Source organism: Xenopus laevis, chromosome 2L (assembly GCF_017654675.1).
Source record: "Xenopus laevis strain J_2021 chromosome 2L, Xenopus_laevis_v10.1, whole genome shotgun sequence".
In the NCBI taxonomy this organism is placed as follows: Eukaryota; Metazoa; Chordata; class Amphibia; order Anura; family Pipidae; genus Xenopus; species Xenopus laevis.
In genome coordinates this window covers 87,166,222-87,238,310 of record NC_054373.1, presented here as the reverse complement: position 1 = coordinate 87,238,310, position 72,089 = coordinate 87,166,222, and the positions used below count along the sequence as shown (strand labels likewise).

The window sequence follows — 72,089 nt, the reverse complement described above, 5'->3', positions numbered from 1 at the left end:
TTTTGGGCTGCCCTATTATCCTAAAATGCTGCCACCACGATAGAAGCACAGACTGTAGGCTCCTATGAGGCCCTAAAAAAACTATTATACCGAGGAACCAAAGGGAAAAAGAGCTTATCACCACTAACTAAAGCAACAGTACAAAGTTGGAAAGCTGCACTAACACAATTTCCTAGAAATGACTTGCATGCCTCTGAACATACACCTCTATGGTATAACCCTCACCTTCCACACATGCTATCTATCCCTGACTCTGGTATATGGGCACTTAATTGGAAATCTAACCAACCTCCCAGAAAGAAATAGTGTATAGAAATGGTTAGCGCATCGGTCCCCTTCTACCAGCTAACCTACAGTATCTGTGCAATCTGAATCACAGCCAATAAATAGTCCACCCTCCTCACCTTAAAGACTCCCCCCACACACTTCTAAGACGACAGTAGCACCAATTAGGTTGGGAAAATCAGTTTATTGTTATCAGTTAAATACTCAAATTGGTTACTCATTTATATTCCAGGTACCAGGACAGACATATACAAAATGTATAAAGCTCTCATTTAAAGGGATAATGCATGCACAATTATACTTCTTGCCGCGTTTAACATTAGACTTTGATTAACCATTCGAATGTCACTGATACATTGTATAACCTGAGCATAACTGTGTATTTTTGTTTTGCTGGGAAAAATACCAAAATTTCAATAAAAAGAAATTGTGAAAAATAAAAAAAAAACTATTGGCTTGCAAGCAACATGTTGCTCACCAACCACTTGGATGTTGCTCCCAGTGGCCTCAAAGCATGTGCTTATTTTTAATTTGCTGTCCTGGAGACATGTTTTAGCTGTATAAAACACAGGTTTATTGCCAAGCAGAACATCCAGTAAGCTGTCGGCCCACACATGGCTGCTAAATAGCAAGTCACAGCCCTTTTTTGGCACCCCCTTAGACACCTGCTTATGTTGCTCCCCAACTATTTATACATTTGAATGTGGCTCGTGGGTAAAAAAAGGTTGGGGACCCCTGCTATAAACCATTGTCCCAGGAGGCCCAATTCTCAGTTACCGTTACAATAGACAATGGCAAATGGCATTGAAGGTAAGACATTTTTAATAAAATGTTAGACTGTGCAATTAATTCCCCTTTGTTTGCTTTCTATTCAGCATTTTACAAGTTGCAAGAAAATATCTTTCAGCTCCTTAATCACATTTTTTGACTAGAGATGGACCCCTGGAATCTTGCCTTATACTTTTGCTTATATAGCATGTACTTTTTTTTGTCTGTCTTAATGATTCTTTTCAGTTCCTTATTGCTGAATGTTGCTTACTAGTCTGGCTACCATGGAGTTAGTCAAACAGACAAATAAGCATGAAAGCTGTTGAAATAAACCAGAAATAGTTCTCTGCATAAACACAATACAGACAAATTAGTCACTTCAACAGCCTCTAAACTTAATTAATTGGAAACCATTAAGATCCCCCGTCTGGCAGCATAACATTATTGATTGGTGCATAAGGAATATGTGTGATTGAGTTAAGAGTGATACTGTCAATTAGATCATATGCAATTACTTTACTTAAAACTCAGCCAAGCAGAAATAAACCCCAACGAAATTAAACAGTGGGAAAAGAAACACTATGGTATATCTGGAAGATCTGTAATTTACAGCAGATTAATGTCACCAAAGCACAGCTGAAAACAAGTGAAATCTCCCTTTTTTTCTGTATGGCAACTAACCATTTAAACCATAAGACATAGGCTCATTTATGATTGCAGCAGCAAGTTCAGCTGTGCTTAAAAGAACAGTAACACTAAACATTTTTATGTAAGAAATCAACTGTACCTTGCTCCAATAACAGCTCTATCCTTCATAAAGTTTATTATATCCAATTCTTTATAAAAAATACTGTTATAAAACTATGCTTCTGGATGTCTTACCAACAAGGCGAAAGAGGGACTTTGCTTTAACTCTGTACATGCTGCGAGCTTAAAGGCTCAGCCATAAATCTAACACACAGGACTCCATAAGTCAACACATGTACATTCCTTTCACGCTTGCAGCCCTTCCCACACTCACAGCTCTTAAAGTGATACTGACACTAAAAATTTTCTTTTTAAAATATTAATCTACATTAGGGGGCACATTTAGTTAGCTCGAGTGAAGGAATAGAATAAAAAATACTTCGAATATTGTTTTGGCTACTTTGACCATCGAATTGGCTACTTCGACCTTCGACTTCGAATCGTTTGACTATTCCACCATTCGATAGTCGAAGTACTGTCTCTTTAAAAAAAACTTCAACCACCAACTTCACCACCTAAAACCTACTGAGCAGCAATGTTAGCCTATGGGGAAGGTCCCCATAGGCTTTCCTAGTTTTTTTTGATTGAAGGAAAATCGTTCGATCGATGGATTAAAATCCTTCGAAACGTTCGTTTCGAAGGATTTAATCCTTTGATTGTTCAATCGTACTAAATCCGGTAAATCCTTCGACTACGATATTCGAAGGATTTTACTTCGACGGTCGAATATCGAGGGTTAATTAACCCTCGATATTCGACCCTAAGTAAATGTGCCCCTAGAAGTTACCTTTAGGTCATGCTGATCATTTTTCACGGATAGTACTGCTTTTGTAAGTAATTGTTACTTGAAGTTACTTAACCTGACTGTTTTGCCAACCTGACTGTCCCTTCTCAACATGTCAGAGTTCCTAATGCTAATGGACTCCTGCTGCACAAATATGGCAGCCCCCTCATACAGGAACAAGGGGCATCAGACAGGTAATGTAAAAGCATCCTGCAAATACTTTATGGCAAAGTTATAAGTAGCTTTCAAAGGCAATATTATGATAGATGTAAAAAAGAGTTTAATTTCTGATATCTCTTTAAAGCAGCAAGAATTAGCTTCCGATTCTGGCTAGGACTAGATGTGGAGCGCTGCACCTTGGATCGTGCAGAGTACATGTCGCTCTTTCACCTTATTGGAAATATATCTGGAAGCAGAGTTTTATAGTGGTATTTTTGATAAAGCTTTGAATATAATTAAGTTTAAGCAGGATTGAGCTGTTATTGGAGCAGCGTAAAGTAGTTTTTTTACATACATCTTTTTGTGTTACTGTTCCTTTAAATGGATGCAATTGATGAACCCGTTAGCATTATATATTCAGTGCAAACATGCTCCTGCACTTCCATATAGTTGCACCAAGGACCTTTGCATCTTCGCTATCTTTCATGCTGAAACATATGTAGACAAGTGAGCCTAATGGTGAGCAAAGATGGAAAATACTGCCACTCTGAATGTAGCAAACTGTTACATGCAATTGCTCAAGCTCTGCTCAAGAAAGGCATGATGAAGTTTATCTGACTCCTTCAGTTACATTGAGTTGGGAAACAATAACTTATCTGAAAGTAGTTCCACCATGAACCGTTGGCTCTTGCTGAAAGCACAGGATCGGGCACAATGACCTGAGATGGCTTCTGACACACCAATATTACAACTAAAAAAAATACACTTGTTGGATCAGGAATAAAAATGTATATGGTATAACTACACCAAGAAAATAATTACAACAGCTTAATAGCTATAAAAAAGAAAGAAAAAAAATTAAATGTAAATCAGAAGAGCCCTCTGTGACATTTTATATTTTTTAAAGGTTTGCATTTCCTTTAAAAATTGAGGAAAATGTATACATATTCTGCAGAATAGTGATGAGCACATTTTTTCAGCAGGTATTGATTCGCAGAAGAATTCCGCACTCGCCGCCATCTACTAATTTTTTTGTGAAACTGCGGCAGATATTTTGTTTAAATTTAAAACAATACAGGTTGAAGGTAGAAATTGTATTATTATTAGGATATTTTTACTTATACCAAATATATTATGACACACACATACACATTTGCTGTACATAAGAAACAATTGGAGGAGGTTATTTGAATATCAGAGAAAATTAGTTTTGAATGGCTTTCTGTTCACCCAACTAGGGACTGGGAATTATGTGTAGTGTTTTTGGCAGATTTTTATAATTTATGGCACATGCTATAGTGGGATCATGAACTGCATTAAAACCTTAGAGGACCATTAACTGTGTGTTCATCACACTACTCATTCTGGTTGTATACATAGCTCCACTTATAAACAAAAGCTCTTTGCTGTATGACAGCTTACCTCATATCTGATAGTCGGGTGTGGTATCAGAGGTGGCACCTTAAATGCATACTTTAGGGGTTGATTATGTTCAACATAACCTCTAAAAATGATTACTTTTTAGCATGCCAGTGCTTCTTTCTGCATTATCAAAGTCTACAACCCTTTCTACTACCCCAAAAAATACAAGAGTCCAAATAAAATAAATTTAAATACCCCAATAAGATCAAAATTGACGTGATAAAAATAAACATTTTCACCGAGAGGACTACATTTTACATACTTCTAGGTGAAGGGGGATCATATTGAATCTCCTTATAAAAGCAGCCACTGGATATAATGCCATTCTGCATAGATTGCAAGTCTATTTCAGTAGTAGCCACTAACAGCAGAGAACCTCTCCTACAGTATACTTGACTATTTTCCCCTTCCCATTATTGGTTCACAACAACAGAGGGGTCAATCTTTATACAAGACAGGGACTATGCTGCTCTGCCTTCAGCTGCAGAAATTTAGCACCTTCAAGCTGGCCTGTGGAAATCAGTTGTTTACAAGCAAATGCATAAAGTGAATAGCATTTAATAGAGAACAGAAATCTGGTGTATTTTGGTTTGTTTTTCTGGCAGGTAGTGCAGCAAAGTATATGAAATCTTCAAAAAATATTCCAGAAATGGTTGTTTTACAGCTTGCTGTAATGGAGAAGACTGGGTGTCATTTATCAACACTGGACAAGTTTCCACCTGGCAGTAACCCAGAGCACCCATTCAAATATTTGGTTTTATTGTACTACCTGCAGCTGGCAAATTTGCCCAGTGTTGATAAATGTGCCTGTGTGTATCTATTGTTTGCGGAGCTTAATGAAGTAGTTATTTATAATTATAAGGCAAATAAATACGGTATGCCCTTTAACTGGAAACCCCTTAAAACAAAAGGTTTAAGTGCAAAGCACAGAAGAGCTTACAATTTAATATTTATGGCTGAAAGACTAGAGTGAGGGATGCAGGCTGATTTAATGACACATTCTGCTGTCATTGCCTAGGGGAACTATTACTCTGTTATCCTTCTAATAGCCCTGTATTAATTAACATAATCTAATCTCCTTTCCTTCCACAATAAATTTTACAGCCTGGTTTTAAATTATTGCTTGAAAACATTAAAGCTAATGTAGTCAGCCTAGCACCATTTGGATTATGTGGCTTGCAAATCAGGTCGTTATTTACAGAATATCAGATGTAGGGAATGCAGTGCTTGATGAAGTACACCAAAAAAAAATACTTTCATCTCGCCCATTTTACGTACTCATAATTTCTACTCAATTTTTCAGCTGCTGTACATCTGATATTTTCCGATAAGTAAGCTTTCAGCATTACTGAAAAGTAATTTTCAAAGTATCAGTAGTATATATGAAAATGTACCGTCCTGTGCTCTGCATTTGATCTAGCAAAATATCCTGTAGGAGGCATTTGTAACATTTTCTGACAAAATAAAATTGTTCCATAATGGTTGCTTGTACATAGAATAGATATGAGCTGTCAAAGGCTTACAGAAAAGGGGCATTTTCTGGTAGTTTATATAAAAATGTTATCAGCGACATTTAATTCATTTTGTAAATGGTGCTTTAGGGTTCACTGAAAGGAAAATCAGAACTTCTTCCTCATTTTCTATAGTCCTGTTTAGGTCAGCAACTTAAACTAAGGAGATTGTAGAAAATAATGTATTTTAAGCTCTACTGCAAATAACTCCATTAAACAGAAAGAGACCAAAAATATAATTTTGGTTCAGACAAATGGAGAGAATATTTTAATGACTGATAGAGCTATCTAGGGAAAAGGTCTGATAACAAACATTATATTCTACCGAGCTTCTTTTTCAAGTTGAAAAAAGATTTTCTTCTTAATGCCTTTTCTATTTTTCCTGGTTTAGTCAAGTCAGATGTTGTAGTGAACTTGTATGTCAGGTCAGTATATTTTGATCTACACAGAAAAGTTTGCAAAAAGAAATAAAATGTAGGGATGTTCTCTAGCCAGATTCCATATCTCATTCTCATCCTTTTTTATCACTTGCTACAGTTTATATATACAGTATATAGCTTTAGGCTCCTTTGTTTATTTGTTTCTTTCTGACTGCTGCAAGCCATTTGCAGAAACTGTTAAAAAATATATATTTTTTGATTGCGAGTAGATCAAAGCACCCTACTACTGCCAAAAATTGCTTGTTCAGTCCATTGGAGGAATCAGAGGGTGTTGGCCAAACCAGATTTAATGTACCTTAGCATCTAGAACATATTAACTACAACAACCACTGACATGAGGCCAAAGTGGAAATGGCTCTTCATAGTGTGGCTGCACAACAGAACCTGATGTTTATCATGATGATGCTGAAGAGCCCAACCCCTTAAATGTTGCTCCCAGTAGCTTCAAAGCAGGTGCTTATTTTGAATTCCTGGTTTGTCAATAGTTAATATGATACATTTATATCTCTTATATTCTCCCAGCTGTTCAGTATCATGGAAGGCACAAGACAAACTTCAGGGGGACCATCTGATGAATGAAGAACATAAAAGTGTTTAGGTATGTGGAGTTTCTTTCAGAGATACATTTTACAGAGAGATTTGCCATTGAGGGATGCAGACAGAGACTGCAATGTGTTAGTGGTCCTTTATTGCAGGATGCAAGTGACTTTGTACTGAATTTGTACTAGTTCTGCTTCACCAGTGTTTGCTGATTCCCACCTTAAAGAGGCAGCACACACCTAAAAACATTTACTAAAAATTAACCCAATAATTAGGGCTTGTGTTAAAATTACTGCCTATTGTTTTAGTTTTAAAAAATCCATGTTTTTGTCTTTTTTCACTGTAAAGTACTAATTCAAAAGTTGGGTTATGAACAAAAAAGCCCCTCTTTCTCTAAGCAGCAGCATTTGAAAAGCTTATTATTAGGGGATTCTCAATGGACTTCTAACTAGTGTTATAGTTTTATCGGCTCCATATATGTTCTGCCGGATTAGGAAGTGGCAGGAACTACTGAACTAAAGTAGGCAATGCCTTAATCAGTAGACACTTCTCCCAAAAATGTAACCATGCAGGAAGGTGCCAGCCTATAAAAAATGTCACCAGAGGTAAATAGAACAACCATATAGGGTTTATCTAGATGTGGAATTGGTGCTGTCCAACTGGTGGCTCTCGACCCCCCTTGCGTATCCCCCCACATGAAAGTATGCCTGCTGTGACTGCTTACCTTGTGTAAATTTAAAAGGTACTGAGAGTAACTGGCCCCTGCATTGTTCACACCTGTGACACTTCTATTGTTCACACCCCTAAAACTCTGTTCTGTTCTCACATAGGTTTCCATGTTTCCTGCCTTCCCTATACTTCCTGTGCCATACTCTGCCCTATGTTCCCTGTGTGTGCCATACTCTTCCTTCAACTTGCTCCTGGCTGTTCTATTATTTATTTGCTATGGTCATAAATTTATGAGTTCTTGTATTCACTGAAAAACATGTTTACCCATGACAGTAACCCTTTAAGGTATTTTGGGCCCTATGTTTCTATAGCACCTGTAAAGCTATATAATTCTTTGGTATTATAGTGGTGGGTGTATATAACATTGTAATAAAACATTTTCAGGTAGTAAAAGGGAAAAATGTGTTAAAAAGTTTAAATACTTAAAAAGGGCTTTTATAATTTTATAATGAAAATTAAGGCAAGCACAGGCAGTGTTCTCACAAATACTATGGTTACAAGAATTCTATAGCAACAAATTGCATTCCTCTCATTAGTTCTTAAGCAAAGATTAACTAAATAGATGCAAACTCTGGGTTAGGGCAGCACCATACAAGCACATTAATAGTCTGGTAGTGCTGAGTTCCAGTTGTGTCATTTAGCCCTGTAGGAGATCAGTTCTGTATCATTTGCTGCATGCACAATGAAAGCTATTAGCCTCGCTAAAATTCTAGAACAATAGCCACTGATGTCAGAAAACAGGTTTCAAACTCCTACGACACTGACATTTCAATAAAATATCCTTTGTAGCTTCTACATGTATTGATTTTGCTAAACATAATATATTCACAGAACAAAAAAAAGAAATAGTACCATTTGTCCTTTTCAAAATATAGCTACATGCAAATTATTCTGAGTATTTGTTTCTCTTTGATACTCTTTCTCAATATAGTTATTGTGCACGGTTAATTTGAGAAAATCAAAATGGCAGCGCAGAAAATGTTATTTTAATCTACAAATTGATCTAGGAAAATATAAACATCTGACAGATTTGTCAGATAGTTTGAGAAGAATCTGACAAACTAATTATACTGAGTATAAAAGAAGGCCAGAGAGCTACTGCAAGTTGGAAAAGTACAGGGTGGCTGGGAAACACAGTTTCTATTTTTTAAAATGCCATTAAGACCCACAACTATCTTTTATGAAAAAGCCAAGCATATTTCTAGGTTCTCAAGAGCCCCAGGTAATGAATCCACAAACGGAGCCAGGGATGCAACCTGCCAAACATAAATACTTGCTGATGGCACTTCCATGTTTTGACAGATATGTTTCCTCTACCAGAATAAAGCCTTTTAGCTGTATGTAGAAACCTACCTGCAGTATAAATGAAGAAAAAATTGGACAGCTTATGGCAGGGATCCCCAACCTTTTGAACCCGTGAGCAGCATCGAGAAGTTGAAGGAGTTGGGGAGCAATGCCAGCATGAAAAAATGTTTTTGGGGTTACAAATAAGTGCTGTGATTGGCCATTTGGTAGCCCCTATGTGGATTTTCAACCTACATTGAGGCTCTGTTTGGCATTGTACCTGGTTTTTATACAACCAACACTTGCCTCCAAGCCTGGAATTCAAAAATAAGCTCCTGCTTTGAGGCCACTGTGAGCAACATCCAAGGGGTTAGAGAGCAACATGTTGCCCACAAGCTACTGGTTGGGGATCACTGGTTTAGAGTAACAGCTGTATTCTAATGTTCCATATCACAGACAGGACCATGTGACCAACCCCCCTCCCCAGAGATTAGGGCAGACATTTAGAACTAGGCAGCCAAGTAGCCATGATGAAATGTCCTGTGTCCTATTTAAGTCCCATGTCAAATAGAGTCACTATGTTGACTTGTCGTATTAATTTGTTAAAGTAAATGTGCTACTGCTTGTTTTAATATTACTGGCTTTCAGCTTATTTATGGTGTACTGCTAAAGTGCCCCACATTGCCTTATACACTATTCTTAAATATTGTATGCGAGGAGTTCCTCATGGTGTAAATATATATATACAGTATATTAACCTGCAGTTAGAAGCCTTTGTAAAGGCACTTATGGGAGGCATCATTTAGTGCAGAAGTATGCTCACAGGAACCTGACTGAAGGAGCCATAATACATGTTAATATAAGTCATTAGCCATAAAAAATAAGGAAACTTTGAAAACATTTTCAAGGGATTCTGCACTGAAATCTGTTTTTCAAAACTTTAAATTATTTTTTAATATTTCATTTTGGAATATTTCCTGTTTTCCTTCTGATGGTTTCTCGATGACTGTACAGTTAAAGGAACTGACCAACAGTTGGTGCAGTTGTTGCAAAATGCATTATGTTGGAAGTTAACTTAAGTTAAATTAAAACTTATCTAAAAGAGAAAAGAGAAGGAAGCCCACATAGGGCAATACTGTTTTATGTGTGACCCTCCCTGAGGAAGCGGACCTGAGAGTCTGTGAAATGCGTAGGAAAGGACAGTGTGGCACCAATTGCTACTCCCTGAACACCACCATATCTCCAAACCGAGGAGTCTGGACTTTTACCTTGGAATGTGATGTGCTTTTGATGCTGAACTGTTTGTAAATAGGCAATTGGCTTTCTGTGATTGTTTTTAAAATATTTATTAAACTGAATTATACTATTATTATTTTCTCTTTTATCTCCACTGCAGAACACAAAACAAATATGACATGCAAGCTGAACATTGACTGTTTGTAAGTACATGCCAAAAATGGAAGCCTGATTCGTGTGTGCACCTTGGGTGGATCCAATTAACTTTTTTTTTTTTCTGAACACCTTTTAACCTTATTGTGGCTGGATTGCCCTTATCAGACAACATAAAACAGTATTGCCCTATGTGCGCTTCCTTCTCTTTTCTCTTTTAGATACTTTGCAGCACTGACCAACTTTGTGTGAGTGTTGGAGTTGAGGAAGCAGCGGAGATATTTAGTGAAGTGGCGCGGTAATGGTAAAAGCCTCTCCCAGTGCTTTTAATTGCCTAAGTTAAAACTCTGAAAACTGAAAAAAAGAAGTTCTTAGGAAAGCACCCTGAGCAATTTTACATCAATTCATTTAAGGTTTACTTATCCTGTAAGCACAAGAAACTTCATAGTGGTCTTGGCAAATTAACGGGAAGTAATTAAAACCATAAATCGCTGGCAGGCAGAGATCGAAAGACTAAGACCATTGTGTTGGCCAGGATGCAGGCACATGTAGTGGATTTTGTGTAAGAAACCTACCCTGGTGGTCTAGTGGGCAGCGGGGTCCACGCCGCGTCCTTGGCGTGGACGCCCGCTGCGCCGCTCCTGTTCTCCTCACGCCGGCGCTGGTCACTTAGGGCGCGTGCGCGCGCCTCGACGACTCTTAAAGGCGCCAAATTCAAAAGTTTAAATAGCCCATTTTCATTACTGGACCTTGCCCGTTATAGGATTTGATCCTGGTGCTATTAGCTTTGCTATTTTGCTTGATTATTGTTCCTGATTACCTGTTTTGACCCCTGCCTGGCTTTTGACGATTCTACGCTCTGTATCCTGACTCCTTGCCTGTTATCCGACTCTGATCTTGCTTAACCCTTTGATTGACTACCTGGTTTGACCTTTGCCTGCCTGACTACGTTTGTTCTCTGCCTGCCCCGCCCCGGCCTGATCTGACTACTCTCTTGATGAACGCCTTGTACTACGACCTTCCGTCCAAAGACTTTGCTCTACAGTCATGCCCCTCTGCCTATCCAGAACCCTCACCTTGCACCTCTCGTCTAAGTCCAGGTGGCATCCAAGTAAGCCGAGGGCTCCTCCCGAGGCTACTGGTGAAGCACGAGCCGAGACCAGGGTGCCTGGTGTTTGTTCTGGTGTTGGGTGCCGACCGTGACATTTTGGTACTGAAACTCAAGAGTTTGCATTTTCATACCAAAACCTGCCGTGTGTGCCTGTACCCAGGCTGACACAATGGTTCCCAGTGCAGGCAAAGAAGAAAGCTAATGTCAGCATTGGGACTAAATCTCAGCCTGAAACTAATGAATGCAATAGTTTTAATTAAGGAATGCCTTACAGACTATATGATATATAGACTATATTATATATATATATATATATATATATATATATATATATATATATATATATATATATATATATATATATATATATATATATATATATATATATATATATACATACAGAGATTGTCCTTACATCCACCGTGGATTTTAAAATCTAAGATCCCTATCACATTCACAGAACACAATAGGGTCAGAGCTGTGCTATTCAAATAGTCTTTGAATGAAATGTACTCATGAAAGCGCTTCTTTATTATTATGCTCCCTTTTAAGCAACATTCTGTTCAGATTGCTTAGGCAATCGTCTGTAAAAATGCTAAACTAATGCTTCTTCGATGTGATTAAATTTTAGAAGTTATGCTTTCTGAATCTGTCTTTTGGCTCAGAATGACACCAAACAAAGAAAACCATCATTAATGCAACCCCATACAAATAAAGATCTGTGCCCCCAATGATTTACAGGATTTCAGGATTGTAATGTGCCGATAGCCTGTGGCTTAACTAATTGCCAAAATTTCAAGAATTGTCAAGGGTCCTTGACCATCTGCTAGTGACAAGCTACTTTCTCCAATGTACATTTCTGGCATCCTCCATCTCTCTTTTCTGCTGCATGCAAATTCTGAAGGATTTTAGAAGAATTAGTAGATTTATTTTCTTTAATCCACTCCCCTGTGAGTTCCAAAGTCAACATTGGAATACAAGATCACGGAGCTGCTGGTTTAGATTTGTATTGTTGCATTAATGAGCATTTATTCCAGCTTTCAGAGTGCTACATCCAGTTAGAAGGGTGACATTAGTCTAGTTAACAGACCAAGCAGAATTAAAAGCTTAGTAGCTTAACATAAGCATCAGAGATCCAGGCTTACTTTTAAACAATAATACAATTAGAGTAGCTGTGTGTTTTTCCAATGCTCAGTTACAGTTTCTCATTCTAAAAGAAATTAGAATGAATGATTTTATCAGTGTCGGTAACCTGCATATTGGCAGACTGGTAAAAGAAGAAATGACAATAATGTTTGTGATAGGGCTAGCAGCTGAATGGCACTTACTCTGGTTTTCACAGCAAGAAAAATTTCTGTGCTCTGAAACATCAGCTCCTTGTGCAAATTTGATGCTAAAAGGGGGTCACCAACCCCATAAACCAAAGATGCTACTGGAGATACTGTTGCAAATGGCAAGACATATAAAGCTGTATAACTTAAACACCAAGAAACAATTACAATACTGTTTCTTTTGAAAAGTTCAAACAAAACGTTAGACTGAACACTTGCTGTCTCTTATTACAGATGACCATGGAGCATTAGAAATCTGGAATATCCTAGGTAGGCTGGATTACAGTTTGCAGACTTTAGTGGTTGGTTTATCCCAGGGATAAACTATATTCTAAATCCTGATAGCTGCAGTGGCACTGAATGTTTGAATTTGGTAACATCTTCATCAAAGATCTTCAACTTGTGGTTGTTTATCTGCTGTCAGACTTCATTTTTTATGTAAGAATTACTAAGTAACAATGGCATTAAATAGGGACCATGGCAGCTTCTACAGAAGTTTCAGGAAAAGCATGTTTATTCAAGAGCATGATCTTGGATTCTCAGGTTTTATGAGCGTCCCTATGCTTTTTGTGATAGATCAATTAATATAATTGAACTGTCATAAAATGTGACATTCCTCTGATTTTGTTTCTTAGGGGCGAATTTATCAAGGGTCGAATTTCGAATTTGTATAACTTCAAAATTTGAATTCAAAAACTTGAAATGACATCGAAGATTATTTTTGTCCGAATAGGTCAGTTTTCAATCTAATAGGTCCGTTTTTGATTGAATTCGAATCGTACGATTCAAAGTAATAGCACATTCGATCGAATTTGATTCAAAGTCCACCAATTGACTCCAAATATGTTCTAGGAGGTCCCCCACAGGCTAAAACAGCAATTCGGCAGGTTTTAGATGGCTCGGAATTCGAATTTTCACTTCGACCTTTGATAAATCTGCCCCTTAGTGTTACATCTGTAAGGGATTTTGCCCGCCATCACTTACAGGCCAAAAAGTGAATTTATTTTGCACAGAGCGATGGATAGTGTCTGAGTAACGTGACAAAAACATTCCTGAAAAGTCTCTTTCAATACACTGTTTATCATTGGGAGGAACAGACAAACACACTTGAAGAGGATCAGTGCAAGAGAATGGGTAAAATACGGTTCATCCAGAAAAAAGCAGACATGACAAGCTCTGCTTAGATAAGAAATGAAGTTCAACAACTCTGCTCAATTGATATGCCAGTTGCAAAGTACAACTGTTTCCTCAAACCAGTGGAGAAGCCATATGTGGTATTATCTCACATGACCAATACTTGTGAAGATTGGGGAAAAGTAGTGAATACTGTATTTTCTAATCAGCCCCTTATGCTTGTGGTCTTCTATCTGAGACTCTTCAGCTTTTGCTAAACTAGTAAAGGCTGTTTTAAAAGCTTGAGCACTTTAAGTGCATTTTACTCTTCATTAGGATCCTTTCATAACCTGCCTGTATTACACATTGCACTGCATGAATTCAGATCGGGGAATGATATCTCTGTAGCTAGATAATAGAAGCCCTGGAAGTGACCCAAAATCATTTGATTCATATCTTTTTAGCATTAGCTCTGTAATGCATTCACAAGGGAAAAAAGTAGAAGCATTCACTCAGGATTGTGGATATGTAGTGCAGGCTCCTGGATGGGTGTAATGCTGATAGGCTGCTTGGCATTCGGCTCTTTCAGTTGGAGATGGTTAATTAGAAACACTTATTAGTGTATGTATCAACTCTCCACAGAACACTGTTACTTAATGAAAACTAGACATTACTCATAGCGAACAGCAATGTCTAGATCTTGTTTTTTTTTATTATTATTATTATTTGCTCTGCTGCAGTTTATCAACAGATTAATTAAAACTGAACTCCTGCAGAGGCTGACTGTTTATTTTAATTATGGTAAAGTGAAATGATCTACTGTAAATTCATTTATATTGCTACTGAGAAATCTTGTAGTAGTGAAAAAAACGGTGCTACAGCCTGCATGCGCTATTTGTCCATACTTTTAGGCACAGGACAAATGTACTTCTTTCATAAAATGCCCTTTATCATGAGAGAGTTTAACGGCTTCGGAAAAGTTAAAGGAAAACTTTACCCTCAGAACGAATACTAAACCAACAGATGTGTATATCATAATAAGGGGCCTATAGAACAGTTTACCAAATTGGAATATATGTATCTATAAATATTGCCCTTTTACATCCTTTCCTTAAGCCTCCATTGTGGTGGTAAACAGCATGTGTAAACTCTGCTCTTGGATACAATTCCAGTGAATAATGTTCAGTGAAAAAACTTTATGTTTAAATAGCAGACAGTCTCACTACATAAACCCTGGTGTATGGGATTTGGTTGTCATCAAATTAACCAGCTAAAGTGTGAGAGCCATCAAAAATAGAAACAGTAGTGCCTAGTGGGGCAATTACTCATACACTGCCTATTTATTACAGAACCCGTTTTATGTTCTATTTTCTGAAGGAAATAAAATGTCTGTAACATTGCTTCCTGAGGCTGGTAGCGCCTGATCAAGGGAAGGGGTGCAGGGGAGGGAAGTTACTGTGTAACTCAGACATCTCACAAGTGCATGGCATGAACCATGTACACAAGGAAAGTTAAACTAAAGAAGGAGCTAGAAGTGTTGTACATTATATTTTAGGCTTCTGTAAAAAGCCCCAGGCAAACAAAGCCCTTTTGCAGTAAAGATCTGTGTCTCCAAAGAGGCCCCAGTAGCTCCCCATCTTCTTTTCTGCTGATTCACTGCACATGCTCTGTGCTGCTATCACTGAGCTTAGCGACCCTCTCTCAATATACAGTGCATATACAACAGAAATGTCACAATATAAGGCTGATTAGTAATGAATACAGATAATTACTACATGGCAACACGGAAACCAGTGTAACTAGCATGATAATCTAATAATCAGCCTTGTAGCATCTGCTTATATAACAGACCAATCTAATTTTTTACTGAATAATTAGCAAGGACCCCTAAGTTTAGCTTCTCTCAACAGCTGCTCAGAGCCCACTGAGCATGTGAGTGTCGAAGACACTTTTCCAAGATGGTGACCCTTGTGACAAGTATGAAATCCTGGATCATTGCTGCTATTGAGGAGCTGAAACTTTAGGCCGGTGCAATAAGATCAGTATATAAAACATGGCATTTTTAGCCCTATTCATTTTTAGGGTTTAGTTCTCCTTTAAAATCAGCTCCACACTGGGTATGGCAAGGCCAAGCCGATAATAAGTGGCCCCTCTTCATTGTCATTTTACTTACACACAAAGAAATTAAATAAAGGTTCTCTCACAACCTCGCCTCCCTCTCTCAGCTTTCCCCTAATGAAGTCTCTCTCTCTCTCCTGCTGGCCTGGGTGCAATTCAGGGCAAATCCATAGATCCACAGCACAGTATCTATGATACTCTTGCAAGGCCTCCTGAAAAAAACGAGTATTACTGACATTTTTAAAGCTTCTTGGTGCTATAAGCTTACAACGTAGTTTCACTCTTTTTTGGTTCTAAGCTGCTTATCCATTATTACACCATGATTAAGCACAATTTAACTTAAAGGGTCATTTAAAAACTGGTTAAAAACACAATACACCATACAGGTATGTGATCCGTTATCCGGAAACCAGTTATCCAGAAAGTTCCGAATTAGAGAAAGGTTGTCTTCCATAGACTCCATTTTATCCAAATAATCCATATTTTTAAAAATGATTTCATTTTTCCCTGTAATATTAAAACAGTACATTGTACTTGATCGAAACTAAGATATAATTAATACTTATTGGAAGCAAAACCAGCCTATTGGGTTTATTACACGTTTACATGATTTTCTATTAAGGTATGAAGATCCAAATTACAGAAAGATCCATTATCTGTAAAGCCCCAGGTCCCAAGCATTCTGGATACCATACCCATACCTGTAATTGCTTAAATATCAACATCTGTGCCATAAATGCATGTTTTTCAATCAGTAAATGTTTGAAGCTGGTACCTGTATAGAGCGACAGACAGTAGAAAAAATGTTTCAAGTCATCAATTATCTGTTATGAGGGTCACCCTGATTCTTGAATAACAGTTCTTCTATACAAATGTATTACTTTACCAAGTAGCATCTGTGCGGGACTCCTCCACTTCTCTGATGAAATAACAGTTATGTGAAAGGTTACATATGAAGAACGGTTTTTATCTATTGATTTGTTGTCAAATTAAATCTGATTGAATAAAGGGCTCCTGGAGGTCACCATGTTTGAAAGAATGTAAAAGTGAGATAGATGGTGAATATAAATATTTGTAGCACCTTACTGGGAGAGGGTATCGTATTTGCATATGCCACAAAGACAAACATAAAGGAGTTCAGTTCTGGGACTGAAGTTAAATGGGTTACTTAGCAAATCATGGATATAGCCATTATCATAATGTTGATTATATTAAAAAAAAAACATTAAAACAAAATGGGATGATAGAAAAAAAAACCTTGTGATGCAAATGCATAGAATTTTACAGATAGAGAATTCCTGGAAAATCTTCCAGGAGGGGCATTAAAAGGTTAACAACAAAAACCAAGATTTTCAGCTTAGCTCAAGCAGTTCAAAGGCAAAGTCGCTATAGCTTCAGCTAAAACCTTCAGGGCCTGATGAATTTTTTCTTTATTGTAGATTTGCATTATGTCAGATATAGTATGAGATCTATATTATTCTGCATCTGCTATAAAATCAGTATGTGCGTGTGAACATTTATACATATTATCCAGAATACATGGGCCTATAGTTTTAGAGAGAGTTCTTCCCATGACTTGGAAAACTAAAGTTGTCAGTATGTTACACCTTAGCTAACCTTCTAAATTTTAAAGAATTATATCACTGAGGCACTATCTCACTATAGGTCACAAACTTTGTACTTAATTAATCATCTGTGACCTTGAACCTTGTACAAAACAGTCTCAACAAAAACTTTTGAACACAATAAAATATCCAAATTTCCCCAGTGTGCATGTTTTATCTAAATATTTCCGTTCAGTACAATCAGTTCCTTTTTTTGAAGATTTGTTTTTTCCCCCCTCTTATTTACTGATCAGTAGGCAACATCTTACAAGGAGCACACACTTTAATATTTTAGAGCAAGCACTACATGGGTCTATTGATGTTGCCAGCTGTTGCAATATGTTTTTTTTGTGTTGTGCTTTTTGTTCTTTACAGCATAACTACCCAGTCTCAAAGATAACAGATAAGAGACTAACCATAATTCACATTTTCCAGTAGCAGTCCTTCAATTCTTCTAGCTATGCCTATCCTATAGTGGAGAATCTAATAATGTCCTGCTCCCTATTCCAATCCACACATTAGCGTGGCTTTTAGTTTCCTTGGGTCCTACAATCCTTTGCTCCCTCAAGGTCATCAGTAGTGCATATACATTTGTATTGTAGCCAGAGAGTCTGTGCTAGATATCACATAGACTGTAATGCTTTTATTTTTTTCCCCATATTAGAGTGACACTATTTTTATTATTTTATATTTTAATATAACATATAACATATATATTTTTATATATATATAAACGATAAAAACAGTGGGGCTAATCCAATGTGAATATATCAGATACCAATAAAAAATCATTATAATATAAGTACTGCACTGTAAGTGTTTTTGTTCACTAAACAATGAGGGTAGATAGGACAGGTTAAAACATTATTAAATATAAGCTTGTATAAATGTATAATCCTTAAATTATGGCCAAAGCATTTGATACAGTGCCCAGCAAATGATTACTTTGTACACTAAAGGGTTTATTTATTAAAAATCTGGATTTTTAGTGGGAAAAAAACACACATTTTTCAGGATTTATTATACCCCTAGGATAGAAAAAGTCAGAATCTGAAAATCCAGCATCTCAGAACTGGCGAGGTTGCATATAAGTCAATGGGAGATATATTGATCTCTACTGGGTTTCATGCAATAATCCAAAGATTTTGTGGTTGTCAATGGCACTTTCTCTACTTGGAGTAAGGTTGTTATGGGGTCCCACATGCTTCTGTATTAGATCCACTTTTATTTAACGTGTTCATTAATAACTATGGGGAGGGTATTGTAAGTAATGTATCAGTGTTTGTAAATGACACAAAACTATCCAGCCCAATTAATTCCATCCAGGATGTGGCATTCTTGTGGCTAGATGCTCTTTTCATTTTATTCTTAATGATATAAATGAAAGTGAACAAAACAATCTAAATAAGCAAGAAATCCATATTTTGGATACAATATACTACAACAGTAAGTATTATATGAGTTATACATAGTAAGTTATTAAATATTATAAATTAATGTTCACTTTATGGCTAGAACTAACAGAATCATATGGCAACAATAACGGCTTTATTTTTACTCGTTCAATATGATTTAGGGTATTTAAAAATACTTTCCAATGTTGATAAATGTAAGGTCATGCACTTAGGATATAAAAATTTTCAAGCCACTTACAAGCCTTTAATGGGACTGTGCTGGCAAATAAGAATTTTTGAGGGGGTTGAATGATTTTTTAACAAGTAAGGAAAAGGTTTAGTGAAATGATTCAGGGACGGAACCAATTCCATCTTGGAGTCAGGAAGGAATTTTTTTCTCTCTGAGGAAATTGGAGAGGCTTCAGAAGGGTTTTTGCTGTCTTTTGGATCAACTAGCAATTAGGCAGATTAACATAGAAGGTTGAACTTGATGAACTGGTATCTTTTTTTTTTTTTTTTTCAAACATAATTGTTATTTTACATTTTCAAGCCACCTAACTCCTGCATCATGCATATGTCCACTGGTGATATCACCTGGCCAGGTCACCAGTGGGTAAGCAGCCCGATTTGCCATTTGGTAGAAAAATTGCCTGGAGCAACATGGGAGCTCAGAGGGCATCTGGTAAGGAAATAGGACACAGGTGGAACCAAAAATAGAATGAACTGAAGTGCAGGGAAGGAGCTAACCCTGCTGGTATGGTCAGGATGATTTTAATTTCGTAGGTCAGCACAGTCTGAACTCTGAGCCAAGCTGAATACTGTACCTATGGGATGAACTGAAATGCAAGCAAGCCAGGCCTGATCCCCAGCATCAATGACCAACCTAACCTAGGTTCTTGTGGCTGAATGATAGCAAATTCGAAGATCAATCATCCAAAGCTAATGGGAAGCTTCCACAGAAGAGTTACCGTTATAGCAACACATTTCAAATATATATAATTGTATAAAAGATATATGTGATCAGTGTCATTTGAGTTCACTAGGGGAGTACATTTAGTCTCTGCAAATATCTAATCTCGGCACCAAACATCAGTGAACTGTGAGACTTCTGGCAGGACTTGTGGGATTACCAAAAGACCAAGAGTACAGATCTAAAAGCAAAAAAACATTCTGTAATTTACATTTACACTGGTCTCCTGAGAAGTGTAAAATAAATGGGTTATGGTTTATTTGAGAAAACAGCTGTCACACATAAAGAACAAGACCAGGTAAAACCCTGGATAGAGCAGTTACAGCAAGGTTAAGTCAGAATTTAATCAGACAGACAAGATCAAAAACCAGAACAAGACAGCAGTACAAAATCAGGAGATATAATCAAAGTCAATGGCCAGGTCATACAGAGAATAGAGTCAAAGAGCAGGATAATGGGGGTCAATCTCAAGGGAAGGCAGAATCAGTTACATGATGCAAGAGCAGACCAAACAGAACAGAAATTGCGGAAGGGAGAAAGTGCTCCACATCAATTTAGGATATCATAAGACAGTTGAGTGAATCTTTATGAGGGATTTAAAGAGGATAGAATTATGGGAAGTGCCTGTGCCTGAGTGACACTTGTTGCTTTCCGTTATTCGTCTAGGAAGATATTTGGCTGCACCAGTACCAAACTGTAAGTAGAAAATGAAACCTGCAGCCCACCTTCTTGACATAATATAAAATAGCAACAGTCACAATGGGGCTTTTAAGAACAAACTTCAGCAGGTGATGACAAGAGCAACACAAATTCAGCTCATAATGCTCAATAAGACAGTAAGCAACACTTCCGCGGTGCACTATAGTATAGCAGTTGCATCAAAGAAAGCTGTACATGGGACATTGACCTGATAATATGTATTTCATTTTAATTTGCAATGTGCAATGCCAATTACAGTAGCATTCACTGATTTTGTTCCCTAGCACTGCAGCATGTTAAATTATTAATACGGTCAATAGAACTTACTTTTCCTTGACACTATTTCTGCTCCCCACAGAGCTATCCATGACATTGCAGCCAGGGATCAGCCTATTATTCTTAAAGGCAAGCCTGGTAATCTGTTTTTTCTTAATCTCACTTACACTGTGAATTCTGTTATATTTAAAACAAATGAGTTATTGTGCTCTAGACATTTCATGCGTAAGATCTAGTTTTAACTGGTCATTTACTTATGTGAAGGCAGTGAATGGAAAGTGAAAAACACGACTGCAATAAGCCTTTTTTCCACATTGAACACTGCCTTCCTTGGTCCCTGATTTGTCACTCTAAAACGGAGCACAGAGACCTGTAGCTGCCCTGATGAGTACAATGTTGCATACGTTCAGCAGCACTGTAGTCATGAGGGGTGGGAGGCAGGTAAGCATCCACTTCTGTCCCCTACCCATCCATTAACTTGCAGTTTGATTAAATGCACAATTTAGGGAGCAACAGGCCACAATGGAACTCTGTAGCAGGCAGTAAGGACAGGTTTGACCGATGTCTCCTGGCTCTGCACCCTGCACTTCAAGCAGAGATATACCAGATATCAGACCCAGGAAAAAAATGTGACTATGGTATGTGTTCTTGTGCCCCTTAGGGCTCTTGCAGTTCTTCCCTGGTTTCTATACATTTCCTCCGTAGTCCCTTGGCAAAGATGAGAGAGACACCTACAACAAGAGACCTGCTGCTGCCCTGATGAATACATTGCTGCCTTCCTATATTTGTAAGAGGCAGGAAGGGAAGGGATGTCAGCACCCCCTCTATCCCCTACCCCTCCCCTAACTTGTGGTTCATTCAGATGTGCAAGTTAGGGAGAAGCAGGGAATGTGAATTAAAGTTAGGGGAAGGAGTGCTGCACCCCTTAGCACCTTAGTGCATTTTTTTCCTGGGTTATATTTTATTACCCTTGTCAGACACACGAGGGACATCTACAACAAGAGATATGTAATAAGTGTTTTAATATATTGTGTTCAAAGAGATCCATTCCTCTGCACTCATCCCTTATCAATATACTAAGGCTATATTGACAAGCTTGAATGTACAGTATTGTAGTATATTGAACAGCATTGGACTGGGGGCCCACCTGCCTGCTGCCTTAGGGTCCCCCACACCAACACCCCAGACCCCCCAGCCACAAAGCAACCTCTGCCTCCCCAGTCACAACCCCCTCTGGCACCCCCATCCCAGCCGCAACCCCCCTCTCTTACCTATTGCAACATGCGACAGCAGCTGGGGCCAGGGAGGCAGGTAGGGAGAGCTGCAGTGTTTTAAGTAGGGATTGGGTCAGGCCAGTGGGGCCCACAACAGCCTGGGGTCACCGGGTTTTTTTCCTGGTGCCACGCTGGCCCAGCCCAACCCTGATATTGACAAAAAATCCCTCTTGATAATGGGTGAATGTGGAGAACCTCTTGAGTTTGTATGAATGAGGTAGAATTCTTAATGAATCAGGTGAAAGTGACTGTAGGACTGGCTAAATCAGGGATGACTTTGACATAGTTGGACAGCTTGAATATATTTCAATATATGGCTTATTGTGCAAAATGTTTGTCCTTAATATATTTATATGGGTGAGTGCAGAGGACCTCTTTCTTTGTCTGAATGGATTTTGTGTTTACAGCCTCATTGCACCCCTGCCTTATGGTTTTAAGTGTTTCCCTTTTTTTTGTTTTAACTTATGGTTCCCAGACTTTATTGTTACATTTCTTTTTATATTCAATCTTACCTGCATGACTGTTTATACAACCTATGCAATATTATTTTAATGTCTTATTTATACTTTATGGGGTACCTTAACCTCTCCCCTCATTTTGCCCCCAACCACTTTCCAACCTCTTCTTTACAATCTTCTCCTAGCAGCGAGACCTCTTTTTATTTTATTTATATAAAGTCACAGAAAAGTTACTTGATATATCACCATAAGGCTAGACTGACATCAGTAAACACTGAATTATTTTGTACTGTATTCTTAAACTAGTGGGTTTTTTTTAGACTATTTGGGTTCAAGACCCCTTTGTGGCCATCATTTGATCAAGCACCCCTGTATTTCATATCAAGGTTGCAGATAGGTAAAAACCTTTTGTGTCTTTCCTCCTACTCTATTTCTAAGTTTAGTAAGTTTCACTTTAACTTATCCCCCGCTGATCCCCCTTATCCAGTGCTTAACCTCACTAGTGGGCAGCCCACAATTTAAAAACCTCTGTCTTAAATTGTAACAATCCTGGTTACCCATAATTGTTTGCAACTAGTTGGCTATATAGACCGAGACTGGGCAAGCTGAGTCTGTACTCAGACTAGGAATGGCCTAATGCTTGAGGCATGTCTGGCAATCCTGACATTTACTATATGATTAGTTACCCTTTCTTTAAAACCTCCAAAAAGATATCTGTTCAGCACTAATGCTGCAAATGAAGAATTGTGGCCAATTATTTTTCTGCAGAGGAAACACGAAAAAGCATAGTCAATTTGTAAGTACTATTATATTCCCAGCTCATGGATGCTTAATATTATACTGCTCAATAACCTATTAGAGACGTATTACTAGAGGTAAGATGAGCTACAATGATATTTTTTTCAAAGGAACATGGACATTTATAAAACTTAGTCTTTTGAGAGCAGTAATGGTAATTAAGTTTGACTGAAAAAGTCCTATGAAGGCCCATGGTAACCGTTCTATTCTGCTTTACTTAATAATGGATAATCCTCTATTTCACAGCTCAATCTCTATTAAGCTGAACAGGCTCTAATTAGTTACTGTAAGTGGAGAAAGAGATCTGGCAATTTGTATTCTGTAATTGAATGGCAAGGAGAAATCTACCAGCTATGTTTGAAATATATGACCAGTGCTGCCATGAAAAACATATTTAACACATGCATAATTAGAACAAATACTGTACTTTGAGAAAATGCTGCTAACAGACAAGAGAAGAAACAATTGAAGAAGTAAGGTGGGGAATTCTAATGATGAAATGTATCAGTGTATGCAGAAGAATCAGGCATGGGATAAATTATAGTCACTGTTATAAAGTAGAGTTGGTGGTTTTATTGAGAGAGAAGCTGTTGTAGCATAATTACAGCAACTCCTATCAGTCGTCAGCTCCTAAAGAAGCCAGGGAGATGAGAAAATGACCAATGTCTGACAACATACAGCTCAAACAAACTCTAATGATTATAAACATATATAAAGGCTCTTTACAGACCCAAGTGCAGTGTGCAGAGTGCAATTGCAGAAGCAATTGGCCATGTCTTATACACTGTAGGATTTTTTTCCCACAATTGGAGCATCATTTTGGGCGTGCATACAATTTTGTATAAAATTTAAGGTTCTGAAGCAATTGATCTCAAATTGCATAATCTGTGCCACTAATTTAGACACAAATCTGCTGTGCCTATAAATGCAGCCTATACTGGAAAGCCTGAAATTGCCACTGCCTTCTAATAGACTGTAAGCACTCTGGGGTAGGGACCTCATCCCAACTGTGTATTAAAACTCCTAAGCTCCTGAGCTGAGATTTATTCACTCTTTACTGTATAACTTATAATAACTGTTTGTGTGTATGCCTTGTTAAGCACTTCATACACTTGTGGTGCTATATAAATAAATAAATAAATAAATACATACTGTACATACATACATACATACCTTGGGTAGTAGCTCCAGGGTTATCAAAAGGCTATATCATCAGACAGACCAGACAGGCCCAATGGCACTTGCTGCAAATACATGTTAGAGCGAGGAGTCTAGGTGCAAGTACCTTTAATGGATGTCATAATTTTTGCCAAAACTGCACTTTTGTGAAGAGTCCTATATCACAAAAAAGTAAATAATACTAGTAATAATACTAGTAATGAGCAAACGTATGATGTTTAGCTTCACTGAGAATATGGCAAAACATTAGAGTCAATGGGAAGGAGAAATTACATTAGGGTTAAAGGGATCCTGTCATCGGAAAACATGTTTTTTTCAAAATGAATCAGTTAATAGTGCTACTCTAGCAGAATTCTGCACTGAAATCCATTTCTCAAAAGAGCAAACAGATTTTTTTATATTCAATTTTGAAATCTGACATAGGGCTAGACATTTTGTCAATTTCCCAGCTGCTCCATGTCATGTGACTTGTGCCTGCACTTTAGGAGAGAAATGCTTTCTGGCAGGCTGCTGTTTTTCCTTCTCAATGTAACTGAATGTATCTCAGTGAGACATGGGTTTTTACTATTGAGTGTTGTTCTTAGATCTACCAGGCAGCTGTTATCTTGTGTTAGCGAGCTGCGATCTGGTTACCTTGCCATTGTTCTTTTGTTTGGCTGCTGGGGGGGGAGGGGGGGTGATATCACTCCAACTTGCAGTACAGCAGTAAAAAGTGATTGAAGTTTATCAGAGCACAAGTCACATGACTTGGGGCAGCTGGGAAATTGACAATATGTCTAGCCCCATGTCAGATTTCAAAATTGAATATAAAAAAATATGTTTGCTTTTTTGAGAAATGGATTTCAGTGCAGAATTCTGCTGGAGCAGCACTATTAACTGATTCATTTTCGAAAAACATTTTTTTCCCATGACAGTATCCCTTTAAGGCAGGGATCCCCAACCTTTACAACCCGTGAGCAACATTCAGAAGTAAAAGGAGTTGGGGAGCAACACAAGCATGAAAAATGTTCCTGGAGTACCAAATAAGGGCTGTGATTGGTCATTTAGTAGCCCCTATGTGGATTGTCAACCTACATTGAGGCTCTGTTTGGCAGTGCACCTGGTTTTAATGCAATAAAACTCACCTCCAAGCCTGGAATTCAAAAATAAGCACCTGCTTTGAGGCCCCTGGGAGCAACATCCAAGGGGTTGGAGAGCAACATGTTGCTCGCGAGCTACTGGTTGGGGATCACTGCTTTAAGGTGTTTGTCTGTAATAGCATATACATTGTCCTACCTTAGAGAAGCTCCTCTGCTACAATTCTCCCATGTTGTAAGGTGTAAGGAGGGTAAGGTGTTTCTGTCTCTACCTTTCCACAGGCCTATGCAAACTAATTGATAAACAGAATGCGAAGAACATGAAGGGCATATTTGCAGAATGGGAAAGGTCAGTATTAATTTAAGTGAATGCAAAGTATGATTTTAATTGTATTGCTATTATCCCTTCAACATCTGTTATATCCCCAGGCTGCAGTGTTAAATAAAAAGGATCGGTTATCTTGTGTCAGTCTTCTGGCTCATTCTCAGTTTTACAGTGAGCAATAATCCCATGACTAGTCGGCTGTAGAGAGAAACTTGAGTAACAATATATGCATTCCTCTAGGCAAGTAAATAAAAATGGCTTTGAAAATTAAAGCAATGCGTTCTTCACAACACTTCCGTAATTAAAAGCACTATGCCTTGATTAAACATTAAAATGATTTTGTTTGGATGAAATTGTCCCTTTACAGGTTGGATAGCATGAACAAGCTTCTAAGTTATCATTGGGCTATATTTGCTTTAAGTAATGTGTTCATAGTTTTGAGGGTGGAGCACAATGTTCACAACAGCTTAGGATGTTTAAAAAACCTTAGATACTGCTAGTGGAGCAACTATAGATGAAGCTGACCCTGTGATCACTGGGGGATCCCAGCTCGTGGTCTCAGCTTCTACAATAATTGTAGAAATGCCCCCTACCCAGCCACCCTTCTACCTAAAAGTGAACATGCAGTGCAAGCTGGTGGGGAGCAGGTTGGACAGGGGTTGTTGGGGTAGCTACTGGTTTCTGCTAATATGAGGAAGCTGCTTAATGCGAATTTGTTATTTTAGGACTGACAAGATTAAGAGAATATTCAAAGGGGTAGAATACATCATGGGACTATGGGATGCTAGAAAATCAGTGTGGTTGCAAATCACTTGTATATGTCTGTCACGGTCGGCATCCAACACCAGAACAAATGCCAAGCACCCTGGTCTCGGCTCGTGCTTCACCTGTAGTGTGACCGCCGTTGGCCTCGGGAGGAGCCCTCAGCTACTTGGATGCCACCAGGAGTTAAACGAGAGGTTCTGGATAAGCAGAGGGGCACGACTGTTAGCAAAGTCTTTGGGCTTAAGGTCGTCGTACAAGGTGTTAGACAGGATCGTAGTCGGAACTGGCCGGGTCGACGCAGGCAGAAAGTGAGCGTAAACAAATCAGGCCGGGTCAGGGCAGGCAGCGTTCAAAGCGAGGTCAGGCAGGCAAGGGTCAAAACTGGGAGATCAATCAGAGGGATATGGCAGAAGAGGTAGTTGAAATTCAGGCAATGGATCAGGATACAGAGGTAAAATCGTCAGGAACAGGCAGGGGTCACAACAGGTAGTCAGAATCAAGTTCAGAATCAGAATAGCAAACAGCTAAAGGCACCAGGAACAAACCTATAATGGGCAATGAAAACTAGTATGATGGCCCTTTAAATATTTGAATTTTCGCGCCGTTGCGCACTGACGTCATTACGCCAGAGCGCTCGCCAACAAAACAGCAGGAGCGAGCCGCGCGCCCCTAGTTACCAGCGCCTGGGAAAGAAGAAACACGGGGTGGGCGTCCCCTCCGAGGGGGTGGCAGGCGTCCCTGCCGTCCCCCCTATAGACCACCAGGTTAAGCTCTTACAATGTCATTTTGAGTAATTATTCCTATAGAATAATGGGTTTATTGTGTTGCATGTGCTGTAATATTTTTAAATATAATTATTAGCAGTGCCATCGACCCTCAAATTGTTTTGCATGCTTTACGGTTCTATAATTTTCTACAATTATTATAGGTATGAAACCACAAATTCAGTTTCATGTTTAACACACTAAACAAACTGCTCCAGCATCCAACGACCTTGGCTGCATCATTGGGCTCAAGTAGCCATTCACTATTTTTGGTGAACACGATTTAAACTATAGCTAGTCATGGTATTAACTTGCTCGTATCTGGTATTAACTTGCTCGTATGAGATTTCCCTAGACCCCCCCCCAAAAAAAAAACAAATAGCTTCATAATTGTTATCATTTCCCAAACTGCAATCTGCAGGAACCAGTGTACATACAGTATATATGATGCAATGTGGACAGATCAGTGTAGGAGCAACACTGTCAGATTCCGCAAGGCAGTTTTCTTTTCTGTGCTGAAATGCATCATAGCTGCTGGCTCTAGAGGTGAGAGCCTGTCCCTCTACACCAAGGATCGCTAATAAATCAAAAACTTCAAGTGAACTTTAGCAGGAGCCATAAACTCTCCATTTATCATTATTAAAGATACGTCAACAAATCTGAAATTGATTTATAGTTGGTAATTTAGATTATGAATTGGTTCAGATACAGGGAAAATATTAATACCCATATACACATCACATAGTTTTCTAGTCATTAGGAATTAATGACTCAGAAAGCAGCCTCGAAAGCGATTAAGCTGGTTTTCTCGGATCTGAAATTGTTTTATGTATTTCTTGGTATCGTAGAATTTATACTTTATGTGCCAGTTAAAAGTCCTTATTTCTGATATTAGCATTCCATTTCAAATTTGTCTTTATGAATCTGAGGATATGGAGGAGAATGTCTGCTTTCATCAGAAACTTTGTATGAAATTAATCTGTAATCCTTTGCTTACCTTTAATCCTTTTTTGTGCTTCATATCAGTTTTCAGGTTTGAGCTAATTCTCTATATCCAATTATATTTCTTTGTTTTATAGGAAATCCATTACTGAGTGACTATATAATCCCATTTCCTTTAAATACCACCAGTGTAGGACACATGCATGGTTACTGCCTTGCACACATTTACAGTATACTGTGTATTTTGATGTCTATTTCATATAAATTGTCTTCCATTCTTTCTATCTCACTGCCAAGCTCATCAGAAATATTTAAATTGCTTACACAAGAACAAAACGCTTTAAAAATGGCATTGTATATTCATTTCTCTAATAGATTTGCCTAATTAATCCATTTGTTTTTTTCCCCCCAAGCTTCTTTGAATGTATAACTTGCTTAAGGTGGTCATACACACGCACAGATAGTATCATATCGATATTCTGTGCGTGTATGGCAGACAGCAAGATGACCAATATCGGTTAAAGACTATGATATTGCTCATACAATCAGCCAAGGAGGAGTTTTTATATTGTTTGCCTCTGAAGGCACCTGGCCATTGGCCAAAATATAATGCTGAATTGTCAGAACTCTTTTCTTTCTACCTGTATATCTGATGATTTAACTCTTAGCAGAAAAAACTTATGGTCACAGGAAAGATTGTTATTGTAATGTGCATGGCCATCTATAGTCTTCAGTTTAGGGATTAGGGCTCATGGCAGCAGCAGTGGCATATTACATCTATCAGAGAAGCACCCAAAGGCAGCAATGCCAACTGATTCTTAAGGTTATTAAAGATGGAAAACACTAGTGCAGAAGGCTGCCATGGAAGTTACTGGATACTGTAAGGTGCAGATTTGGGCACTCTTCTGCATGCTGCCAATCACCACCCACAGGGCTTCTACTGTGTTTATACCACCTTACAAAAAGCATAATGAGGGCCTGGCTAAGCATTAATAGATTCATTGTAAATTTGCATTAATAGTGTGCCTAACCAAACAAGACATAAATAGAACCATCTATAGTAGGGACAACTGTTTTGATTTTTGCATAGCCTGCATAGAGAGAAACTATGTGAATGCCAGCAAAGGCATACCCTATACCAGTGATCCCCAACCAATGGCTCACAAGTTCCCGAGGAACACTTTTCATGCCTGTGTTGCTCCCAAAATCTTTTTATATTTGGATGTGGCTCACAGTTAAAAAAGGTTGGAGACCCCTGCACTATACTATATACAATTCTGTATCAAAATGTAAGGGTATTGGCCATAGACCGCATGTATTCAAGTTGGCTTTTGGCATTCATTATTAAGAATCAGTTCAGAACTAGTAATGTTAGGCAAATATAGTTACTCTAAATAGAGGTAGAATATCTGTAATGTTGGGGCAAGAAGATTCGTTTTATTAATAGATAAAAAACTGACATGATTTCCTCTTGACAACTAGAAAATCATCAAGCAAAGATTAAATAGAATATCTTCTCTTTCAGCCAGAAATAAACTGAAAATTCTATTTCATGTACATAAAGCTGTTGTTGAAATATAAATCGTATTAATCACAAACAGACAAAAATTATATTTGAATTTGTTGGGTGGCCAATGGGCTATCTTTAGTCTATGCAGAAAGTAGTTTTTTTTATAAATAACTCCTCCCCTCTCTGTGATGTATTATGAGGTCACACAGGTCACATCTTGCTTGCATCATGCAATAGGTGGGAATTACAAGCCCAATATACTTTAAACTTAATGTTGCAGGCTAAGACCTAATTATGTGTTGCCTAAAATAAAACCTGTCAACATAATGAAAGGCAAATCCCCTAGTTGACCAACCTTTGACAGACATCAAGGAATTTACATCTTCTGCTCTCTTATTCAGCCTGAGTTGTCTGAGAAATGTAAATGTACTATATTTCAGTTCTCAAATTTATTAAATCAAATTAAAAGGTCTGTATCATACGAAGTTTTGATGAAGCTGCAAAATAAGCACTGCATTATTTTTAAAAAAAAACTCAGATGCTGAATATCAGCACAGCAATATTGTAAAGATGAATTGTAATGTAGGAAGCCTATAAACTGACCTGATTCACAGGGGAACATCAGAAATTGTGTTTTCAATGAATTAGAATGGCAAAGGTATCTCCTTTTAATCATGCATCTGTATACCTAGCTTTCTGATGTCACGGATCTCTTTGTAAACTCTTGAGACACAAGTTTGTCTCTCTCTCTTATGCAATTAATCACACATTTTGTCACAATGACAATATGTTTTCTGATGTTGCTTCCTTTTGGATGCACCTAACCTTCAAGGATAAGTAGCCTGTAAAAGATCCGGAAAAACAAGATGCCACACCTGAATAGTTGCCACAGAATGCTTAATGATGTGACAGTCCCCAGTGAACGTGAGTAATGGGGATGTTCTGCAAACTTTGCAGGACCTACTCTATGGCAGATGGAGCACTGTTATATTGATGTAAAATCTGCTGAGTACTTAAAAACCATATTACTTCATTATTGTAATGTGCCTTTTTATTCGAATTATACATAAAAATCTACACCACAGCTTTATAAATAGGTATTCAGTTTAAACATAAATTATACTATTTTTTGTGGTGTAAAATTAAGTACACAATTGGAGAAACCTATATATTCACCGATGTTTAGAAAAATCTATGATGCTTTGATAAATTGTGTCTTTATTTGTCATTTATAAAAGTCCTTACCTCTAGTGATGGACAAATTTCTCCCGTTTCGCTGGAAAATTCACAAATTTTCAGCAAAAAATCACGAAACGGCGGAAAATTAGCAAAACACGGATTTTGACAATTCCGATGCATATTAAAGTCAATGGGTGTCTATTAATTGTCACCGACGTCCAAAAAATTGACCCCGCTGAATTTCCGAGGCGATTTCAAAAATTTATTCGCTGGTGGCGAAACGCCACGAATTTGCACATGGCGGATAAATCCACCCAATATACAAAATTCGGGGGTTTTGGAAGCACTCTTAAGGCTAAATTAAAGTATATTTAAGTATAATGGAAGTGCTACTTACAATGCACTTCCCTGGTCCCCTGTCTCATAAGCAACTCAGTATAAATGCAAGTGCATGTGTTTACAAAACATGCACTTGCATTTATGATCATAACTTTGTAACTAAAAACCCCTGTTTTGTAAACACATGCATTTATACTGAGTTACTTATGAGACAGAGGACCAGGGAAGTGCATTGTAAGTAGCACTTCCATTATACTTAAATATACTTTAATTTAGCCTTAAGAGTGCTTCCACAACCCCCGAATTTCGTATATTGTATTAGCCCTGAAGCTGTGGCTTAGCTTCCTGTGGTTTTTAATAGCACCCCATACCCACCCCTTTATACTAATGGTGGTCCTATGCTTTTAAATATGGGCGTTGGTGGGCCATCTCTCTCTCTTAAAAGCCCTTATGGGCGGGGGAGGATTTAGCCTTCAGACTGAAATACTTACCTCATGTCCTACTGTAGGGCAGAAAAGAATGCCAAAGAGTGAAAGTAGTAGTTCTGTTTGACTAACACATCTACCTGGCAGCATACAGATCACATAAAAAGAAGGACAACTATCAATGAAAAGCACTGATTTTCCTAAAATCTCATGTATTTGTTTTATAATTCATGCATTGACCATACATTTTTAGAGCTGCAACTATAACATGTCTCATTATTAAGGTAGTTTCATATATTAAAATGCCATGATTTAGGATTATAGACAGCGACAGATAACAGTGAAGGCTTGTTTTTTAAATTAAACATTTTATTTAGCTTTGAAGATTTGTCATATGCACTAACTTCTTTTATGTCGTTCCGGTAAAATCGGACTCTACTATCAGTTAGATTGGACCTACTGACCATCTTTCTTAGTGGATTTATGTCAAAGAAAAATATTTGCTCTGTTCATGCAAGGTATGCAAAGCAATCCTGCTTTTAGAACAGAGAACAAAAATCTATTTTCATACAGTAGGCTAGATTTGTGTTTGGGTTAGTGATAGGAAATCTTACAGTAAATATATCTAACCCTATCACGAAGCTTAGAAGGTTTTAGAGATAGCATGATGGCTTTATCACCAGAAGCCAGTTTAGGGATTAGCATTCATGGATAATAGGATTCAGAACACTGAATTATTTAGGTATTTACTGATGGTTAACCTGGGTAACTCGAGATGGTACTACAGGTACCAGTCCCCATCACCTCCTCACAGCTCCTAGCTGTATTTCAGCGGTTTACCTTTATAGATGTGCAAAGTGAAGTTCCAAAATTCTATTAAAGGAGAAATAAAGCATTTCTGTTTTATTTTCTTAAATGTATTGCCATTGCATTAGCCTTCAAACCCCCTCTCAAACCATATCATTGAAACGTAATATCTTCCTCTGTATCACCAGAGCAATGCAGAGTTGTGTGTCATTGCTGTCCTGGATCTCCAGGAGAATAGCCTTATGCACTATGGAAGCCAACCTGTGTTCCTTAGGCCAATGGGCTTACAGCTGGATGTTGATAACGGAGATCCAGGAGGTATGCTGGAAGGGTTTCTAGGTATGCTTTGCTTTCATGCTACCTGCAGACACATAGTGGCAGGGTACTTCATATCTATATCATCACAAATTATAATTTTTTTACTTCACCTTCTGCTGTTATTAAGTTTATGTAGAAAGGTGTTAGCTTTTGACAATCACTGGAAATCAAAGACAGTTCTTCTGGGTTTGTCTTCTAACTAGTAGCTTTGCTTGCCTCCTTCAATTCAGACTGGTCACTCAAAAAACAGGTCAGTCAGTGCCCTTGGTCAGGGTTGGTCTATCATAGGTTCTGGTGCTACTCTTTTTTTCCAGATTCCCTGGACATTTTCTAGGAGCTAATGGTCTTTGTAAGGGCTCTGACACTTTCCTTATCTAGTGAGCTCCATACTACAGAGCTTCTCCAAAGTTCACAGTGCTTAATAGTAAATCAGCGGGTTTCCCATACAGAGATACTTATGGACATTCATTGGGTAAGACCATGCCACCCAATAGGGGACAAATAAAAATTTTCCCTACTAGTACTAAACAGTTCATTGTGTGTTAGTGATGGTATTTTCTTTGTGTTGACCATTTTCTGCATTTCCATACTGTATTAAAAACAGCATAGATAGTCCCAAATTTAGCAGTAACCTAAACTGTAGTTTAAACATCTACCTTGTGTCCCTTTAAAATATTCTATTAGAAATATTACATTGTATCTCTATTTATGTGCAGTTATGCAAATTAGTGACCTCCATTGCTGTAGATGTAGCTCATTGCTTAAGATTTATATCCCGTGTTATGTTCCAGTTTTAAGCCAGGCACCTAGGGAGCAATGATCAGTATAGACTTTATAAGAACATGACATTGAAAGCAGTGATTATGATATGCATAGTAGTCTGTGGGACATTAAATAATATTAGGAAACCAATAGGAAGTGAAGCAAGTCATTTGCAATAGCATTCTGCGTAGATCACTGCTGCCTAGCTTGGTTTTCCAATTTGGGAACACAGTCTTTTACAATCAAACTACTATACATATCATAGTCTACCTGATGCAGACCATAAGTATATTTTTGAAGGCAACTGTTATTCTGATCCTCAGTTTCAATATGCTGAATGCAATATTTCTATACAAGAGAAAAGCTTAAAATGAGCAATACATAGAACATTGATTCTTTTTTTGAAAATGTTGTTCAAATTAAATTTCATCCAGCTAAAGAAATGGCCCATTGTTTCCTTCTGGACTCCCCAAACACAACATTATAGCTCAAACTCAGGCAAGTGAGAGCAAATTTAAGGTTGCCATGGGCCTTTGTAAAAGTGAGCCAAGGTCACCAAGATCAAAATGGTTAAACTGTCAACTTTGTTACACACTTAACACAGTGAGGTCCATTTTCCTAGACACTGTCCTGAAGGAATTCAAATGATGATCAGCAGAAGTAGCACAGCTTTACACAGTTATATAGGCCATGATGGATATGGTACATGCCTCAGTGACATTTCAAATTGAGTTTGATTCCCCTGAGGTAACTGAATGTTGTCAAATATTCTTAGTCGCGCATGATACTCTATATAATCAATAATGCCTGGTCCATAATGTTTTTTATTGTTTTTTCTCCAAATATTAGGCTATTGCAGTTTATAGCAATGATATTAAATAAATATTGTCATCACTATTGTTCCCTTTGTTAGATATTACATTTCTACGCACTTTTTACAAAATATAACAGTTTTTAGAAAATTATATATTTCATCACTGTGATGTAATTGTTTTCTTTGCTCGCAAAACCTTTTAAATCAATCTCCCTAATTAATGCCGTTTGGGGCGCAACGTCCTGTTGTTATGTAATCTATAGGTTTCAGATTACTATGATGCTCCACTATCACCGCTTCCTTGTGTTATTATTATAGAGGATAAAATAAATAATGTTAATGTTTGCTTAACATGGACTTGAAGCTTTCTGAATATTGGGTTTTCAGGTTATACCTTTGCATATAAAGATACAATAAAAAGTCAAGTTATCCAGACCTCCCACATCTAGATTTCTGCAGACAGTATTTTATATAAAGTAGATTTCAACCATTCAAAAGATGAAAATGTTACCCAGGACATCCATTAGTTTAAAATAGCTTCACCGTTTAATGGTTTTGAAACAAATAGGCATTTCCCTACTGAATATGTTCTGGATATTGTGGTATATTGTGGGAATTTACTCAAATGGCAGAAGTGTAAATACAATTTTCAAAGTAAGAGCCAGCGACACCCACAGTAACTTCAAGCAGGAATTTGCCTGTATTATTTACAGATGTTTTTTTCTCCACAAAACAAGACACAGTTAATTTACATTTAATAAACAAAACTGGCCCACTGGAAGTCCGTTTGCATGCAAGATAGGGTCTTAGCCACTACTAAGGCAAATTATTCTATGAAAATTATAGATATGTAACTCAAATTCTTTTAGCATTTCATGTCAGCTCAGTTCTCCTTTTAGAGTATGCATAACAGACTGTATACTTCTCGTGTCTACATTCTCAACGTAATTGAAGACTGAAGTACTATAGGGTGCAACATTCTAATAACTTTTCTAGATCTTTCCAACTGTGGCTGAAAACAAAGCAAATTAAACTGGACTAATGTTGCATGTACCAAAACCTGTGTGATATTTAGGTGAAGCCTAGTATGGGTAAACATAGTACATTTACAGATTAAGGTAGCATATGCCATTTCAAACCTTTCAAACAAAATCCGAAACTGCAGATACTGTGCTGCAAGGTTTATTTAAAAATAAACCTTGCAGCACAGTATCTGCGGTTTCTGAGCCTGTTTGCCACATACATCTGGATTTTGTTTGATTGACATACGCTTCATTTTGGACAAAAGCAGTGGAACAGGCACTCTACGTGCTACTGGTGCAAACTGACTTATTTCCATTTCATACCTTTGATATATTCTGGCAGATACTTTTTCTAAAAAGGAGAAATTTCCCAGTTCTATGCACACAGCCTTTAAAGCCGTGCTAACATCTGCACATATTCCCCAAACACTACAACAGATAGTACCTTGCCCTCAACACACAATAGTAGGTAGTAGCTCATTGGTTTAGACTGACCTTTCTTTTTAACCAATAGACCTAATCTCATATTATAATAGCCCATCTATGCAAAGTTTGGGAGTAGAAACTACAGGTGACTGGCACATTGCGCCCTTGACTTGCAATATCTTATGCTAAGTAAAGTCTGCTGCATGTAAGTGTCAGACATTGCAAAACTATACTGAACTGCTCTATCCATAATTCATTTGCTTGGATAAAAACAACTAGAGAAATTACTCTTGCTGCTCTGAAAGCTACGTGAAAAGGTGACCTTTAAGCAAGAGTGAGAGAGAGAGAAAAAAAGAGAAATTGTAGATAAATATAGCTGAATAACCCAGCTGTGCCCTGCATTGATTAAATATTTAAAGGTTTTACAAAGGGCAGGGCATCCAGAAGTAAGGGAAGCTGCAATATCAGCATGACAGAAAAGAAAGGAACAGGTGAGAATTAAAATGCTTTCAAGCCAAGTGGGGTCCTGCAGAGCTGGAGATTTACTGTAAGTTTTAATGGCAGTAAGAACACTAAAAATAGTAACAGTATATCTAATCTAAAGCTTTTACCCATCTCTTGGTGAGTAGGTGTTTATAAGCAACAGATTTGTACTTTAGGCTTTCAACTCACTTCATGTATGCTTCTTAAACATTTACAACACTATCTTTTTGATTTATGCTGTGATTCTTTGGAACCATACATAGACCAACATGTGTTTGGGTTCAGCACCATCTTAAAGGGATACTGTCATGGGAAAAAAAAAAATTCAAAATGAATCAGTTAATAGTGCTGCTCCAGCAGAATTCTGCACTGAAATCCATTTCTCAAAAGAGCAAACAGATTTTTTTATATTCAATTTTGAAATCTGACATGGGGCTAGACATTTTGTCAATTTCCCAGCTGCCCCATGTCATGTGACTTATGCCTGCACTTCAGGAGAGAAATGCTTTCTGGCAGGCTGCTGTTTTTTCTTCAGGAAAAGGGAGGGGGTGATATCACTCCAACTTGCAGTACAGCAGTAAAGAGTGATTGAAGTTTATAAGAGCACAAGTCACATGACATGGGGCAGCTGGGAAATTGACAAAATGTCTAGCCCGTGTCAGATTTCAAAATTGAATATAAAAAAATCTGTTTGCTCTTTTGAGAAATGGATTTCAGTGCAGAATTCTGCTGGAGCAGCACTATTAACTGATTCATTTTGAAAAAAAAAAATGTTCCCATGACAGTATCCCTTTAACACAAGGGGGACATATTTGCAAAAGGCTGAAAGTTACCAAAAATGAAAATTCTCTATAACATTGGAAATGAACTAAAATGAGAGTCCAAGTTATTAAAGAGATATTGTCATGGGAAAAAATTTTTTCTCAAAATGAATCAGTTAATAGTGCTGCTCCAGCAGAATTCTGCACTGAAATCCATTTCTCAAAAGAGCAAACAGATTTTTTTATATTCAATTTTGAAATCTGACATGGGGCTAGATATTTTGTCAATTTCCCAGCTGCCCTGGTCATGTGACTTGTGCCTGCACTTTAGGAGAGAAATGCTTTCTGGCAGGCTGCTGTTTTTCCTTCTCAATGTAACTGAATGTGTCTCAGTGAGACATGGGTTTTTACTATTGAGTGTTGTTCTTAGATCTACCAGGCAGCTGTTATCTGGTTACCTTCCCATTGTTCTTTTGTTTGGCTGCTGGGGGGGGGAAAGGGAGGGGGTTGATATCACTCCAACTTGCAGTACAGCAGTAAAGAGTGATTGAAGTTTATCAGGGCACAAGTCACATGACTTGGGGCAGCTGGGAAATTGACAATATGTCTAGCCCCATGTCAGATTTCAAAATTGAATATAAAAAAATCTGTTTGCTCTTTTGAGAAATGGATTTCAGTGCAGAATTCTGCTGGAGCAGCACTATTATCTGATTCATTTTGAAAAAAAAAAAATTTTCCCATGACAGTATCCCATTAACTTTGCACTGGAAAATATTCTCTACACATTGGCAAACTTTCACCTCTTTTTACAGGTGAAATGTATCAATGCAAAGTGCAGCTCCATAGTCAACAACATTACATTTGAGTTGCTGAATGTAACACAGGAAAGCACCAAGGACAAAAGAAACATGTATTCTCTAAAATAAAGAGCTTCAGGGGCTGAATAAATAGAGAAAAAGTCAACAAATCAATAAATCTCCAAGTCGGGTGCTGAGGTATATTCTCTGAAATCTCAGGTTGCGTTTCTGAGTAGACAGCTGATGTGCTGCTTATAAGATCTAGTTTCTCTGTTTCATTTAATTTCTGCAGATGTTTACAGCAAATATGACAGGAGCTCATGTTCCCTTATCCCTAATCATGTAGATAATATATCTGAGTAGGTATATGAAAATATGTGTAAAATGAGGGGAATGTGTTGATAATGTGCCGTAAGGCTTTATTCACATTGATGTTTTTCTGTCAAATGATTACATATCAACTGGTATGTTTGATCAGACAAAACACCCTGGTAGGTGAGATCTAAAGAAGCTTTTATGTCGTTATATAGCCTGCCTAACTGGTAGTTGATCCAGAGGAAGACAAAACACCCTTCTACAGTCTCCCCAATTTGCCTCTCTCAAAATTGCTTCCTGACTTCAAGATGGAAATCGGACCTGTCCCAGGATTAGCTTAGTACCAAAAGCTATTTTCAGTAACCCAATATTTCCACACTGGATGGCTAAAAACGGGTGTCCTTGTGTTTATCTACAGGTATATAAAGCATTAAAGCATTTATTATATGGACCCCTTATAGATGTATACATAGTTAACACATCCAAACAGTATAGTGAAAGATGTCATGCATTGTTTCTTCAGTTGGCATCTGGTACAAGGTTTCATAGTGTGCGATTAGTGATGGGCGAATTTGCGCTGTTTCGCTTTGCCGAAAAATTAGCGAAATTCGCGAAACCGCAGAAAATTCTCAAGATTGCACCGGCGTCTCGTTTTTGACGCCGGCGTCCATTTTTCGATACCGATGTCCGTTTTTCGACGCCCGTTTTTAACGCCGGCGTCCGTTTTTTTGAACGTTGGCGACAATTTTTTTTGACGCCGGCGAACTTTCGGCAGCGAATTTTCGCGCCCGTTTCGCAAATTTATTCGCCGCAAACTCGCGTCTGGCGAAAAAATTCGCCCATCACTATGTGCGATCAGTAACTGATAGGCTTTGTAAAAGTTTGATCCCTCAAGCAATTAGAGTTCTTAACTCTTTGTCGATATAAAGGAAACTGACAAGCAGATTAAACATTTTTACTTCATTTTAAATCATTTTAAATTATTGAAATCTGGAAATATAGAAATATATTAACTTTTTTTTTGGTTTTATTTATCAGTCTGGTTTTATATACTTTCTTAGTGTATTTAAACTTTTGTATGTTTGTAAATATTTATTTCACACAAAATGCACGCTGTCAATTTGTATGATGGGCCTAGTGGCTCTAGTAGGTTGGAGTTGGGACCAAGGAGGAAGCTGTATAAAGAGAAGAGTCCAATTTGCAGTTATTGAGGGGATAAGAGAGTTTTTAGTTTTATACAGGAAAAAGATCAGGGTAGGCAGTGAGCAGCAAAGTAAGGAACAAGCCAGAAGGTCAGGAACTGAAGGATCAAGGAAAAACAGAAATTTAGGAGCACCCAGGAACTTTAACAAGAAAGAACTGTATTCGAGCATTGAACCCAGGTCTCTGACTCAATTACACAACGTCACATCACAACACAGTGTGATGACATCAGTGCGCATCCATGGGCACCACCATTTTGACCAGGAAGAGGAGCGCTATGCAACGGACTAAAGATTTTATTCTATTCAGAATATGTGTTGCCACTTTTGTATTATGGGGCAAGATAAGATCTTATTATAAGGTAAATTTGCCTCTTGATATATGTGCTTTATGTGACCTTCAACACACAGAGCCGTGGCTGTATGTCAACTCCTAAAAAGCTCAGCCATTGAAGTTGTTAATGGACCCCACCATGCACATAATGGTGATTTGAAATACAAAATTGACTGCAAAAAACATTACTGTACTCTTTCACTGTTTCGGAAATTCTAAAACAAACCAAAGTTAGATTTAGTGTTGAAGGTGATCTTACTATACGACAGCCTGGCAAGAGGACTGGACATTAATTACTTATGATGTATATAATTAGCTGCTACAAAGCTGGACCTGCAAAACGACATCAAATCTCTTGTTCATTCCATACACAGGCACTGCAGGGTGTAATTAGCTGACAAACTGACAGCTAACTAAGCATAACAGTCTATGAACACATTAATGTCGTTTCCTTCCCTTTAGCAATGCACCGGTAAGTACTAATCAAGCTTTTCCTTTTTTTTCTGTTAAAAAAAAATATTCCTTATTAATTTTAATACAGTTAAGTAATTTTGCAGAACTCAGAAGGATAAAATAAGTGGATATTATGTTTGATGAAAATAAATGAATGCTGTTTAAGTTGGTATTCACATTCGGTTGTTTGTAATATTCTACCAGCTAAATATGCAATTATTACAGTCTCACTCACCGCCATTTACACTCACACAGGCATTAACATGCACACTCTCACAATCTCATATATTCGCATGTATACAGTTCACTGAACGCATCCATAAACTCTATATAATGCAGACACCCCTATTTCTGAACAAAATTATTTCTCTTTCACCAAGTACACATTGGATGAGAAGGTAAATGATAATTTCTTCAATAGGGAATCTCACCCCATTGTCCCATGGACAGGGAATGCACACAACCCTGAACCCAACCGCACTGAAATCCCTACTCTGTTGCATGTCACAATAACAGGTAGTATCTTAGCATTAACTTTAAGCCCTTATTCACAGGGTTACTTTCACTAATATGTTCTAAATACTATACAGCCTGTCTTTTTCTTTACTTACTAAGTCCAAAGAGGAAATACACGGCTGCTCCGCCCTTTTATAGAAAACATTTTCTAAAAATTCTCATAATACCCCTGGTCATTAGGAACACCTTCCACCCAGAGGGCATAGGTTACACTTAATATACCCTACAAAACGATACCCACAGCTGATATGTCTGACTTAAGTTATGGAAATAAATGAAATTCCAAAGGATTGTTATGCCAGCAACATATAATTATGCTATCTTAGTTACCATCAATTACAGGGTACTGATTTATTATTACTAAGAAAAAATAAATAATTAAAAAATATGAATTATTTGCTTAAAATGTACTCTATGGGAGATGGCTTTTCCATATCTCAGAGATTTCTGAATAATGATTTTCTGGAGGCAGAGATTTGGTAATGCGTTCATATGGGGCTACAACATTATTCATGGCAACCCTGGGTGGATGTAGTCTAGCAGTCTTCCCCAAATACCCCAAAAACAAAGTATCATGAGGGTAGCTAATAACTGCTCTCTGCCTTCACTCAAATAAGTCAATGTCCACATGTATGGCATCATTTGTTCTTTAAACATATTCACCACTATGAGGAGATGAATGGCTTTTTCACAGTACAGAATAGTAGCTAGCTCATTATATTAGCATGGTATGGAGTCCAGATCTCACCTTGCAGATTAATTTTTCAAGGAGACTGAACATAAATTCAGTAATAAATTAATTATTTCTATTTTTACCATTGTAACCTTTCTGCCTCTTACATGAGAGTGGAATACTAAATGTATTTTTATATCTGAAGCAGTATAATGAACCTTATGTAGCACTAAAATTAAAGGGCCAGTAACACCATAACATAAAATTGGTTGTATTAAATTAGCTGAATTTCATTGCCTGTGTTCATGTGCAAGAGCAGTTATGGGTGCAGCCTTAAGGCTCATGCATTTAGCAGTTTTCCTGGGGTAATGGACTGTGAAGGCTTTATTGCACTGGCTGAATGACGTGAAAGTATAGGGACATTACAAGGGATGCCCTCATGCTGCCTACAACCCAACACATCTAAATGCAGCAGCAGTTAACCCAGGCAATACTGCATTCAAAGAAAGGCGCAACTTTTGGTATCTAAAATAGAATGCAGGCACACATAGAGTAATATTGTCTTAAATGATAAAGATAAGTAATAAAGCCTATAGAGCCACAACGTGTTTAAAATGGTGCCTGAAGAGCAATATTGCAGAAGATCCATCACTGTGATGCTCTTCAAGATTCCCCCTTTCGGGTATATACTCACAAGATTTCTTGAAATTTTGATGCATAAAATAATGTCAGTCCTTCACCTTATGATTTCCCTCCATTCATCCACCAAGTAATATAATGAAAATATAAAGCAATATATAGTATAATATTGTTTTAATAAATATTAAAATCACCACAAAACAACCAATTTTCTACTAACGAGGATAGTCAGATCATAAAGCAAGTACAGTACTGTCCAGTTGAGTCTGTGTTCGGTAAATAATTCACCGCTCCAATATTCAACGCGTTTCACAGTCTCCCGTGACCACTTTCACAGGGTGGGTGTGGTAATCACACAAGTCTTTGTTGACTCTTGGTATATAGCCCATTGCATAATTCATCTGTTTGTCTAGCTAGCACCTGCGAATGGAGTGCAAAGAGTCAACACACTGTTGTCTGTGGCAGGTATTAAGTATATAACTGTCTTGAAAAAAACTAGGAACTAAAGGAATACATTAAAATATTTACTAGTTGCAAAGTGTTTGCACAGTGGTTCAAGTGCCCTTAATTTAGAGAGTGCTTTACCAAGCTGAGGTGAGTAAACAGGAAGTGATTGCTGAGGTGTATCACCTACAATTTATTCACCCCAGCAATTAATAAACCACTTCAAACCCAAAGCTGATATTCCAAAGCATCACCTCTGGCTCCTATTATTCCATTCTGCCCATTGATACTGTGAGGACTTGGATGATTTCTCAGACAGACATAATATCAAAGGCTATTGTGATACTAAGCTCTATAGTTAGTATAGATATGGGTTTATAGAATTTATGTGAACGTATGGAGGGGTGTGTGTATGGATGCTGGGTTTTCATTTGGATGGACAACCCAATTTAACTATGTAACTATGTAAATCACCCTGGTGGTCTAGTGGGGGATGCCCGCCACGTCTGTCCATGATTGCGCATTTTTCCCGGGTTCGCTGTTTCCGGATTTGTCTGGAAATTGCCAAATGTGACGTCATCGGAGGCATGACATTCAAATATTCAAAGGGCTTTCTGTGTAGTTTTCTTTGCCGTAAAAGGTCTATTTATTTTTGTTTTGACCAAGTCTCGTCTGCTGCCTGTCTTTGACCCCTGCCTGAATTCTGACCATTGTCTTGGATCCTGTTAACCCTTTGGTATTTTGACCTGGCCTGTGACCTAATTACTCTTCTGACTTCTGTTTTGTACTGCGCTGCCATTTGCTAAACTGACCCAGCTTGTGACCCCGATTACGCTACCGCCTACTGCTATTGTTCTGCTCAGCTCATCTGGTGTATTGACCCAGCCTACCCAACTACATTTCTGGTTCTCCCAGTCAGTTTAACATGCGGTTTGCTTGCTTGCCTAGAACTCTTCCCTGCGTCCTCTCATATTAAGACCTGGCAGCACCCGAGTAGCGGAAGGCTCCTCCCGAAGCCAAAGGTGACTGCTACAGGCAGACTACTGAGCCGTGACCGGGACCTAGGGGTTTCTTCTAGGTTAGGGATACTAATCGTAACAGATACAAAGCTCTCATGGGCATACTATGACTCCTCTATCATTGAAGATTAAGATTTCCACATCACAACTTGCTCCCTTGACAACATGCTTTCTAAAACATCTCTCATGCACCATAGTTCGTGTTAGGCATATCACTGCCTCAAAGCTGTTATCATGCAGGAATTGTTGTGCAGTTCACCACTAGAGTCACACATAAAACTATTCTCACCATGGGGCAAATTCACTATAGGGCGAACTTTCGCCTGCGAAGGCTTCGCCATACTTTTAATTCGCTACCACTATACTATGCGTCTCTGCAGCCGAACGCTGGTGAAGTTTCGCTAGCATTAATTCATCAGTGTGATCATTTCATAGCAAACTTCTGCTAATGTTAGTTTCTGCCCAGCAAAACTTTAATACACCTATGGTCAGTTTGAATAGGGCCGGTACATATAGGTCATATATATGTCTTTATCAGAGATGTTGGTACAAATGCTTGAAGTGGCCACTTATTATTACAAATTTCTAAGTGGGCAAAATAAAGACAAAAGAAATCCTCTAATGATCTAGACATGAGCTTACCCTAAAACAAATGTGGCATTCCCTCAAGTGGTTAAAAGAATATGTTAAAACAACATTTTTTAATAGTTACAACTTTTAAAGACAATTCAGCTTTTATAATTCTTTTTTATGACGTTTTGGCATACAGGATATGATGTCACTGACATAACATTGAGGAGTGTGTAGCTTCATTTTATCAGTTTGGCAGGTCTAAGCTGGCAAAGAAAAATTTGCGGAGTAATGATCGTTTGACTGAGCGAAAATTTGCCTGTCAATAGGGCGTGAAACTGTGCTAGCATTGGTCACTTTCGCTAGCGTAGCGTCCTCTACGCCTGTTAGTAAATTGGCGATTTCCCTGCGGATGGGATTTCTGGTGAATTTCTGCTAGCAACGGCCACTTCACCCTTTAGTAAATCTGCCCCTATGACTCTGTGAGTGTGAGTTTTTACAACAAATGTATCTGTAATGCCACATGAAATTGTTTGCCATTTATGACAGCCCATATGTAAGTACAGCACACATATTCTCCTTACACACAGATCCACTACTGGAACAACTATGTATGTTTGCATCTTTATTTTCACCTTCCAGGCTTGGTAGTCCTACAGGTAAATGATTTTGTGCAGGAGCTAACTCAAGCTCCAAGTGTCTCTATTTCTATGCTAAGCAATGAATATCACACATCAGTTCTACAAACGTAAGACACGCTGTCCACTCCTTGTTGGTTTGCAATTCCCTTATACCTCACAGGCTCTTTCAAGTGTATTAATAGCAGCATGTTAGTATAACCTCTTAGAAAGGCAAAAAAAAATCAATAACCCTAAGCTATTATCAAATTCTAAGAATCACAGGTGAGCGACTGTTTATATTTTCTACTGGATTAACTCAAGCACTAAGCTTACCACGAAAACTGCTAACAGCCAAAATCAATAAATGAATAACAAGCTTTAATAAGACCATGGAAATTTAATTAAAACTGCAATCATGGAGAACATGCAACTTTTTAACGTAAAATAACTGGGTAAAGAAGTGAATACCAGAGTACTGGTTTGTTTTTATCTTCTGTTTTTCTTTAAAAGGTCCAAACTTAGTTGTCTGCTTCAGTGTTACTAAAAATACTGTGTTTTTAGAACTTATTACAAAAGCTTTGGTTTCAGTTTACAACAAATGGGGAGCTCTGCTTATCTGGCCTTTGGCTAATTCCCCCTTTCCCGCATGCCGGACAAATTCGGGCTGATCCATCTGCCCCCTCCCCCCAGGCACACTATGAATCACACAGGTTGTACAGTCTCAGCATACACAATTCCCTTTACGAACTCCATGTCAGTACTTACTGGGTTAGCCCCTCCCCCATGCTCCCATCAGAAGGACCCTCCCCAAGTCTTTAAAGACCGGCCACACCCACCTACCGGCGTCTTTTTTTCCTTCTCATTTTGCTCTCATCGGAAGCAAAAATGGTTTTCTTTTAACCTTGGGAAAGCATAGGCCTGCCCATAAGGCGTCCTAGGGACAGGGGTTTTTGGTCCATGGGACCTTTTGTTCCCCAGCACTCGGCCTCATATCCTGGAGTCGTCTGTGCTTCAGCTTCTGGATCAGGTAAGGCACTGGTGTGCAATGTTTGCTACTCCTGGTCTGCCTGTGTTTCAGTTGCGTTTCTGTATTGCTGTCAGAGCATTCGACGGCAAGTGCTTGTCCCCCCATCCGGTGTGCCCTCCTGACCTGCCCAAAAGGCGTCCAGGGGCAGTGGTGTATGTGGCCCCTACACACCCTTTATTTTTACGGATGGGCGAGGGAGGCGGCAGTTAAAGAGTCAGCCTATTATTAGGCAAAATTAGTTAGGGGCCTGAGCCTTACTGCCTCCTGTTTTTCTTTTGTTTTTCTTGTCTTTTAAATGGAGGACAGGTTCCATGGCCAGCTGCCTCCCTCAGCAGACTTTCCTAAGGTGGAGGTCATTTAAAAAAAAAAAAAAAAAATGTCCGCCTTATAGGTTTCAGCTAGAAACGGTGCATGGCTCTGTTAGGCGATACCAATTATCCAATTTGCCTCTGTGTAACCACAGCAGTTGCTTTTGGTTACCTGCTTCTGCAGACAGCACCTGAGTTTAATCAGCGGGTTCCACTGGTAAAGTGATCCCCCCATTGAACACAATTATGGGATTCCTCTGTATGTGCAGACACCAGCTGAGTATAATCAGGTGATTCCTGTGCAACTGCCAGCTATAGCAAGTGGAGATGGCCCCGCCCACTCTCTAACTCTGCAGACTGGAAACTCTGTCCAGCAGCCTCAGGTAAGTACTGCTATCAGTAAACTTGTGAGGCCTGTTAACAATGAACCTGGTGTCCTGCAATATGTGGCATTAGAGACCTACTTACAGCCTGGCATTAGGAGCTACAGGTAAGGAACATGTTCATATTCTGTTCTGAAGTGTACTGAGCTAATCCTTTGCTGATCTGCACTGTGCAAGATCAGCAAAGGCTCACCTGAAACCAGCAGTGTATGCTGAGTTCTGGCTAATTGCTCACTTTATTCCCTTTACAAACTCCATGTCAGTACTTACCGGGTTAGCCCCTCCCCCATGCTCCCATCAGAAGGACCCTCCCCAAGTCTTTAAAGACCGGCCACACCCACCTACCGGCGTCTTTTTTTCCTTCTCATTTTGCTCTCATCGGAAGCAAAAATGGTTTTCTTTTAACCTTGGGAAAGCATAGGCCTGCCCATAAGGCGTCCTAGGGACAGGGGTTTTTGGTCCATGGGACCTTTTGTTCCCCAGCACTCGGCCTCATATCCTGGAGTCGTCTGTGCTTCAGCTTCTGGATCAGGTAAGGCACTGGTGTGCAATGTTTGCTACTCCTGGTCTGCCTGTGTTTCAGTTGCGTTTCTGTATTGCTGTCAGAGCATTCGACGGCAAGTGCTTGTCCCCCCATCCGGTGTGCCCTCCTGACCTGCCCAAAAGGCGTCCAGGGGCAGTGGTGTATGTGGCCCCTACACACCCTTTATTTTTACGGATGGGCGAGGGAGGCGGCAGTTAAAGGGTCAGCCTATTATTAGGCAAAATTAGTTAGGGGCCTGAGCCTTACTGCCTCCTGTTTTTCTTTTGTTTTTCTTGTCTTTTAAATGGAGGACAGGTTCCATGGCCAGCTGCCTCCCTCAGCAGACTTTCCTAAGGTGGAGGTCATTTAAAAAAAAAAAAAATGTCCGCCTTATAGGTTTCAGCTAGAAACGGTGCATGGCTCTGTTAGGCGATACCAATTATCCAATTTGCCTCTGTGTAACCACAGCAGTTGCTTTTGGTTACCTGCTTCTGCAGACAGCACCTGAGTTTAATCAGCGGGTTCCACTGGTAAAGTGATCCCCCCCATTGAACACAATTATGGGATTCCTCTGTATGTGCAGACACCAGCTGAGTATAATCAGGTGATTCCTGTGCAACTGCCAGCTATAGCAAGTGGAGATGGCCCCGCCCACTCTCTAACTCTGCAGACTGGAAACTCTGTCCAGCAGCCTCAGGTAAGTACTGCTATCAGTAAACTTGTGAGGCCTGTTAACAATGAACCTGGTGTCCTGCAATATGTGGCATTAGAGACCTACTTACAGCCTGGCATTAGGAGCTACAGGTAAGGAACATGTTCATATTCTGTTCTGAAGTGTACTGAGCTAATCCTTTGCTGATCTGCACTGTGCAAGGCTCTGACCTTTTGCTCACCTGAAACCAGCAGTGTATGCTGAGTTCTGGCTAATTGCTCACTTTATTCCAATAGTTCTAGTGGCTAACACTATCCTATGCAAAACTACAGTGTACTGAGTCCTGTACATTTGCATACCTGACAACAATAGCCCTAATGAATGCTGCTATTTGTTCTGTGAGGTGATGTGCTGAGGTTTTTGCTATTTCTGGAATCAGTATTGCTCTCCAGTATTGCTCTCCTGGAACCAGTAGCCCTTATGAATGCATCCCTGGGCTGGCGGCTAGGCTTTGATATACTGTATGCTTGCTCTAAACAGCAGCTAATTCAAACTATGTATAACATGTTGCTGTGATTGTATCTTTGCTTTGCAGGATCTAATACACTTACATCTGAATGTCTTATAATACAATGCATTCTTCTATGTTAAGGTATTATTTAATTCAATTAAACATGGAATTGTATCAGGTTGATGTTCTCCCTGTGCTAGGTGAGTTTACATATTGTTTCTGATATACACAGCAGGAACGGCTAAGCCTGTCTGCTATATGGATTACAGGTATTAATTGTACAACACAATGTTTGGGGCCCTTCTCTGCAAGTTTTTCCCTGTTTTGTGTTGCAATTCACTGTCGGCATTACTGGAGGGCCAAGGCAGTTTGCTCCTTATTCCGGTCAAATAGGCAGTATTATTCAATATCCATAGCTGGAGCTCTGGGGTTGGTCAGTATACTCTCAGAGAGCAGTATCTCTAGGTCCTCAACAGAGGCCTATGTAATAATCTGCCATTACAATACATGTGGCTTAATACATGCTAGCACCATGGCTCTACACCCTGTTGGTGGTCTCTAAAGGATCACTTATGGTGGCTTTATATAAGACTAAGTCGTCTAATCATCCGAGAAGTATGCTTATCCTAAGAAAGCCAATACCTTCAGAATGAATGCTTAACCAATGGTTAACTGTAGCGTGTAAGTGTTCTGCATAAGAGTCTTACATGTGTGCGTATCATGCGTGTGTGTGTGTGTGTATATATGTCAGTATATATGTATACATATATGTATATGTGTATGGGCCATCTGCATATATGTGCATGGCTAATGCATGTTGAGATAAAGCATTATTTTGGCCTCATGGGGCCCCTATGCCTCCTGGGCTCCCTGCAGCCGCGGGGTCTGCTTCTTCAGTAGTTACGTCCATGTCTGTACCTGGAGGTCCAGACCCGATTGTGCCCTTAGCTGGATAGCTCCTTAGTCCCTCCTAAGGGCCGTAGGTGGTGACTGCCACACAGAATTATGCATTGGCACATACTACTAATAAACCTACTGTCATAACACACACATCACACCCCTCGGAGATGACCTTTGTTCAGTCACTAGGGTTGCATCGCTAAGTTTAATTGTTATTAAATCTTACCTATATAAGCTCTCCTGGCAGTTAGATTGCCGTGGTATAAAATATGATACAGGCTGAACATCGCTGTTGTGGTTTAAGTCATACTACCAGCAAAACAGAACATCTCTGTGGCCCAAAAGCCAGGTTTCTGCTCTGTGTCTAGAAGACAGACTTAGTCAGTTGTCCATTTGTTTGTCTAGTCTCCTAGATAAAAAAAATAAAAAAATAAAAAAAAAATGGAGTATCCATGTTTTGAGGCTAGCTGTTCTGCATACCATATGGGTACTGATTTAGACTGCAAATGATGGAAGCATCTAGTGAGTGTTGATTCTTCCCTCTCTTTATATCGGTGTCCTCCTGAACCACCAGTATGGAATCTGCATCGTCACGGTTACATACCTACAGGTTCTACCCATTTTATTGCCTCACAACAGAACATCTTAAAGACTGTCTTAAAGATTATATCAGTCTTGCATTTCTTGAGGTGTGTGCACTTCTCTTACTTCTATTTCATTGGTGCATAACTGGGGAAATTAAGTCATCGGTACCGAAATTGTCCCAGTTCAGCGTGTATAGTTCACCTGACCCAGTGGGCATAGTTCACAGTCTGCATGTTTCACCTTTCCCGGTAGGATGGTTCACCTTTCCCGGTAGGATGGTTCACCTTTCCCGGTAGGATGGTTCACCTTTCTCGGTAGGATGGTTCACCTTTCCTTGTAGGTCTGGTTCACCTATCCCATTAGGTCTAGTTTACTGGACCTAGTATCTGACCCGGCAAGTCTCGGTCATCTGACAGGAGGTTCATTCATCTAACACAGTAGGTCTAGTCTGGTGGATTGGAAGCCTTCTGATGTTACTCAAACATCCTTATGATCAGTCCAGTCCTAAGTACTTGAGCAATTGATGCCTACGCACATCCTCTGCATGCCCAATGGTGGGCAGCCTGGTACTCAAGGTAAGAGGATTCAGCTACCTCAAATATAGTCAATGTGAGGAACACACTGACACAAAAGACATATGGCTGCAGGGCTAACCCCTGCCATTTTAATAATGCAGAACATTGAGGAAGTTCGCATGATATAGGATGGTTGAATTTCCTACATCTACACATGTTCCTTTGCTGGAAGGAGGAAATCTGATTGGTCTCATGAGACTCTGAGCATCTCTCCAGGTTACTCTACAACCTGCCTATGTGAGTCTTGTGGCTATCATAGTATTGCTTGGGTTATTTTATTCTGACTCCGAAATCCTCTAGGGGTTACCAGTTCTATGTCTCACAAGGCTATGCTCTGCCATCCAACTGGGGTTTTATTCTTCAGGTAATTGCCCTGTCTCCATCTGGCATTATCTTCTAGAGGTTGGTACCAGTGTTTCCATCGTAAGGATCATACACGGAGTAAGTAATTCTCACCCCAGATAAGTTTCAGGTTCCCATGTCCCTGTTCTCTGGGTTTGCTTTCCAGTTAGAGCAGATCTAATTGCTAGCCAATCAGATAGTTAGGCATTATAGTACATGCCTCGAGTATGCCTCATTGTGCATTTTATGCCCGGCACTTTTGTTTATATTCTAAACAGGCCACACATACATAGGGGTCTGTTTGGGATTCTAACTCCTACCAAGTGTTTTTTTTTACAGGTGCTTTACAAATCAGCACTGAAATTAAGCATACATGTGATGGATGCTTTCTGGTGAGTAGGAGAGTAAGTACATGCCTCAAGTACATCAAGTACATGCCTCAAGTATGCCTCATTGTGCATTTTATGCCCGGCACTTTTGTTTATATTCTAAACAGGCCACACATACATAGGGGTCTGTTTGGGATTCTAACTCCTACCAAGTGTTTTTTTTTTTACAGGTGCTTTACAAATCAGCACTGAAATTAAGCATACATGTGATGGATGCTTTCTGGTGAGTAGGAGAGTAAGTACATGCCTCAAGTACATCAAGTACATGCCTCAAGTATGCCTCATTGTGCATTTTATGCCCGGCACTTTTGTTTATATTCTAAACAGGCCACACATACAAAGGGGTCTGTTTGGGATTCTAACTCCTACCAAGTGTTTTTTTACAGGTGCTTTACAAATCTGCACTGAAACTAAGCATACATGTGATGGATGCTTTCTGGTGAGTAGGAGAGTAAGTATTTTAAACTGTTGAGTTTGCCAGGTGAAGGGAGGTCTTCATCCCTCTCTCTCTTTTTCTTCTGGAAGAGTCAAGCTGTTATGGAATTCATCTTTTCCTCACACTGACGCTGGGCTAACGTCTCTTTTTCTGGGGTATAGAGCCTATGATATAAGACTATTCTTATCCCTGTCACTTATTCTTGAGCTTTCACCGGGAATCTTAACATTCACTTATAGAAGTTGCATGATTGGTCTCTTCAAAGTCTTGCCATCTATGGCTACAGATTCTTGTTAAGAGCCTATTACCCTCCGACTGGGAAAATACTAGCTTGCTACGTCCCAGTAAGTACTGACATGGAGTTCGTAAAGGGAATAGGGAAGATTGTAACATACTTACCGTGATCTTCCTTTCCTGTACGAACTCCATGTCAGTACGGCCCGCCCTTTTTCAAGTGATTTTAGAAGCTTGTTACAAAGACGCCGGTAGGTGGGTGTGGCCGGTCTTTAAAGACTTGGGGAGGGTCCTTCTGATGGGAGCATGGGGGAGGGGCTAACCCAGTAAGTACTGACATGGAGTTCGTACAGGAAAGGAAGATCACGGTAAGTATGTTACAATCTTCCCTATTCCAATAGTTCTAGTGGCTAACACTATCCTATGCAAAACTACAGTGTACTGAGTCCTGTACATTTGCATACCTGACAACAATAGCCCTAATGAATGCTGCTATTTGTTCTGTGAGGTGATGTGCTGAGGTTTTTGCTATTTCTGGAATCAGTATTGCTCTCCAGTATTGCTCTCCTGGAACCAGTAGCCCTTATGAATGCATCCCTGGGCTGGCGGCTAGGCTTTGATATACTGTATGCTTGCTCTAAACAGCAGCTAATTCAAACTATGTATAACATGTTGCTGTGATTGTATCTTTGCTTTGCAGGATCTAATACACTTACATCTGAGTGTCTTATAATACAATGCATTCTTCTATGTTAAGGTATTATTTAATTCAATTAAACATGGAATTGTATCAGGTTGATGTTCTCCCTGTGCTAGGTGAGTTTACATATTGTTTCTGATATACACAGCAGGAACGGCTAAGCCTGTCTGCTATATGGATTACTAGGGATGTCGCGGACTGTTCTGCGGCGAACTTGTTCGCGCGAACATCGGCTGTTCGCGTCCACCGCAAGTTCGCGAACGTCGCGCGACGTTCGCCAATAGGCGTTCGCGTCAAAATCGTTCGACCATTCGACCATTCGGTCGCTAAAATCGAAAGATTTTCGTTCGATTTGAACGAAAATCGTTCGATCGAACGATTAAAATCCTTCGATCGTTCGAATCGAACGATTTTCGGATGTTCGAAGTTCGCGAACTGTTCGCATTTTTTGCCGGTGTTCGCGAACGGCGTTCGCGAACACATTATCGGCGGTTCGCTACATCCCTATGGATTACAGGTATTAATTGTACAACACAATGTTTGGGGCCCTTCTCTGCAAGTTTTTCCCTGTTTTGTGTTGCAATTCACTGTCGGCATTACTGGAGGGCCAAGGCAGTTTGCTCCTTATTCCGGTCAAATAGGCAGTATTATTCAATATCCATAGCTGGAGCTCTGGGGTTGGTCAGTATACTCTCAGAGAGCAGTATCTCTAGGTCCTCAACAGAGGCCTATGTAATAATCTGCCATTACAATACATGTGGCTTGATACATGCTAGCACCATGGCTCTACACCCTGTTGGTGGTCTCTAAAGGATCACTTATGGTGGCTTTATATAAGACTAAGTCGTCTAATCATCCGAGAAGTATGCTTATCCTAAGAAAGCCAATACCTTCAGAATGAATGCTTAACCAATGGTTAACTGTAGCGTGTAAGTGTTCTGCATAAGAGTCTTACATGTGTGCGTATCATGCGTGTGTGTGTGTGTGTATATATGTCAGTATATATGTATACATATATGTGTATGGGCCATCTGCATATATGTGCATGGCTAATGCATGTTGAGATAAAGCATTATTTTGGCCTCATGGGGCCCCTATGCCTCCTGGGCTCCCTGCAGCCGCGGGGTCTGCTTCTTCAGTAGTTACGTCCATGTCTGTACCTGGAGGTCCAGACCCGATTGTGCCCTTAGCTGGATAGCTCCTTAGTCCCTCCTAAGGGCCGTAGGTGGTGACTGCCACACAGAATTATGCATTGGCACATACTACTAATAAACCTACTGTCATAATACACACATCACACCCCTCGGAGATGACCTTTGTTCAGTCACTAGGGTTGCATCGCTAAGTTTAATTGTTATTAAATCTTACCTATATAAGCTCTCCTGGCAGTTAGATTGCCGTGGTATAAAATATGATACAGGCTGAACATCGCTGTTGTGGTTTAAGTCATACTACCAGCAAAACAGAACATCTCTGTGGCCCAAAAGCCAGGTTTCTGCTCTGTGTCTAGAAGACAGACTTAGTCAGTTGTCCATTTGTTTGTCTAGTCTCCTAGATAAAAAAAAAAAAAAAATGGAGTATCCATGTTTTGAGGCTAGCTGTTCTGCATACCATATGGGTACTGATTTAGACTGCAAATGATGGAAGCATCTAGTGAGTGTTGATTCTTCCCTCTCTTTATATCGGTGTCCTCCTGAACCACCAGTATGGAATCTGCATCGTCACGGTTACATACCTACAGGTTCTACCCATTTTATTGCCTCACAACAGAACATCTTAAAGACTGTCTTAAAGATTATATCAGTCTTGCATTTCTTGAGGTGTGTGCACTTCTCTTACTTCTATTTCATTGGTGCATAACTGGGGAAATTAAGTCATCGGTACCGAAATTGTCCCAGTTCAGCGTGTATAGTTCACCTGACCCAGTGGGCATAGTTCACAGTCTGCATGTTTCACCTTTCCCGGTAGGATGGTTCACCTTTCCCGGTAGGATGGTTCACCTTTCCCGGTAGGATGGTTCACCTTTCTCGGTAGGATGGTTCACCTTTCCTTGTAGGTCTGGTTCACCTATCCCATTAGGTCTAGTTTACTGGACCTAGTATCTGACCCGGCAAGTCTCGGTCATCTGACAGGAGGTTCATTCATCTAACACAGTAGGTCTAGTCTGGTGGATTGGAAGCCTTCTGATGTTACTCAAACATCCTTATGATCAGTCCAGTCCTAAGTACTTGAGCAATTGATGCCTACGCACATCCTCTGCATGCCCAATGGTGGGCAGCCTGGTACTCAAGGTAAGAGGATTCAGCTACCTCAAATATAGTCAATGTGAGGAACACACTGACACAAAAGACATATGGCTGCAGGGCTAACCCCTGCCATTTTAATAATGCAGAACATTGAGGAAGTTCGCATGATATAGGATGGTTGAATTTCCTACATCTACACATGTTCCTTTGCTGGAAGGAGGAAATCTGATTGGTCTCATGAGACTCTGAGCATCTCTCCAGGTTACTCTACAACCTGCCTATGTGAGTCTTGTGGCTATCATAGTATTGCTTGGGTTATTTTATTCTGACTCCGAAATCCTCTAGGGGTTACCAGTTCTATGTCTCACAAGGCTATGCTCTGCCATCCAACTGGGGTTTTATTCTTCAGGTAATTGCCCTGTCTCCATCTGGCATTATCTTCTAGAGGTTGGTACCAGTGTTTCCATCGTAAGGATCATACACGGAGTAAGTAATTCTCACCCCAGATAAGTTTCAGGTTCCCATGTCCCTGTTCTCTGGGTTTGCTTTCCAGTTAGAGCAGATCTAATTGCTAGCCAATCAGATAGTTAGGCATTATAGTACATGCCTCAAGTATGCCTCATTGTGCATTTTATGCCCGGCACTTTTGTTTATATTCTAAACAGGCCACACATACATAGGGGTCTGTTTGGGATTCTAACTCCTACCAAGTGTTTTTTTACAGGTGCTTTACAAATCTGCACTGAAATTAAGCATACATGTGATGGATGCTTTCTGGTGAGTAGGAGAGTAAGTACATGCCTCAAGTACATCAAGTACATGCCTCAAGTATGCCTCATTGTGCATTTTATGCCCGGCACTTTTGTTTATATTCTAAACAGGCCACACATACATAGGGGTCTGTTTGGGACTCTAACTCCTACCAAGTGTTTTTTTACAGGTGCTTTACAAATCTGCACTGAAATTAAGCATACATGTGATGGATGCTTTCTGGTGAGTAGGAGAGTAAGTACATGCCTCAAGTACATCAAGTACATGCCTCAAGTATGCCTCATTGTGCATTTTATGCCCGGCACTTTTGTTTATATTCTAAACAGGCCACACATACAAAGGGGTCTGTTTGGGATTCTAACTCCTACCAAGTGTTTTTTACAGGTGCTTTACAAATCTGCACTGAAACTAAGCATACATGTGATGGATGCTTTCTGGTGAGTAGGAGAGTAAGTATTTTAAACTGTTGAGTTTGCCAGGTGAAGGGAGGTCTTCATCCCTCTCTCTCTTTTTCTTCTGGAAGAGTCAAGCTGTTATGGAATTCATCTTTTCCTCACACTGACGCTGGGCTAACGTCTCTTTTTCTGGGGTATAGAGCCTATGATATAAGACTATTCTTATCCCTGTCACTTATTCTTGAGCTTTCACCGGGAATCTTAACATTCACTTATAGAAGTTGCATGATTGGTCTCTTCAAAGTCTTGCCATCTATGGCTACAGATTCTTGTTAAGAGCCTATTACCCTCCGACTGGGAAAATACTAGCTTGCTACGTCCCAGTAAGTACTGACATGGAGTTCGTAAAGGGAATAGGGAAGATTGTAACATACTTACCGTGATCTTCCTTTCCTGTACGAACTCCATGTCAGTACGGCCCGCCCTTTTTCAAGTGATTTTAGAAGCTTGTTACAAAGACGCCGGTAGGTGGGTGTGGCCGGTCTTTAAAGACTTGGGGAGGGTCCTTCTGATGGGAGCATGGGGGAGGGGCTAACCCAGTAAGTACTGACATGGAGTTCGTACAGGAAAGGAAGATCACGGTAAGTATGTTACAATCTTCCCTATTTCTCCGGGAACCTTTTCAGGTTAGCAAATTTGAATATTAATTAGGGGTTGCAAACTTTTTTTTCCAAACACAAAGTAATGGGGTCCAGATTTAATTGAACTGATCTAATGGCTTTATCTAGGATACTATATAAACCAAAATATCAACTTTCATAAATAATCTATTGTAAGGGCTTATACATACATATGAAAATTGTTATAATGTAAGTTCTCACATAGGGATGCACTGAATCCACTATGTTGGATTCCGCCAATTTCCTGAATCCTTCATGAAAGATTTGGCCAAATACCCAATCCACATGGATAAAAATACTTCCTTATTTAGTGACAAGAAGTCCCATGATTATAAGGATCAAGATTCGCTTCAGCCAGGCACAGGAATTTGACCAAATCAGAATCCTGCTCAAAAAAGCTGTATCCTGGCCAAATACCAAACCGGATCCTGTATTCAGTGCATCCCTAATTTCACATTTATTAAAATACGACTCTTTGGTCACACCAAGTCAATGATTTCTCGCAATTAAAAATTATGTATCCTGAAATGCCTGACCCAGTGTTATTACAGGTATAAGACTTATTATTCAAAATGCTCAGGACCTGGGGTTTTCTAGATAATGGATCTTTCTGTAATTTGCATCTTCACACCTTTAGTCTTCTAGAAAATCATGCAAACAATAAATACACCCTATAAGATTGTTTTTCCTCCAGTAAGGATTAATTATATTTTAGTTGGGATAAAGTACAAGGTAATGTTTTATTATTACAGAGAAAAAGAAAATAATTTTTAAAAAGTTGGATTATTTGTATAAAATGTAATTCGGGAGCTTTCTGGATAACAGGTTTCTGGATAACAGAACCTGTTACCCGTAACGATAATGTGTATAAATAATGCTCCTTGCTTTTATTGTAAGCTGGTCATATCTTTGTTGACTTGATCTGATTTAATGGGATGCTGGGTAGATTCAAGGGATTTTAATAAGCCGCAAGCCGCAAGCGGGGGAGGATTAATCTCATGGAACCAATGCTGGGGTCTAGGTTATCTCTCCCCTTTGAAAGCTAATGGCGGGGGAGGACTAAGCCCTATGATGAAAACCAATGCCCAGGTCGGGAGACCTTATTTTTCAGGTAATGCTCTTATGCCGGGAGGCTTTAGAATTTGAAATTATGACCAGAGGTAAATAGTTAGGGACCGCCATATGGGTTTTACCTTGACGTGGTATGGTGGCTTATCAATCTTATGATCATAATTTTGTAACTAAAAAACCCCCTGTCTTTGTAAATACATGCATCTGCATAGATTACTGATATGACAGGGGACCAGGGAATGTGCATTGATCAATTTTTCTTCTTTTTTTCTATGTCTGTAGTTAATTTGGCCAGATCAATAGCACTTCCAATGTATTTTAGTACATTTTTATTTAGCCATGGAGTGCTCTCACAATTTTTCCTTTTTGTATTTTGTATTGTAGCAGATTTATTCTGTTTGGAAGTTCAGCAGCTATGCTGCAGGCCAGGCTTCCATGTGGTTGTAGCACCCCCATACCTGTCTCTTTAAATGGTGGAACAATGCCTTTGGAAATGGGTGTTGGTCTGGGCAGTTTCTCTCTCTTAAAAGCCGCAAGCGGGGGAGGATTAAACTCATGGAACCAATGCTGGGGTCTAGGTTATCTCTCCCCTTTGAAAGCTAATGGCGGGGGAGGACTAAGCCCTATGATGAAAACCAATGCCCAGGTCGGGAGACCTTATTTTTCAGGTAATGCTCTTATGCCGGGAGGCTTTAGCATTTGAAATTATGACCAGAGGTAAATAGTTAGGGACCGCCATATGGGTTTTACCTTGACGTGGTATGGTGGCTTATCAATCTTATGATCATAATTTTGTAACTAAAAAACCCCCTGTCTTTGTAAATACATGCATCTGCATAGATTACTGATATGACAGGGGACCAGGGAATGTGCATTGATCAATTTTTCTTCTTTTTTTCTATGTCTGTAGTTAATTTGGCCAGATCAATAGCACTTCCAATGTATTTTAGTACATTTTTATTTAGCCATGGAGTGCTCTCACAATTTTTCCTTTTTGGATTTTACAGCCAACCCTATAAGGCCAGGCATAAACAAACAGGAAAGTAGCAGTGTAATTATACACTTACAGCAATAGCAGAAAGGTAATGACATAAGTTAATGAATCATTTACCTGAAATTTAAATAGACTGAAATAATAGAATACGTTTTTAAACTTTATTGTTATTGTATGTTTTGTCATTAGCTTTTCTTTTCTGCCAGTCTCTAACCCCAGCAACATGGATTTTTTTTTACAAAATGCAGAATTTTCCCACAGAATTCCAGTGTTATTACAGTCACCAAGGAGAGTTGTGCCAAGTTAAAGTACAATGGACGTATATGTAGCAGCAAATACGTTACACTACACATGCCTGGGAAATCTTTATATAATAAAATAGAGTTGTTATTTTGCCCTATACATGTGCCCACTGTATAGTTTAGATGCCATATGTTAGGAAATGTAGGGGGGAAGGAGGGTGCCCCCCAAAAAAATTCAGCCTATAACCCTTAAAAAAGTATCACATCTGCACTGTACCACTGTTGGAAGTGGCAGTAGCTCTAGGGTTTCCCTGCATCAATAAGCACAACAGAGTTTGAATCACAAAAGGAGGCAGGAGGAAAGCAGTCACTCCGAGTGTAAATATATAGAAGTGCAAGGTGCAAGTACCTTAACTGAATGGGTCTTTTCTCACAACTGACTTCTGGGAAATTTGCTACCACTTTCTATATCTTCTAAAACTTATAAATGAATTCTGGTGGTTTCCTTCATGCCCATACTTCTTTACATAGTTATTTTTTTAGTGCTTTAATTGCCATTCTCTTTGTTTCTTTGAATCCATTAGAATTTCTCTTTTTCGTTTATAGGTAAGACATTAAATGATAAAGTAAAACTCTTTTACAAGTACAAAGGGTCAAACTGTTTATCAGAGTAATAGAGGATTGCCAAAGGGAAGCTAGGCTCTCATAAATACATAAAGAATTTCCCATCAGCTCTTCTTTATTTCTAATACTATAATAATTTTGTATTACAAGTACAATGTTTTTCTCTATCTACATTTAATTGTTGGGTGGGAAGGACCAAAAATGACCAGTTGTTTGGTGAGCCCTAGGAGGACCAGTCCAACATGGCTGTATAATTTAGACACAAACACACACATAAATCTAATAGCAATTTTAGCAAAATAAATGTTTTCTATATAGTAGGGGAGTCCAGGGTTTTTTATTTTGATAAGTGTGTGAAGTTCAAAACTATAGTTTATGTCACATTCTAAAGGCAATTTTATGGTGAACTTACACCTCTTGAATGTTTTCACACACGTACAGCAATAACGGTTGTCGCTAACAGAAAATAAATATGTGACATGCAAATAATGCAAATGTATGACCATTTATTTAACATACTGTAAGTAGGAAATATTTAGCAGCATCCCTGCTGCAGATAAATGTATTTCTTATTTATAGTCTGCACCAATTTACACTGTATATAATACAACCTCTGCAGTGAACAGTTTTTCATAATTCTTCAAACATTCCTTTACAGCCACTGTAAATATTATATCTCTGTGTATACATCATCAAATGATAATTCAAATTTTAATTCAAACATGAGCAAATTTTTACAGGCAATTACCTGACCCAATAAGACTAAAGACATGCATCTCTGTGTAGGTTAATGTCCTTCAGCAGGCTCACCATCACTCCAGGCTCTTCTCCCTTGTATCACATCTCAGGTGGACCCTCTAGTTCTAGGCTGCTCAGGGGGGCACACAGAGCTTCCCAAGTCCTCCTTCTGGCTTGTTTCAGTGTGTCCTGGATTTCCCTGTCCCTCAATGACAGAATGCCTAAGAACCCTCAGTATATTGTCTGGTGATTCAACGGATGAAGAAACGTTAAATGTGTCCTTCTTTCCCATTTAGCTTTTTTCTCCTTTTTTTTCCATCTTTCCCTTATTACACACTCTCTTCCTCCCCTTTTCCCAAATATCCTTGCACACTCTCCTATTTTCTTCTCTACCTTTTATTTTATTATTCTAACTTCTCTTTTTTCTTTCCCTCACTTCCAGATTGGCCCTGGAAAATGCTACTTTAAAGTGATACTGACACTAAAAAACTACTTTTTAAAATATGAATGTACATTTAAAATTACCTATAGGTCAGATCGTTTCTTCCTGAGAGCTCTGTTTTTGTAAGTAATTGCTAGTTGAAGTTCATAAACCTGACTGTTTTGCCAACCGTACTGTCCCATCTCAGCCTTTCAGTTAGAGATTCTAATGCTAACGGACTCCTGCTGCACAAATATGGCAGCCCCCTCATAGACAAACACAGGGAACTGGATAGGCAATGTAAAAGCATCAGGCAAATACTTTATGGCAAAATTATAAGTAGCATGGAAGGCCAATATTTAGATAGATGTAAAAAACGTATACTTTCTGGTGTCAGTATCTCTTTAAAACAATGTTACACCATGCATCCAATACGAGGAATCTATAAGTTTTTCTATAAGCTCTATCTGTACAGTTCATCACACATTTCCCGTGTTTTCAGTTAGCTCACCGTTCTAATGTAGTGGTTCGGGTGCAATATGCCCCGAACCCTGCTCTTATTGGTGCCCCAAACAAAAGGGGAGAAAAAGACCTTATGTCCACAATATTTCTTGCATGTAAAGTTATACAGATAGGCTTACCCTTTCGGTAATGTGACCAGGGTGCTGCCGCCGCGAGTCCGTCGCTAAGGAAACAATCCGCCGTGTAGAATCCCAAAGTATGGGAGCGCACTTCCAGGGTCACAGATTGGTCGCTTCAACTTTTCAGTAAAAAATTACTTTTATTTAAACATTGGTTAAAAAAGAATTACATCAGTTTATGGTCTGACGCTTTTCGTATAGACATACTTCATCGGAGAACTTACTGAAAATTTGAAGCGACCAATCTGTGACCCTGGAAGTGCGCTCCCATACTTTGGGATTCTACACGTCAGTATCTCTTTAAGTATGCACTGCAAGTACCTTCTGCTATATTTGCAAATGGGCTGCAGGTACTTGTTGTTTTGCAGTTTTGTACTATCTATTTTAAATCAAATCCTCGAACGATCGGACTTCCCCATCTCCCGACCTGCCATTAACCATTCAGATCAAATAAAGCAGTAAAAGAACAGATCAGCCGATGTTCTGCCCCTGACAGCAATCGTACGAAAGTTATGTCTGACAAAGCTGGTGATAGTCTCCCACTGAAAATCGTACGTACCGGACCAAAAATGCCCAGACTCTTTGCGTCTATGGCCAGCTTTAGGGGGGAATGTAATTAAACTAGCAATGAGCAAAAAATGTGCACTATTATGATTAAAAATTCACATCTCGCAATGTAATATTGTTACTTAAACTGTTATTGCATTGCGATTTTTATTTGCGCATTGCGAATTTTAATTGCGCATTCTTAAGAAGTGCTTGAAGGTGTCATAATCTTTTGGAGCAAACATAACAACTTTTTCAGTAAGAAGTTTTATTACATTAACTGTGCATTGGTGCAAAATATCAAATTCGCAAACGGTTTTTCACTATGGAAGTGGTCGCTAAACAGTTTCCGGGTTTGCAAAAGCTATATTAAATTCAAGCAAAGCAAAATTTGTTCACGCAAAGGCATAACTTTTCGCATTGCGAATTGTTTTTCCATTTCCGACTTTTATAACATTCCCCTGTTAGAGACCAATGTTTCTTCTAATTTCTTCTTGGCTGTGTCCACCAAAAATGTCTTTTCTGTGGGAACTTTTAAAAAAACTGTTACACATATCAGAATAAGTACAAAATTATATTTTGTCTACTCAATACTCTCTCTGCACACTATAATTTATTGTGTGCCCTGCACAGTTTAGAGGGAACAGGGAACAGTGTTCAAGACCAATAGCCAAAACCTCTCTATCCCTGTGCTGTATACAATCCAGATTATATGGTTGTTCTGTGCTGATGTATCTCTAAGTGCTACCTAATGCATTAGCTCTTGCTCTGCCATTGATATAGTGCAAATTCTCATCCAGTCAGTCCTGTATAAGTACCAACTTCTATGAATTTCCCTGCTAATCTGTGGAAATATATTTAGCCTGTCATTTCTCTGATCTCTTCCTAAATGAGCAATGCCCTATGTTTCTCACAAGGTTTCCTTTTATGATTTGGCTCAACCCAAACACCTCATGTGTGTAAAATTCCACAAAGGTTATTAGGTTGCCAGGCACTTTTCATTTTGGGAGAAATATAGCACTGATGCTGGGAATAAGTGAAAGGGCAAGTACAACCTGAAAAATGTAGCTGCCATGGCTGAGCAGTAGTGCTCTAGGATTGTAAGAGTTTATCAGGACCATTCAGTATTAAAGGGGCAGCATATACCTAAAATCCCTCTGCTAAGGATTAACCCAATTACATTCTGACTATTGTTTTAATATAAAAAGAAACATTATTTTCATATTTTTGCTATTCTAAACCACTAATTTGAAATGTGGGCTGTTTTCACAGAACTTACCCTCCTTTCATTATAAACAGGACAATTTATTTAGACTTCTACCTTTGGACAAATAAACCTCTCCCTTGTCTAAGCAGCAACTCATTATCAGAGGCTTCTCAGTGGACTCCTAATTCATTTTATCAGCTGCTCTGAAACCATAGATATTTCCTAATTAAAACAATAGGCACAATGTATGTTCAACATATGACATTTTCATTGAGCGCATGTAGAAAAGGAGTGTCTCTTCAAAACAAAGAGGGGCTCATTTATCAACATTGGACACATTTGCCCATGGGCAGTAACCCATAGCAACCAATCAGTGATTGGCTTTTCTCAACGAGCTGCAGGTAGAACAATGAATGCAACAATTTGATTAATAAGCATGGCCCAAGGACAAATTTACACATTATTGATAAATGACCTTCTAAAACACTGACAGGGACTAGACTAATTGCTTTAAGGAAACTGACAACAGTTTGGTGCCCTCTGAAGTAAGATTAAAGGAATGGGCTTATGAACCAAGAGATGAAGGGGGTCAGTCATGGGACAATATATGGATAACATAAATGAATCCATAAACCCTCTGATGTGGGGTTCACATATAAATCACATATTGGTTACATGGAAATCATGTACTTCCTGAAGGTGCCAGTCAGGGCCATCCTACTCTCACTTGTCTGGAGGCATGGTTTCTGGGTGACCTGTAAAACATAATATGCTATATTCTGCCAATATTTAGTACTGGAAATACCAATATCAAACTCCAGAAACTGGCCTGAAAAGACCACTCATTTAAATGGGTCAGACATGACTCAATCATATGCACTCCCACCTCATGCATAGCAATACCTCCCAACAATTGAAAATCATAAAGAGGGGAAAAAAATCATAAAGAGAGACATGTGCGTATTGTGGTGAAGTTTTTGAACCACATGCATTTTGTGGCCACACCCTTAAATACCTTGTCCATTGTACAAAATTTGGCAGGTTATGGAAGGTCTGAACACATTTCTGGTGGTTTTCGGGTCTTGTTTCATATGTTATGACAGTTTTGCTAATGAAGGTGAATTGCCTGTTAAGCTGCAAGTCTCAGTTCTCCCAAGAGACCTGCTTATCTTAAATAGTTACAATTGTATCTTTGCTTTGTTACAAATGTGTCTATGTGCAGGTGCTGAGTATTCTGGACTCTCTGCCAAAAGCTTCTTACATTCCTGTAACAATCTGGGACTGAGTTATCAAAATCGTGACTGTCCCACGGAAAACTGGACAGGTGGGAGGTATGCTTAGCTAATGATAATGTCCCAGGTAATGTCCCAGGAGGAAAAATTAAAAGCAGAATCACATGGTGTTAAGCATACCATTTGAGGCTTAAATGTTGGATTTCATACCTATTCTCCACCTTCTTTCTAGTGACACAAAGGGACCTCTTGGACAGTTATGAGGTATTTCCAGTTTTTTTCCCAGTCTGCCTGTATGAAAGTGCAGTGAATGGAGGAAAGGCTGGCCTAGAGCAGGGCCGCCATTAGAAATCACGGGGCCCCGTACAACAAAATTTTTGGGGCCCCCTGGGCCCCGCCCACACTGACGACCAAGCTCCGCCCCATATCCCGCCCACATCGCAGTTAAAAGACCACACAGACATCAGCGCTAAAAAAGTAACCCCCCCCCCCACACAAGTTGTAAAAAGCTATTGATGGTCAGGGCCCCCTTATAAAAAAAATTGGGGCCCCAAAAAAAAAAATTTAAATCTTTTTTTTTTTTTTTAAAAAAACATTGGTGGCAGGGGCCCCCTTATAAGTTAAAAAAAACTTGGGGCCCCAACAAAAAAAATGTAAAAAAAACTAAAAAATAAACAAACCTTGGTGGCAGGGGCCCCCTTATAAGTTAAAAACAAATTGGGGCCCCAAAAAAAAAATTGAAAAAAAATTAATTTTTTTTTGAAAAAAAAAAAAACATTGGCGGCAGGGGCCCCCTTATAAGTTAAAAACAAATTGGGGCCCCAAAAAAAAAATTTGGAAAAAAAAAAATTTTTTTGAAAAAAAAAAAACTGGTGGCAGGGGCCCCCTTACAAGTTAAAAACAAATTGGGGCCCCAAAAAAAAATGTAAAAAAAAATTAATTTTATATTTGAAAAAAAAAAAAAACTGGTGGCAAGTTAAAAAAATTTGGGGCCACCAAAAAGAAAATTTATTTTTTTTTTTAAAAAAAAAAAAAAAAAAAAACAATGGTGGCAAGGGGCCCCTTACGAGTTAAAAAAAAAATTGGGGCCCCAAAAACAAAAGTTTTAAAAAAAAGATTGGTGGCAGGGGCCTATAGAATATTAAAATAATACATTGGTGGCCAGGGGATTAAAAAAAAAAAAAAACCACAAACTGGTGTTCAGTAGAATTGAACTCATGGCTTCAGTACTTCAACTTCGCCTCCTTTCGTGACTTCGGGTCTTTTCACCGCTTCAGGACTTCAATTTCGTCTGTTTTCGTGACTTCGGGTCTTTGCGCTGCTTCAGGACTTCGGCTTCGGCTTTTTCCGTGACTTCGGGTCTTTTCGGCGCATCGGCTTCGGCTTTTCGGCACTTCCGCATTCGGCACTGAAGAGGAATGACGTACGGCTCGGGCGCTCGTAAGGGGGGCCCGGATCTTCAAAAAAATGCAGCGCTGCCGGGCCCCCCTTCATGCCCGGGCCCGGTACGCTTGTCCCCCCTGTCCCCCCCTGATGGCGGCCCTGGCCTAGAGTGACATAATAATGTAAGGTTTAGAGAAAACTTAAGAACTTGCAAAAAACATAGGGCACAGTCATAGAATTGGCCAAAGACTGATAAACAGAAGTGCAAATCTTTTGTTGCAGCTTTACATGCCAGTGGGCGTAAATAGCAATGATGACAATCCAAATCAGACTCTCTGCAAGTTTTCTCTTACTAATACTATTAGGCAAGCTTGATTTAAAGCTGTGTCCCCTAGTTCCAATACCTATGTATTATACTATATTGTTTACATCAGTACATCCTAGAGAGGCCATAATAAATATTAAGTATATAAGCAGGGAAGAAAACAAAGAATAGAAAAAACTAATTACAAAAGGGATAGAAGGAGAGATTAGAATTGACTTCTGTTTTCAAACAGTACATGCTCTAGTGAATCTGCTCTTTAACCTGAATTGTTTCTTTTTGTCTCAGTAAGTATGCAGTGATTTCAGGTCAGTTGTGATCTCCCAGCCTTAGTAGTCCCTCTGCTTGCTTGTCCAGAAACATACCTTTGCTCTCTGAGTAGCCATTAAATCTGTCCTGTTATAATGCCCCGAGGTCTGTAGCCAAGGAATCCTCGTAAAAAGCATGGATTCTCAAGATGCCTTATCAACAATGCAATATTTAGTTCTTAAATGGGCAAAGAAGGATCAATCTCTAATTCATGTTGGCAACTTTAGCTTTGCTATTTCTCCACATGTAATTACACCATGCACCCCTGATGGCTCAAGTCAGACAACAGTGAAATCAATAAAAAAAAGAATACCGAATAGTCAGTAGCACTTCCTTTTGAATAAACCACAACACTTGCAAACACTGTTTATTGCCCTTGAACACTGAAGGTAAACACACATAAAAAATGTATTGTTATCTATTAACTGAACATAACGTTACTAGCTAATACATAAGGCTTGCCAAATCAGCAGTGATGGGCGAATTTACGAATTTATTCACGCCGAGCGAATAAATTCGTGAAACTCCAGCGAAAATTTGCATCAAAAACGGGCGCCGGCGTCAAAAACGCGCCGTTTCGCGAATTTTTCACCGTTTTGCGAATTTCGCGCGAAATTCGCGAATTTTTCGGCAAAGCGAAACGCCGCAAATTCGCCCATCATTACAAATCAGATCTTTGTTTTATTTTACTTTGCAGAATGCAAAGGAGCCCTGTCCTTACTGGCTGCACTATAGCAGTACTTGAGTTCAAAATCTTGTATGAGGCCCATCCCTTTGAAGGGTCCAGGTTTAAGTAAAAATGGCAAAATTCCACATAGCCTAGCCATACTGTAGCTAATTACTTAATTCTAACTTTCAATATTTACCCCATACTAAATAGTTTGATCTGTCTTTCTATTAGATGGTTTTATTTACCAGTACAAAATTTGAATTGGATATTTGAATTGCTTTATAATTTACAAAAATGCATGTGAATACAAATCATCCTTGCTAATTGGGCTTGATTAGGGCATTGATCTTTAGTTGGTTATTTGCTGGTTATTTACTGGCCCACCTGGCATTTATTCAATTATAAGTCCTAATAACAGCCTATCAACTGTAGTTTTAAATTTACTTAAACCATCTGGCCTTTTAAAACTGTGGATATTTGCTTTATTATTGAACAGTTTATAGTCATGGGTAATGTGCATGCCAAAATACTCCGTGGACTCTTGACTTAATCCGTAAGTGACATATCAGCATTGATTAAGTTAAACATGTTGAATTGTCCCATGGTGCTCTTCTTTGAGAATCCAGGTATTCCCCTTTGAACCATATATTTTCTGCCTGTCTCTTTTTTATATAGTGTAACTATGCCTTTAGCTCTATTATCTCTATGTTTCTGCACTGTTTGTTTATTTAATTTATGACTTGAGAATAAATGGTTCTAAGGTTTGCCACCAGTTCTTTCTTTATCTGTTTCTAAGGGTCAAGTCCTCATCTTTAAAGTCCATGTTTTGGCCACGACTCATCTTTAGCTCATAAAAACATTACAGATATATGAAAATATCTTGGTATCAATAATTCAGCAATAGTTTAGAAAAAATAAGACATTACAATGAGAAAGCCATTCTTCCCTTATATCATCATAGCTGGCTATATCCACAACTCTAGATATTTATCTCTTTTCTTAAAGAAGCTGTTATTTCCATCTCTAGTCTTCATTAAGATGGGAAAATGTTTAAGCAGATGTGTCTGCCATCCCCTCCCCCCCCTTTTGTTTTTAGAATCGGATTTATTGCCAATTCAATGTTTTTTTTCTCCTCTGAGTCCTTTGTTTGTCCTGACTAAGGTCTCTGAAGAGGCTAACATCTTCAAATATGCAATAAATCACATTATGTGCTTTTCACAAATGTCTTGCAAGGATTTTCCTTGACGGTTTGTATCCTAGCCATACAGTAATTGGCTGCAAATCGTTCTTCTCATCTTACATTGAGACCTAACTTGTCTTTTAAATGTAAAGGAATAACATTTTCTTTATTTTTTTAAAATCATTATTATAATTACACCAGGATTTCTTCTAAAATCCTGATCTTGCATTGCAAAGATGAGAGTGGGGGGGATAACTAAATGCTTTCATGTGCTAAGAAGCTGTAGGATTCATTTCAAGAAAGGTAACTTCCATATCCACCAAGCAATTTGTATCTTCCAAGGCAGACAGTTTGTATGATTTCCCATTAAAATGTAAATATGGGCAAGTTTAAGGTGCCAACATCATTCTCACTGGAGGTATAAGGCATATGAAGCTGCATTATATTTTCCATCAGTTTGCATTGCCTTTGTTGTTTTTCACCACCAAAATAACTCTTTTGCTGCTAGAGAAACTGTCAGGCTAATTGCACTGCAGTTTAGTGCTGGCTAAAATGCCAAAGATTAGGGTTAAAAAGTAAACTCACCTCCTGGCTTTAAATAGAGGGTGACAGGGCTACAGGAATTCAGAGTACAACAGGAATATCTATTCTCATGATAATCGTTTCCTTTCAAAGGAATGTTCCTGGTGAGATTATCTGTACACCAAGCTTTGTTCATGTGAGATGCTCCAATTTGTGTTCTGTGATGGAAACTGAATTAGGGAGGCAGCTGAATAGCCTCCAGACTGCAGGATTCAAAAGCATTAACACACATATTATACGAGTTATTATAAAGCATGTGAATATGCCCTTACTGCATGTTCAAGTAGGTACAGTAACTAAGTACAGCACAGCATGGGCTGGTTTGTTTACAGTATATGTAGGTAATGCACATTGCTTTAAGAGAGGAAAAGACAGATCATCATCACAATGGTTCAGAATTTTGGGGGATCCACTATATGAACGAAAAGTAGAACCACTGGGGATGCCAAGATGTTAGACACCCCATTGGTCATTTTTTTTTTTTGTGTATGAACATTGATAAGATTCATTTTCTCTCCTACGCATGAAAGCAAACTCCATTACATTGGGATGAAAAATTCATAAATTTGAAAAAATGTGCAATTTTCCTCCCCATTATCAATAAGGTTAGTGTACTTATTAACCTCTCCCGGGTGGTAGGTGATCCCCAGCATATGTTGTTGCTCCCTGTTGACACTTCATTAAGATGTGTGACATCTACACAGTTACAGCGTTGATATTTCTCTCTCAAAAACTATCCCTGCTTATGTCACATGTAGCCATGAGACATAAAACCAAGAACACAACTACAGATATAAAACACTTTTGTATTTTGACAGTCAGATGTAAAATAAAAAAGTGTCAACTGGACAGAGCAAATTTGAGGTAATATGTAAACATAAGGATGGCCTGGTAGAAAAAAAACTTAAAAAAAGACTATAATTTATTTACTGCAAAAGGAGCTGAAGTCCTTAGTCTACAATAGATAATCAATAATTTCAGTATATTTCTCTTGTTTGTAATTTGGTTTATATATTTCAATACCAACAGTTCAATGACACGTGTTTAATCACTAACTAAAAGATATTCTGGATTTAATCTGATATAATGTAAGATCCATTTTAACATATATATATATTTCTTATGTTATACTCTGCCCATGCCTTCATCCTCATACAGGTAACTGATTTATATTTTGGATCACTAGATTATAATGCCTGCAATTCAGATATTTATAAATACATTGGTGTGAACCCCACCTCAAAAAGAAGTTCTCATAATCATAGCTTGAAAATATTTTAAGGTCAATGTCTGTTGAGTAAAGGTACCCTTAACATTCACAGCATAATACATGCTCAGGAAAGCACCCATAAAACATTTCTAAAATGTAAAATATGAGTGAGCAATACCCATATATACATTGTTTCACTAGTCCATATAAATGTGCATAAGACAATGCATCTTTAATCTTTGTGGAAGTACCACCAGCACAAAGAAAAAAAGACGCTGTCAGAGAAAGAGAAATTCATTATCTCAAACATGATCAACCCTATCTACTATAATTTTCCTCTAATGCATTGATAAACACTAATACTAATGCATGGCTTTCCCAGTTAGCTGTCATTTGTGGCATTTAGTGTAAAATATATTGTGCTTGAGCCATTACTAGTCATATATTAAATCCACTTGAAATTTAGTAGTGTTTTCTTTAGATAAGCAAGTATTGGGTATTCATCAATATGAACCACAAATGTAATGACTATAAGTCTATTAAACAAATGCCCATACCCTGCAATTTTAAAACAACCTTAGACTTGTTTTCTTGTATTAGTCATAGTTTGTGGACCATTAAAACTGTAGCTGGATCCTGAGCTAGGAAAACTTCACCGGTATGTTGTCCAATTTTGTAAGTTTCTTAGAACATCCTGAATTAGTCAATGGGAGAAGATCCTGTATTAGTCAATGGGAGAGGCACCTATCTCAATTTGAAGTTTTTGTGGTTTGCACTGGGTTTAGCCCGAAAATACAATATTTTTCAGGCAAAAACTAGAAAAATTCAAGCAATTAGTGAAAAAAGTCCGAAAAATTCAAGCAATTCGGGAAAAAGTCTGAAAAATTCAAGCAATTTGGGAAAAAGTCTGCAAAATTTGAACAATTCGGGAAAAAAGACAGAAAAATGTTAGCAATTCGGAAAAAAGCCCGAAAAAACTCGCTAGATTTTATTGAGTTTTGCCAGGATTCAATTAAATCTAGTTGTTTTTAATAAATAAGCAGATTTTTTAAGTAACCCTTAAATTTGTGGTACATGGGGTGCAGTGGTCAAGACAATCACTGTCCCTAATCTTCTTAATTGACAAGTAACATGGCTGACACACATGGAATAGTTTAAAACTCATTTATCAAAGTTTGGCTAAATACAGTGAATAGGTTATAAGAAACTGAAGGTTGCAAATGGATCAATCTGCTGATATGATATGACAAGCCTTAAAACTGTTAAAAGTGTTTTAGCGAGAATTCTTGTTTCTACATGAAATTTAGTCTTCAAACTATAACCTTTTTAAAAAACATTTTTTTCAGACATTTATCCCAAGCTGTGCATTTTTCAAAGTAAATATTGAACTGACAGATTTATTACATTCTACTTTTCTTGGCACATAACTGCCTAAATCTGACAGTTCTCTGTGCATTAAAATGAATGTACACCTCATTTGCTCTTGGGCACGAATCAAGGAACAGACTAATTTTATACCATACTAAGCTACACTAAGCTCTTTATAAAAAAATAAAAATGGCCTAAATTTCCCAACTGGACTGAATGAAAATAAATAGTGTTTGTAACTTGCTTTGTCACGCTGATCTCTTTCCAAGTTCTTCCTGTTTTAAGCAAAACCATGGTACAAAGCACCAGCTCAACACATGATTCACAAGCTGCCTATAGCCCAGAGAAATTAATGTCTAATGATTACTTGCTGCAGAAGACAACTCTGTTTGCATTCAATTCTTAGCAAATAATGCACCAAAGTCTAGACTTCTCTTTAGGGACTACACACTCCTTTTCTGACTTGCTGTAAACACAGAACATATGTGACAGTTTTGATAAAATGTATTGTTAGACCAACATCAGTCAATCTTTGCGTAGATATTTCTGTAGCTTGGATAACATCCTTTCCACAAAAAAGTTATTTTACTGAATTTCTTACAGTTTTACAGGATTCATTTTGAAAAGTTAATGATGTTTTGAAGTTGTTGTTTTCAGGTGTCTGAAATTATTTAAACCAAATGCAATAATTGAATTTTGTAAAAGCAAATGGGTATAATGAGTTTAATGGAAGCAGTTCCATGCAAACACTGTAGTGGCAGGCTGGTAGTTCTTTCATAGTTAAATCAATGAAGAGTTCCTTTATGTTGGTTAGTCTCAACTTTGCACAGTAGCATAACTACCAGGGTGAGGGGGGTGTGATTGCACTCAGGCCCGCATCCCCTTGGGGCCCACTGGAGCCATGAAAAAAGTAATTTGTATATGGGAGAATTTAACTGTAAGCATGTGTGCAACAAGTTGCACAAGTTTGACAGGAGGGGGTGGCAGGGGGCCTGGGTTTCTTTAATTA

General features: G+C 38.7%; 1 long non-coding RNA gene across 1 annotated transcript; it reads left to right on the top strand.

The window, feature by feature from the left end:
• The first annotated feature begins 46,751 nt into the window (after positions 1–46,751).
• Positions 46,752–53,800, top strand: LOC121399994. Its single transcript, XR_005965441.1, has 2 exons — positions 46,752–48,356; positions 52,766–53,800. It is a non-coding gene; the product is annotated as an uncharacterized LOC121399994 (long non-coding RNA).
• The last annotated feature ends 18,289 nt before the right edge of the window (positions 53,801–72,089 follow it).